A 72,089-nucleotide genomic window follows, 5' to 3' on the forward strand; every position below is an offset into this window, starting at 1 on the left:
TGCTGTACTGTGGACTGTAGGCTAACAGAAAGGGCAGATCAGGAAAACATAGTCAGCAATAGCAACTAGTGAAATTATCTACCTTTATTGATTGCAGTAATTCAAATGCAAATGATGGAACCCAGGTGATGTTGTTACATCTGCTTAACAGTCTGGGATTCACTGGTTCATTTTTAAGATTCTTTTAGAATTGGAGTGAAAATACCATATTTAACCCTAAGACAGAACTTGTTGTCAACTTCCTGAGAAGATGAGAAGATTTACTAAAACCCAGAAATAAAAATAGGGAGATTGAGGAATACCTCTATTCCCAAATACCCCTTCCCTAGATGCTTTTAATGCTTTTAGGTTTGCTCATGCAGCTGTGCAATTCCTGCTAGTCCCATTTGATATAGTTAGTGTAAACACACAACAAAAATATGAGTGATACACACAACACAAAAATACAAGTGATATACACAAACTCCTTATAATGGGCTGAAAAAAACAGACACATTAAATGCTGGATGGCTGGAATTATTGTATAAGTGGTAAGAGCAGTATCTGAACTACTGTTCCCCTCAGAAAGGTGCAGCTCTACAGGGGAACCCAGAGGTGACAAACATGCCAAACCTTCACAGAAAGACACACTGTAAAGCCTGGGATCAAATCCCTTGAAGGAAGAAAAGAACAGGCAATCTTAGCTAAAAGTTGAATAACCCTTCCAGACATTCTGTTTTCTGTACCTTAGGGCATGAAAGTATGGAAAAAATTATAGATGGTGGTGACAAACTGATAAATTTACCTTTGTTCTTAATTACTTGAATGTCATTCTTATGCCCCCATCTATCCTACTTATGCTCTAAATATTTTATCCTGGTATCAAGTAGACATCCTGATTGAATGCAAATAGTCTGTGAAAGCTGAGGAACAAAGAAGCTTGGAGCTCGCCAGCTACTTACAGCTTTATTTAGTTGATGCAGTGGAGGATGTGATGTTTGTGGTGTCATCCAGGCAATGAGGATATGTGCAAGTTCAGACAGAAATGAGGGTGAGCCCCACAGTGGCAAGCACACATACGTGATTCCAGACAAGCTGGTTTGCCACCAGCACTCACAGAAGTGCACAGAATCCAGTCCTGCTGTCCCTCTGTGGCTGTTCAGTTTGGAGGCTCACTGGTGAAAACACAAATGCTCCCACTCTGGGTTCACAGGTATGTTCACACAGACTCCTCAAACATCAGCACAAGCTCTCACGTCATGTCTGCATCCTGGGCCCTTTACCCAGCCACTGATCCACAGCTCGAGTCTTTCCAGGTAAGTCTTCTCCTACTTGCCTGCTGAAGTTTGCTAGCAAACTACACCTGCACACACATGGACACAGGATTTTGTTCACTTGGGAAATATAAACACATCCAGGTCTCTCCAGAGGCTGACACCTAGACCTTGCAGTTTATACCTCAGTCTCTCAGGTTGCTGGCATTTTGATCATTCAGCTTGCATACCTAGGTCAGAGAGAGAGATTGCATAGTAGGAGAAAAACAAAAGTTAAGGATTGAATATGAAAACAGACTGGACGTCAGTGATCAGGAACAGGACTCAGTCAGACAAGTGTACAGCCCCACAGCCTACCTGCATGCAGCCATTCCTTTTAATCTTCTCTGATTTTCCTGCTCTTGGCGTCCCTGATCCACACTGGTTCTTCCCTTTACTCCTTCCCATCATAAGTTTTACATGGTCTGAATTCACTTCTAATACCCAATAATAATGACACTGACCACATTTTAAAACACATGGTCCCAAAGTATGTGGCATCTACATTGGCAATGGTGACTGAAGTGCAGTGGAGGTGAGAAATCACTCACAAGGACATAGTGCCTAGGCTGGAGGGTAGGAAACAGAGAAAATACGGGCAGAAGAACATGCCAACAAAAAAGAAATTAAAAGCTGACTGGACTATAGATAGTAGAGGATTAGTTCTGCAGCAGAGTTCACCACCACAAGCAATGGGATGTATGTGACAGAATCTCCCCCCACACTATCAAGGGCTGCAGAAAACTGCAGTAAAGGCACAAGCATTTCCAAGGGCTGAGGGTTGGCTTCTGTTTGTAGATATAACCCCTTCTGCCTTTTGTTGTTGTAAAAAATTGAGCCACATCACTTTGTTTAGTTCTGAGCAGCTTCTCTTTTCCATTTAATACAAAATGTGCAGGCTGGGCACACAGCAAGCCTCAGGCTTGGGCACACCCTTAGCTGTACCTGAGCACATCAGGTACGAGTGTGGCAGATTGGTATTCAGAGCAGCAGTTGTTGGGGAGTTAAGCAGAAGGTGAGGTATTCCTTCCCTTCAAGGCCACACTTCCAGCGCTGTGTTGTTACTTTTTTTTTCTTGAGGGTCCAGCCATACTGCTGTGTGATCAAGACAAAAAATAAGGCTGGTAAATAGTATTCTTGTCCTTGGAAGATTGTTCTTTGAACTCTGGTATGCTTTGGTACTGTTTAGTCAGCTTAGACAGGGCAGACTCTGCAGTCTTCAGATCTAGAAGGAAATCCTGGAGACAAAAAGCCAACCTGCCTTGCAGAGCCTGGAAGCAGAGGACATACTTGACTGCTGGGCATCTCAATGTATCTCTTTCAAATGAGATGAGACATCAATTACTTTTTGAGATACACACAGCATTTTCCTGCCCTGTCAGCCTCTTTAGTGGTTTCCCTATGGGGGGTTCATTTGATTACATTATCATACAGCACCATAACTCCCTACTGATCTCAGATACTGAGCAGCATGCTCTGCCTGCAAGGTCAGATTCCCTACTCTCGTATGTAAGCAGGTATCTGTTCTCAAAGGAACGTGCACTTCCTGAAAAATATAGTATTCTTTGCTGTGTTTAGGTATAGATTTTTGAGGAAAAATTCCCTTTTTTTCTGTGATATGGGATGTTTTCTGATATGTAAGTAAGAAATGAGGAATTTGCATCTTAATTAAGGTACACTTCTCCACCATACCTGTTGCCTATAAAAATATACAATACATATTTCTCTAAAATACACTGAAAAAATCCCCCACCAAAACAAACCAAACAAGAAAATTAAAAGATCAATTTAATACCAACTTAACGTAGATTTACTATCCAGTTTAAACCTTATAACGCTGTTCTGGAGTCTTACCTACACATTTGTGAAATTATTCTTTTTTAAGAATAGACAGAAAATACTGAAATCCCTCCAGACAACTTGATCTTATCTTAAGTAAAAAGGAGGAGGATGCAGAGGGGGATCCTGGTGGCTATTCTGTGTGTTCCCATTCTCTATGTGCTGGAGGGGATGCAGCTCAGAGTCCTTTCACTGTCATGTTATGTTCTAAACTTGCAGTTAAGTATGTGATGAAATACCACAGTTTGAGAGGAAAGTTGCTTTCAGTTGTTCGTTTTTCTCTGTCTCTTCCCTTTGCTCTCTCCAGACAGTTCTCTTGGCTTCAGGGAGACACTCTTTCATGAATGTCCCTCGTTCCTTAAGAGAAGTGCTGCATGAAGACCAAAGGGACCCGCGGTGGGGCACAACCCTGAGGGGACCCCCTTTGCTCAAACTGTTTATGAAATTGTAAACCGGGCTGCAAGAGGGAGACGGTCTGGAGGCGGAGGGGAGGGGGAGCTCATTCCTCCTCCCTCTCTGTCTCAAAGCCTTTTGCTTTCCAAGCTCAAATGCAGCTGAAATCTGACGCCTGGACTGCACACACAGTGAGACGTGGGCATGCCCTTGCAGTGCACTGATTTCCTCTGCAGCTCGGAGAGCCAGAGCCGCGCTGAGGCTCAGGAGAGGAGTCACTCCATCAGGCAGTGAGTGCCACATCACTGTGCTGCCTGTGCAAGGGGCTCCAGCATGGTCCTGAGGCTCCTGCTTCTCCTTGGTGGGCTGCTTAGGGCCACCAAACCAGCACCCCGCTGTGAAACCGGCCAGGAGACCCTAGGTAAGGCTAACCACCCCAAAAGTCCTCTTTCTTCTTTTCGTCCTTCTCCTGGAGATAAGTAAAGAGTTCCAGCTTCAAGGAGAGGTAGACAGGAGCTGTCACTCTCCCCTAGAGATGAGGAGGATCAGCTCTTTGGAAATCTGCATACTGCTGGTGGTGAAACTGGGGCTGTGCTTGGGAAGCATGGATGGGAAGGTGGGAGGTGTGTGGCTGTGCAACAGAAAAACAAGGCTGTGATGTAAGGGACCATAAAGATTCCTCATCACTGTCTTTAAGGCTGTTACAGAGGTGTCTTTCTGTCAATCTGTGGAGTTGCCAGTTGTAAGGACCCCCCTCACTCTTATGGCGAATTTAGAAGGTTCACCTCATCTCTGGCCGTGCCTTCTAGGAATGTGGTAGTCAGATTGCAAGAAGGTGACCTTTTGACCTTCTGTATACTTTTCTGCTTAAGAAAAAAAGTTTTCCTTACATTTAGCTTTAGGTCATTTATTTCAAGTCCAAAGTATGAGATTTATTAGGATCTGACAGCTGTAGGGTGTGTTTTAGCTTGCTATAAGCAATATGGAATTTGTTTGGGTTGATAGGCTGGAAAAGCAGATTTATCCTCTACAATAAAGGTTAATCAGGAACATGCTGCTAAATTAATTAAAAGTTTTGATTCAGTAACAACTTGGCTAATAAAATATATTAACAGTGCCTTTTAAAAATACATTTTTTTTAATCAAGTGTGCTTAATTATGTGGGGACAGTGAAGACATGAATTTCAGTGTAGTGACAAGGTCTATTCCAGGAAAACTATTTTCAGAGACTCTAAACTTAAAATGAGTCAGAAAAATATTTATTTTATAGGATTACAGGAAGAGATAAGTTAACCTGAAACTGACCTTAATGCTACCCAAGGAAATTCAACTATATTTCAGTGCTTAAATATAAGCCATAGCCTGTCACTGGCATTGAACTGCTACACAGTACAGTCCATGTGCCATGTACTGCATATAATTTGAGAGTGCTGTTCCCATGAACATCAAAGTGAGGTCTACCACAGCCTAAAGGGATTTTATTTTTGGATAAAGCTGCACAAAGAGAAGAGTTGTGGACTATTTACAGCCAATTACAGGAAGAGTCTGTGTGGTTTGCAGCATAACCTTTCTCTGTGAGGTATGATTCTGCTCCAGTTCCAGCTGATCAGAGTCTTGCCATGGGATATTAATCCTAGCAACCACAAATGTATGGATCATTGAGGGGTGACTCTGAGAGTGTTTTGTGTGTGTTGGCAGCTGTGGTGCCTTTAGGGCAGGGCTTGCAAAAAGGCAGCTGAATATGCTGCTAGAGGGATGGCTAGAGGTAGGGAAAGGGAGCTGTCAATGGCACCACACTGTGTGCCACGTGCCACGTAGGGGACACACTGCACACTGGAGGGCTGTTGGGTCAGACAATAAAGCAGCAGCTTGGACATTGAGAGACCTGACAGGTTTCTCCAGGGTCTTTCTTTTCTAAAGGGGGGATAAGATCATGTCAGGCCACATGAAAAGAAAGGGGCCTGCAGTGATGCACATGTTCACAAATGGACCGTGCAGGAGTCTCCTCTCAGCATTCAGGGTACAGGCTGTATCTTCATCTGTAACAGTGGGATTTTCTCTCCTGTTTTGGGATCCATTGTGTAGGTCTTGCTGTATTCCAGTGGCCAGACCTGTAGTGCCCTGTAAGAGGAGACCAGCCTGAGGCTGCTCTTGCAGGAAAGAACAGCAGGAACCAGTACAACTGTCTGACTCCCAGCGAGGCTGGAGCTGCTTTCTGCAGGCTTCCTGGTGGTGTTTGTTCTGCAGTGACTCATTTTGCCTTTTTTTTTTTTTTCATAAGAAGCCAAAATGAAACATGATTTACAATACCAAGATCCTTTGAAAATGCTTTGTGCTTTTCTGTTAAGAAAAATAAGGAAATGATTATTGTCATCCAGCTCCAGAATATGTCACAGGCATCATACACTATGTGGTGAGCTTTTTGGGCAGCAGCTGGGAGCCATGGCACTGAGAGAGGGCAGATGCCTTCTCTTTAGCCGTGTCCTGTATCCCTGGGCAGTCAGGAAGCTCTGTCTCTCTCAGTGACAAGATGCTACGAGGTCTCATTGTCAGACCCTTATGAGTTTAACTGGCCTCTTAGCCTATAGTTTGGGTGAGAAAAGTACAGTTTAGCACGTTTCCTCTGAGAGATGCCCAAACTTTTTCAGAGGGAGCTAATAAAACAGGTTCCTCTTTACCCAAGTTGTGCATCTCTACTACTGACTGATGTAGTCCAGAGGTAATTAGTTAAATGAAGTGCTTTATAAATATTGACAACAAAACTAAAAATCCACAGAGGCAGACTGAAGTGATATGTCTTCAAATAGGTGACTTTCCTTGCAGCTGGGGACAACCCTACAATTGTGATGCCACCAGGGTCAGGCTAAGGCTGCATTATAGAATCATAGAATGGTTTGGGCTGGATGGGACCTTAAAGGTCATCTCGTTCCAGCCCCACTGCCTTGAACAGGGGCACCTTCCACTAGACCAGGTTGCTCCAGCCCCCATCCAGCCTGGCCTTGAACACTTCTAGAATGGGGCATAACAGCAAAAAAATCTTCATCAATAGTGATGCTAAAAGCAATGAAACCTTTCCTTTCCTGTTGCTTGTATTCAGGGAGCGCTTTTCTGGGGAACTCCGGGGCAGGGGTACCCGGGTGTTGCAGTGGGGTTGCAAACCCCCGGCCCTCACAGGCTGCGCGGGGAGGGCACGCCCCAGGCCCGCCCTGGCCCCGGGCGGCTCCGGCCGGGCCGGGCCGGGCAGGGCCGCGCCGCCGTCTGTGGTGCCACCGTGTGGCTCCTCGCTCGTCCGCACGGCTGCGGGGAGACACCGACCTGACCCGCCTCAGAGCCAGCGGGGCTGCCCGAGCCTTCTGCCTCCCGCCCGATCCCTGCCCCAGCGCCTGAAGGGCACAGCCTGACAGATGGCAGAGCCATGGGATTGCTGCGGCTGGAAACGACCGCTAAGCTCTTCGAGTTCAGCCATGAAGCCAGCACCGCCGGGTTCAGCAGCAAACCAGGGCCCTAGGCAGCACATCTACACATCTTTTAAATCCTTCCAGGGATGTTGACTCAACCAGTTCCCTGGGCAGCCTCTTCCAAAGACTGACAACCTTTCTGTGAAGAAATCTTCCCTAATATCCAACCTAAACCTCCCCTAGACCAACCTGAGGCTGTTTCCTCTAGTCCTTTTACTTGTTACCTGGGAGAAGGGCCCCCCACATCACTACAACCCCCCTTTAGGCAGTTGTAGAGAAGGAGAAGGTCCTCCTGAGCCTCCTATTCTCCAGGCAGGAGTCCTGAGGAGTGGAGCTGTTTAACCTGAAGCTGTGGAGGTAGGAGAGCAGCCAGAGTGCTGGTTGGCACACCTGTCACTTGTGGGTCACCTCCTCTTCCAAGCACCTTGTTGTTTTCATCATTTTGGCTTTCTCCTGAGACAGACATTGTCCCATCCTGATGATCTCTGACCTTAGCCAGTGGAGATGAGAGGGAGTGGGGAGGTACAAGGAAGAGAGATGAGGAGTGGGAAACCACCAGGGCAGGAGGCAGGGGACAATTACAGTATTTATTCTGGAGCCCAGAACAGATTTTGTGGGACTGGCTCCTCTCTGAGCTACAACATTGAGTAAGACTGACAGAAAAAGCATGTTCACACAGAGATGTTATACCTTTCCCCTCTTCTTTGCAGCTCCAAACTCCACAATGTGGCACAGTTTTTGCAAAGTAAAAGGCAAAAAAAGGGAAAAGTTATTTCCTCCTATGAGCTTCACACTGGCCCTGGCTCCATGGGACCTGAGCAAATTTGTTCACCTGCTGTGGATGTTTCTCATGCTGGTTTCCTGGTGGATGTTTCTCATGCTGGTTTCCTGGTGGATGTTTCTCATGCTGGTTTCCTGGTGAAACCTGTGCACACACAGAGGCAGAGCCTCTCTGCTGCTGCTGCTCCTGTGCTCCTGTGATTGCACTGGAGAAGACCTGGCTGGGGTCTTCTCCCTGCCCCAGTGGGGTGGTCCCTCATCCTGCTGTGGCTGGCACTGGTAGGTTCTGACATGGAGCATGGCCACAGGACTGTGCTGCCACGTGTGGGAAAGCCCAGGCTGCAGGAATCTCACTCGCTGGACTTGAGATGGATGTGTCCAAGTTGTGTCAAAACAAAAAAATGCACAACTAGCATCTACATCATGCTCACTCACAAGATGAGAAATTCCTGCTCTTTGTGAAGCCGGTTGTCATCACTGAATCATGTGAGCTCTGCTGAATTCCTGCCAGTGGCTCTAGGATTTCTACACAATTAATTATTTTAGCAACACTGGCCTTCAGCTCCTTTTAACATGGGAAATGGGATCAGAAACAGTCACTTATGAGGGGAAAGTTTATACTGAAAATAAAATACATAGGTATCTCCTTATACTGCTGAAATGATTTATACATGATTTTAATCTGAAGGCAAAGTTTTCTTCAGAATACTTGTACAGGCATTTAAAATGTGGGGGTGTGCAGACATAGTCAAAACTTGAACAAAATCCCACTGCTCTTAGTCACAGCTAGGCTTTTAGCAAGACTTAATAACACTAATGGTTGATCCCCTATAACATTTCTAGACACTACCTCTCCCTTCACAGAGTCACAGTGTTTGAGGATGCTGGCTGGCTGACAGCTACCATGGTCCCCTTTGGGCTGCTGATGCCATGTGAGAGCCAGCCCCTTCTGAAGTCTGGGCCAAATGCTGGATAAATGTCATGTGTAATTGCCTGATGCAGGGCTGAGCATGGAGGTACCATGCAGAAGTCACCTATCATGTTGTGAGCGTGGTGTTTGAGGCTGGTGGGCCGTGTCTTGGTCTCTTTGCTGGGCTTTTATGACCCAGGGTTTTTATGACTGCTGAATCTTGTTTGGACATCCTTCCAGTTGGATGCAGCTGTCACAAATCAGTGGAGTTTAGGACTTTGGGTTACTTTGTCCACTTCAGAAATAAAACTGAAATTTCAATCCCTTAATTTATACTCTTGTAACTAATCCCTTAATGTATACTCTTGTAACTCCAGTGATATAATTGACATCCAATTTTTAGGGTTATAATAGGATACATTTATCTAGGAGACAATATGAGATTAAGGCACAGATTTAAGTCAAGGTTGTTAAATTAACTGTCAATCTTTTATAACATAGAAGTACCATATTTGGTTAAAACTCTACTTACAGAAGAATCAGATGTGATGTTAATTATAATAGTCCTCATACTTCTAAACAAAAGAAAAGACAGAGTTGATCTAGGGGGATGGACACACTGTTTAAAGAGGATGGGATGATGTTTTGGCAGATGTTTTGGAAAAATTGTGGCAGAAAAGATAAAATCCTCAATTTTTCAGATACAATCTTCTGTCCCACGGCATTCAACAGACTTGGGCTCGCTTAAAGAAAAGCTTCTAACTGTGGTAGGTTGTTGGCCAAAGCACTTGGAGAGTACTACATCCTTAAACCATGGGAACTGAGCTGTAAAGAGTGCATGGTCACAAAGTAAAGCTATGGGGGCGTCACAGATCAGATTACCTGGTTAATAAGTGTATTCATCCTTCACCAGGCAATCTGGCAAAACAATTGATCCTTTAGATGATAATTGTAGAGATTTCCTGACCTATTCCACCTTCTTACTCCAGCTGTTTTTAATGCCATCATCCCTGAGATTTGAGCTTATTTCTTCTTCCTTCACTGACCAGACCCTGAGAGTGCTCCACATGTCTCCAGATCACCCTAGTGCACAGGAAATGCTTGTTCAGCAGCAGCCCTGTCACACATGAAGCTCACTAAGCCTTCAGCCAATCTGGCAACTCCTGGCCCACTTCGTTGTCATCATCTTTGTTGCATTTTGTTCTCCCAATGGATAATTTTTCCCTTGCAACTTGGAAAAGATCTCAACTGAGGCCAGAAAAAGGCATTTTGTAGGTTTTGTTTAGGGAATTATGTTTATATTCGGGATTTTCACCTCCTGAAGGACTCCTTGGAGCAGCACTTACCAGCCAGAGACACAGCTGGGGTGACACCAGAGTCACCAGAGGCACCAAGGCAGTGATGGAGACAGACAGACAGATAGAAATATTCTTCATCAGTTCTTTTAGGCACCACCTACAACTGCAGACATGTTTAAGTTGCATATGAACAACTAGGAACAAGGGAGGATTACTGGTGCCCACCAAAGCTGTCTTTGTGCCCTTGCCATGTGACAGGTCTTGGTGTGCATCTGTGTGGATGTTCTCAGCTCAGTCAGAGAGAAAGAGAAAGGTTTTCTAACCAGGCAAGAGCCTGGGAAACAGTTGGGAAAGAATGTAAATAATTCTCTAATCTATCTTGTTATTCACATTGTTTATAGATATGCTCTGCCACTGTGCGTCATTCACTGTACACCAATGGTGTGACATGTTTTACTCTAAGACCAATGAAATTAGTCTTCTCGATGTCCTCTATATATAGAGCGGTATATTTGAAATAAATCAGAGCTCATTTTCTTTGCCTTCTGATCTGGAGTTCTCTGTTCCCGTTCTGCTCGACAGCGACACATCTGCACAGATTTTGAACTGTGGTCTGCAGGTTGTGACCTTACATCACCCATGGAAAAGCTTCAGCACCTTCTCATTGGCTCCAGGGCAGTCCTGAGAGAGAAACAATCCCAAAAGAGCTGATTGCAGTGTCATTGCTGTGGGAACTCCTTCAGTAATTCAATAAAAATGGATGTTTAACCGAATGCCAGGCAGCAGATGGATTAGAAAGAAGGGTGATTGGCAACGAACACTGGCTTGTGTCTTCCTGCTGTGATCTTGCTCTGCAAAATAAAGGCAGAGGAGGCATTAATCTCTTTCAGGTGCTTTCAGGCTTCTTCAAGTGAGGGAGCAGGGTTAAAGGAGGGCTGCAGGGCACTGCTTTCTGCCTGCTTCAAACACATCCCTCCCCAGGCAGTTACTGCAGTTGCTGGAGGGTTAATAACATCTATTCAGTCCTCTTCTCACAAAACATTTGATGTATCCAGAAAATGGAGTTAACTACGTGGCTGCTTTTTGCAAGCATTCCTCTCTCCTCCAATTTTCCTGGAATTTCTTCTCTGTGGCTGGGAATCTTCTCCACTTCTGTCCCTGTATATATGCCCTGGGTGTGTGGCTGCCTTCTCTTCTGGGCTTTCTAGTCAGCCGTTCTCCCCCTGCCCGAGCTGCTCAGCTCTCTCATTACTCTGCCACTAGTCCCCTTACATCTCCACTCCTCCCACAGCCTCCTCCTGATGGTTCTGATCCATCTTAGTGTTATATAATGGATCTTGTCCTGCCCTTGTGCTTTTGCTGTAGCTAGGAGCTGCTCTGAAAGGTTGTGCTTTGCCACTCGAAAGTGCTTTTCCAGTGTTTGTACCTTGCTACTGATACTAAGTTTTGTCTCTTTAGTGACAATATCACTGAAAGACTGACTTGATGAACCATGAGAAACAGCCAGGAGAGTAATAGTAATGTGATAAGGAACTAAAATGCATTGTTTGGAAAAGTGGAGGCTTTGCTTATAAACAGACTAAGATGGATACATATGTTCTTCTAGTTTAAGAAAGTTTTGTAAGAAGCCCAGAAAGCTGGGAGGGAGTATGCTGGTCTTTATAGTATAAATTATCTGATCTATTTTGATCTGTACTGACCAGCACATCCCCTATCAATCTGCCTCACTGAATGACTTAGATATTTCAGATTTAAAACTTGCCCTTGGGCTTATTCCAGATCATCAATCGCATGAATCAGCTGTTGGCTTTGCTCTTGAAAAGGCAACTGGCCAGCCCATGGTACTAGAAGTAGCTGTTGAGCTCTGTTGTCTGGGTTAGGGTTAATCACAGCAGCTTGCTTCCTTTGGTGCTGAATCATCAAGGGGAAAAAATGTAAGCTTGGCAGTAAAATATGTATGTGCTGCATTGTAGATTTTCAATCTTGCCTTTGCAAATTAAAACCAGAAGCGTATTTTATAGAGAGAGCTCAGAAAGCTTGAAATGGCTTTTCTCCTCTTCAATAAGTTATTTATCCATAATCTTGAATAGAAGCTGTGCTACTGAAAGGACTTTTGTAGCTCTGGTGGAATAGTTAGAGTACAAAACTAAACATAAAAAATGGAAAAGGCTGTTCTGGGTCAGGAAGAAAAAGATCCCTCTGTACCAACCTGTCGATGGATGGGACTTTGAGAGGAGGTGACGCTGTCTTCCTTTGAGCCCAGGGAAGCCTTTACGCCAAAAAAATTGAAAAATTTTAGATTCTTTTAAGCACAGAAGAAGCAGCAATTGAAGCCTGCCAAGTGAATTGGGAGACCTGAGAAACTCTTTGTATATCAGCCCCTGTAATTTCTCTTATGAAAACGAGGAAGGGAGTGTCTGAACTCTTCTGGCATTGCCAGAGCTTAGAGAAACAAGCTGTCATGAGCATGAATGGGGATTTTCTGGTGATTTCTATGTGCAGAGACCCAGGCCTGTGGGTGCAAGGTTGCAGGAGCAGACCGTACAGCTGCAGCCTGGGAGTTGGCCTTAGAGAGCTTCCTGCTGCTGGCTCTCCAGGCAGGCAGGCAGGCCCAGCTACGTGTATCCACACTTATTTATGTAAGCACACATCCTGCAGAATTATCCTTGGCCCCTGCAGAGCTGCACTCTCCAAAACATATGGAAGCATTGGTGTTAGGAAACATTGGGAAAGTCAAAACACCACATCAGCACACATACACATTTAAGGCTGGCTATAAAGCAAGGTTTGGTACAAACCAGACCGACCTTTTCTCTCTTGACTTTATGTATACTCCCAATAACCTGAAATCTCAAGCTGTTTCAGTCCTGGGTGTTTGCAAGACAGAGCTGTGGCTGATACATGGGTCATACAGCAGTTTACATGATGGGGAGAGGTGGCCAGAAGTTGTTGCATGGATATCTCTAGTAAGGAGAGACAGAGAGAAAATGCCACGGTATGCTGCAATAGTGTGAGACTTAAATCTAATTTCAGCTTAGATCTAGATTTAGGTTTAGATCCAGGTTTAGGACCCAGCAGCACGGAGCTGCTTTTGCTAATCAGTGAGTGAGTTGTGGTAACTTTGAGTTTGTAAGGGGCATCCTGGATCACAAGTAGTGGAAAAGCTTTACCCACTGAGCAGGGGTGTTGCAGAATTACCTCTGCTTATTACATATTGAGATGAATAATTTCAGTTGCAATGGAAAATATTTATATGGATTTGGTACCACATCTAAAAAATAGATTTATCCTCTTCACTCAGCATCTTTGTTAATGAGCACTGGGCATGTTGATTAATAGATTTCCTCTCCCTATAAAGATATGGTAAAAATATCAAAGTGTGGATGACATGCACAGTCTGAAACTAGACCTGTCTTTCCCTCTCCTGTGCTAACATCTCCTTGTGCTCACAAAAGTAGCCAGTCCTCAGGTGAACCCCAGGACAGCGTATCAGTGAAATTTCACATCTCTTCCATCAGCTATCCATTGCTTCCTGATGCCTCTCCTTCTGGCCAGCTGGGCAGAAAGAGGCACCTGCTAAAGGCAGCAAGTCTGCTGCTGCTCAGGGAGCTGGAGCAGGGAGAGGCAGCACCACATCCAGACCCCACCTCCTGCATTTTCTCTTTGGTTGCCTCTGCTTGTTCCAGCACGTTGCCAGAATGCCTTTTTGCTCCAGCTGAATTAGCAGAATTCTGAGATGCCATTGAGAACAGGCCTGTGCCACATCTCAAACTGACTGATGGCCAATAGCACTCATCCACAGAAAAAGTGTCTGGGGAGACTGTGTGTGCCTCAGTTTCATTATCTGATCATTGCATGTCAGAGACAAAAAGGACATTTGTAGCTTCGTCCTGGAGCCAGCAGAGGGGGAAATGCCTCTTTGAGGAAATGTGAGCAGTTGTAGAAAGGCCATCCATACTTGCCAAATACCCCACAAAGAACTGTGTCCAGCACATGCAACCCTCTAATCCAAAATAATAGCTACAATACATTAATTTTCTGCTCAGGAGAGGGAAAAAAAAAGGTGTCAAATATTTCTCATCTGCCTCTCAAGGTAACAAAGGGGATTCATTGCTAATGACCCTGGTGATAAACAGAGGTAGAGTCATTCTCCTCATTGGTACATGGCTAAACTCAAGGCAGTCCTCTCCACACAACATTTTCCCCTCTGTAAGGAATATTTGGCTGACTCCAGACTTATGTCCAAGGTCTCTCAAATGTGGGTGTGATGATGTTAGTATATAAGACTATCCAGATTCAAGGGGTAGTAACATCCAATTTTATCAGCAGGATTAATTGCTGGAACTCTTACTAAAAAGAGATAATTTCTTTCTCTCTCCCAGCTGGCATTGTACAAAATGCTATTGCTTGATTATCCCCAGATGTAGCACTGCATGCAATATTTGGCTGAGATGAAGCTTTTTTAGAAATGCTTTGACCTTAATAACTAACTCACAGAGGGGATTGTGCCTAGCTAGGGGAAACACTGAAATCCTATAACGGATTCATCACTGTTGATGAACCAGGTATTATTTAATGCAATTATCATAATGTACTGAGCAGGGAAAGGAGTTTGTATGGATATGATTTTTTCTAGCTTGCTGCTTAACAACTTGTTGGTGTTGGGGGTGGGCTGCTTCTGCTAGTTCTGATGCCTCATTTATTTTATGAGGTAATGTGGCTCAATTACAATCCATAATATAAAACCAGACTGATTTCAAATTAAATGTCTCCCTCCAAGATAAAATCCCAGGGTTAATTTTGTTCTCATTACAATGACTTTATTTTGGCTAAAGAATTATCAACTCATTAGCAACACATATGCAGATGATTATGCTTAAAGGAATATGCCAGGAGTAGAAGTTTAAACTCTTTAGCAGGAAAAAAGGATAACATAATGAATTTGGTCTTGTGAGGATAAATGCTCAATTTACTGAGCAAGAAGCTGGGATCCCTGTCCCCCCAATGAGAACAAGAAGAAATAGCAACAGAAGAGATCCCTAGTACACCACAAGAAAGGTGAACCTGGTGGTGTTCAGGCTTGCACAGAGTGATTTAGCTCCTATGAGGCACTGGTGAAACCAACTCCAGTACCTTGGCAGAAAAATGTTTCTTTAGTTGCCAGTATTGGAGAAGGACAGTGTAGAATTATTGGCTACAGGAGCAAAAGAAGCATTTCCTGGGTCATCAAACCATGTTCCTTCAAAATCAAGAGAGCATCATTTATTTGACCTAGTAAACAGAAAGCAGAGATCTGTTGGCTCATTGCAAATGCAGTGTGAAGGAATGCACCAGGGAATGCAGAGAGCTACTTAAGCTAAAGGACAATGCTGGCACAACAACAATGGATATAAACTGGCCACGAATACTTTAAAACAGGAAATTAAAAGGCAATTTCTAGCCATTAGGAGAGTGATCTTTTGGAAAAGTTTTCCTGTGAGAGTAGTTGGGGAGGGAAATAATTAGCTTTAAGATATTATTAATAGTATGATAAAGCACAACTGCTAGAGATACAATGAAGTCGGATGAGGAAGCAGTAAAGCCCCCTCATATCTACCAAATTGCTTTACAGGAAGGGTAGCCACAGCATTATATAGGACAAAAAGATCTTTTAGAGAAGATTGATAAAACACTTTAATATGTACAGAAGGACTCATATGGACTTTTAGACTAACCAGATTAAATAATATCTAGCTTTTGATTAGTGAAATTTCCTAGGCACCTAACTGTGTGTGGATGAGAGGGAATGGGGTTTCTCAACTCAGCCTATTCTGTGATTCTGTAATATGTGCCTGCTGGGAATATGTGCTTCTTCCTGGTATGGCTGGTATGGCTCAGTCTGAGCTGCAGCACATACCAGATCAGACAATTCCTAACAAAAAGGAGGAACCCTGGATACCCACCCTGTAATGATTTTTCTCTTTATTTACAGGCCAATGCCAAACTGTACAGAAAGGTACGAAGTGTCTTTCCTTGCTGTTCTTGGAGAACCTCAAAACCATAAGTATTCCTTCATTATTTCCAGACAAGTATACTCATGTTGGTGCTGCAGTGGGTTTTCTTACAAGAGAAATGTGCTCTTTCACACGGTGCAGTATTTTGCTGCTGTGACAACAGTATTTGTTGCCAGCCAGAATCATTACCAAGAGAAGGACACTCAAATGTAGATCCATTACTATAACAGCCAGTAATTTTTTGAAGAGATGTATTTCTATTACTCTTTTTCACTTCTAAGTGGGCTGAAGGTGTTACCAACACTTATTTTTCCTAAGAACGCCTAACCTGATTTATTAAAATGTATTGGGTTTATGAGAATATACAAGTAATTATAATATGGGTCTGCTTGCCTGTGAGTTAAGCACCAGAAAGACTTTTCATCTCTTTGGGCAATTTCAGTCAAACTTCATGGAGGGTTTGTAGTTTCACAGATTTTAAACTCTACAAATTTTGTGGGGCCAAGCAGAGAAAACACATAACTTAGTGGTACATTCCCCACTAAAGAAGAAAACCTATCTCACACCTACTCAGGGAATCCATATGACAATTCAAGGATAGGGGAGAGACTGATATCACAAATACACTTCTATTCAGGAGTTTTTATCACCAGCTTTTATCCCATGTTTCTCTTAGTAATTCTCTGGTCAAAATGCTAAACTCAAATTATATCTCCAGAACCAAGCATGCTTCTCATCATCTTACTAGAAGTGGTTTTAAACATGCAATTCAGTTTGCAAACTGTTCCCAAACTACCCGAAAACTAAAGAAATAAGTTCATTGGACATGGTATTTGTTATGTTCTCTTTGTCTATTCAGAGTGTCAGTGAAGAAAGTTATTTTTTCCTATGTTCATCTCCTTTTCATAGCAAAATGCGTGGACATTGCCCTGAGTTCTTGTACTGATGTTGCCTATACACAAATGGTGTATCCTAACTTTCTGGATCAGAAGTCTCGAGAAGTGATTGAGTACAGCTCCGAGTACCTGCTCATCAGCGTGCTGCACAACTTGCTCCAGGGGGAATGCAACCCCGACCTGAGGCTCCTGGGCTGCTCAGTGCTGGCCCCGCAGTGTGAAAAGGACAAAGTCATAAAGCCCTGCAGGCACGTCTGTGAAAACCTCAAAAAGAATTGTCTCCCTGCCTTTGATGCAATAGACATGGCCTGGCCCTACTTCTTAGACTGTGACCGCTTCTTCGCTGGGGAGGAAGAGGGGTGTTTCGACCCGCTGGCAAAGCTGAGAGGTGAGGGAGGGAGGCAGGAAGGGGGGAAAGGAGGGAGGGAGGGAGGGAGGCAGGCAGGAAGGCAGGCAGGCAGGAAGGAAGGCAGGCAGGAAGGAAGGCAGGAAGGAAGGAAGGAAGGAAGGAAGGAAGGTAGGTCACTCTACTGGCAAACCTTGTCTGCATGGGGAGGGTCTCATCTCACTCAGCTTGATTTATCCATGGCACAAAACCTCTTCATTTGTCAACTCAGCATGTTGTCTTTGTAGAGACCTGTAATGTGTCGTTAATTTTGTTCAACCTGTTTTAAAGACTTAATTAAACTGTGCTCAAGATCTATTTCTCCCCCTCATTTAAAAAGAGCATCAAGACAGGCAGCTCAGAGCAAGATACCTGGATGCATTTAGATAAGCCCTGTCCTGTGTGATAGCTGTCTATATATTTGAAATATTTTATTTTTTTAGTGCACTTATAAATCTTTCACTGCCTGTCAAGCTTAAGAGCTCATTAAAATATTGTCATTAATGATTGTCACAGATTTTTGTTTGGATGAAGATCCAGATAGCTGAAGACAGATCATAATAAAAAATGATTCACCAAATTTAAAGGGAAAAATCTGTACAATTTGTTACTGAAATGAGCTAGCATGTCAAAGGTCAAATTTAACTTTAGATTGCACAAATATTTGTTAGTGTGCATATGCATTAGTAGGATTTTTTAAAAAACATGTCACAATAAAGTGTAGGATGTACTACATACATTTACGGTTTTGATTGCAAGTTTATTTTCTATAATTCTTCTACTTATAAAGATAATTTGAAAAAAAGTGCAGGTTTTCATACAATCCTCTGAGCACTATGGTTTTAAACACTGTTATGGCTTTTCATTGCAGGAGAAGTAGATGCTGAGGAGGATTTGCCTTCAGACTTGCCAGCAACTTTTATTCAGTTCAAACACCATTCATATTCCCAAATGGTGAGCACGCTGAAGAAGACTGCTTCAAAGTGCTCCCACATTGCCACAACTTACAGCATAGGCCGCAGTTTTGAAGGGAAGGATCTTTTTGTGATTGAGTTTTCAACCAAGCCTGGACACCACGAACTGCGTGAGTTTTTTCAGTGCTGATCAGGCTGCTTCAGGGGAGACCAGATTATCCAAGTGAAAACAGGTCCTTTTACTAGGACATCTCTCAACTATAAAAAGCAGTGGTTCCAAAGCATTTCTCCTCCCTTGTGTTCCTGATTTGCAGTGGTAGTTGATGATTCCTTGTAGCAATTACAACCCAGCAGCAATTTCTTACTGTTATGGGCTCTGTGCATGACCATGTTTGGTAATGCTGTTCCTTGTATCACTGTGTGTATTTGGTTGCAGTGATATCACTGTTATTTATTTGTGCCCAATGTACAAATGTGGGATACATTTCTGTTACTGACTTGCTCTCCCTATCATCTACCACTTCCTCACTGTCCTTCACATCCTAAAATACACAAGTCTTCTGAGGAGGCCTCAGATAGAGAAGGACATTGACACTGAAAAAGGATGATTCAGCACAGAAAACAATCCTCCTGAACAGATTCATGTCAGTGCTATTCATGTCAGAGTAACAGGTGGGTGATACCAGGAATTTATGTTATCATAGCCCCTGAACAGATGTTATTATACTATATATAGGTGCTAATATATGCATTAGGATATGAGTCCTCGCAAATTTTCTGTAGAGGGGAACACTACAAATCTCTATTTTGTAGTTTCATCATTAAGACAGCAAGGGCCAGATTTTTAAGTGTTTTGAATTCTTCACAAAGCAGGTAACTTTCTAGGGCAGTATTAGATATTGTTTTCCAGTTACTAGCTCCCAGGTCAAAAGTTATACTTGTCTAGATATGGTGGATTGCTATGGCCATTGCTGAGAGCCTCGGATTGCTTCTCATCAGAAGAGCTCCAGCATCAGCACAGTCTCAGCAGTGTGGCAGAACTGAACTACATCTAACCTAATACTTTATTGAGATTATGATCTCAGGTCAGATCTGCTGTGTCCTCTGTGTGCTGTGCTGCACACAAAGGGGACTCAGAGAGGACAGCAAAGACTGGTCACTTTGTTTACTCTCAGCTGTGCTGCCTTGTATGATCTAGAGGTATTTTGAGGTGCCTTTAAACTTAATCAGGTCCCAGTAGATGTCATTAACTGAGCAAAGATCTACATTACATTTTCCTGGCCTATCACCCTTTGTCTCTTTTTCAAAGATAATAAGTTGCAGGTGTCTTTTTAAGCTTGTACTCCATTTGCCAGGAAAACACAAAACCTATGAATCAGGTTTTTAAATGAAAACTGGGATATGGCATGATAAAAGACGGTAGTTTAACACATTTCCTAGCATTTTTCTCTAAATCTATTGCTTCATGTTGCTTGGGACAGCATAAAAGGATGTAGAAATAGCTCCAGAGCTGGAGATTTTGCCAGCCTGAGCAAGTGGCATAATAACTCTGTGCCAGGCTCCCTCCAGTGTCTAGTGCTCCAGGCTGGCCAGGATCAAAGGCAAAGATGAAGGGATAGACAGGAAAGGGTGTCTCCAAAGTGCACCTATTTTCTACTTTCCATTAGTTTGTAAGGAAGGATGGAAATTGAGGGAATAACTACAGGGAATTGTAAGGTTATATGTTTCTAATAGGCTTATTCCAGGGCTATTTAGCCTGAAAGCCCCTTTTTATGCATAACCCAACTTCTTTTCCAAATAAAGGGGTAATATATTACATGTCTGCCAGTGGTTTCTAGGATCTGTGACAAAATAAGGCATTGAAGCCCCCCAAGGTAGGTCAGAGTGCCAGGGTTGTGTTTTGTTCCTTCCCAGCCATGGCTTGATATTTTTGTTTTCAGCATCCTTTGCTCACAATTGATGATGACTCTAGCAAAAGCTCAGAGCAATGATCACCTCTTATGGTTTGGAATCCTAATAGTTTGGACTTAACTTTATTTCTCACTATTTAAACTGTTGCTGAACTGGTGTTTAATGGGGAGAAGTTCACCTAGAACTGCCGTGCTATTTGCAGGAACGTGTGCATGAATTTAGTGTAAATAAGACTTTGACTCATCAGTAAGCAACTTGTGTTAGTCTGATTTTGGAAGCCACTCAGGTATAATCAAATTAAAACATCTCACTATTTTGCATTCCACAGTCAAACCCGAATTTAAGTACATTGGCAACATGCATGGAAATGAAGTTGTGGGGAAGGAACTGCTGATATACCTCGCACAGTATCTGTGTTCAGAATATCTTCTTGGGAACCCTCGCATCCAGACCTTGATCAACAACACCAGAATTCATCTCCTGCCGTCACTCAATCCTGATGGGTATGAACTGGCTGCAGAAGAGGTAAAAGTTTTATTATAAGGAGATGTTCAGGCCTTCATGTTTCTATAATTCTCCATGGAAAAGAACAAACTGGCAGGGGAGTGTCACGTAAAGGGTGGAACACTAATAATTGACTGCCAGAATCCCAAGTAGGTGTGGTGGTGCATTGCTTTCCACAGATGATGTGAACAGAACTAAGAGGAAAGCAGAGCCATATTTGTCAGTTTTGCTGCCTGCATGTGATGATGTGGGAATGACTGTGTTACTTTTTCATACAGTTAGCACTCTCTGCTATCAGTCCTAGAACAAAATGCCTGACTCACTATAATGACTTACATTGTTTTATAAGGAAATGCAGTTTAATGACATGCTGATGTTCCCCCTCTTTTAAAACTGTAGGTATAATGCAATGTGAATATTGTCTGTACTGTCAAAGTTTCATCATGGAGGGCAGTTTTCAGTGATCAACTCATGTCAGATGGAGACCTGTGAAAACTAAGACTCTATTATTTGTTACCTGACATTCTTATTTCTCCCTCTCTGTTTTCTCTGCCACTGCTAATGTGAAACTAGACCTTTCTTTCTCTGTTTTTGCTATGTGGTGAGCTCTGTCTGTTGTATGAGTCTGGGGGTTGTTGCACTCTGCCTCATCCTGTCTTGGGGCATCAGCTGTATTTTCTTTTTCTCCTCTAACCCACTCTGCATGCTGCTCTGAGCAAGAAACTCCTGTGTTCCTCTCATGAATCACATCACTGGTGAGTGAAACACTTCCTGAATGCTAGTTAGTGCATTAACATTCATGGAGACAAAATGTGATTAATTAATAAGCGTGGGTTTTTTAACAGTACAGACATTTTCAGTTTGCTTCTCTTAAAACTTCCCTTTGATTAATCAATTTCCACAAAGTGCTATTTTGAGACAGGGAGCTATTCTGAAATTGGCTTCTGTGTGACAAAACAGGGGGCTGGTTACAACGGATGGGTCATCGGACGACAGACAGCTCAGAACTTGGACCTGAACAGAAATTTCCCAGATTTGACATCTGAGGCTTATAGAAGAGCTGGGATTCGTGGGGCCCGTCTGGACCACATCCCCATTCCACAGTCCTACTGGTGGGGTAAGGTATGAATTACACATTTTATAAATCATTTATACTACAGAGCAGCTCAGGAGTTAAGAGAACAGAACTTCAGAACAGATTGCTTATTCTGAAGTTATTTGCTTATAATAAGATTTTAGAAGTAGGACTGAAGTGGACAGGCTCAGAATTGGCATGAAAATCATGGCCAAAGAGGCAGGTGTCACAAATCATTTAGAAAATTTGTGGACAATTTGAACTTTGCTGGTTTAGATTAAGAATAATGACTGTTACAAGGGGGTCACAAGTGTGTGATAATTCCTCATTAATGCTTTGAACTGTCGTGCCTGTTAAAGCCTTTATGGATTTGTCTGTCATTGCACCAAGCCCTGCACAGGTCTGATGCAATAGGAGTTTCTGCCATGGAAAATGTACAAAGGCTGCATGTAAAGCTGTGTGGTGTCATCTTCCATTAAGAGAGGATGTTTATAAATGACTGTAACTATATAGAGCAGTGGAAACAGCCAGCTGAACTGCAGAGGTGCTGGGAGGGAAAGTTGCTGTGGGGTGAGAGCAGAATGGAGGCAGCACTACAGGGCCTCACACTCATCATCACTAAGCTCTATATGATGTTATGTCGGGAATTCAAAGCTCAGCACTACCTGTGTTGCTGGCAGATCAGCAGCCACCAGCACAACTCTAAGTGGACCTTAGCTGTCCTTGAAAGAAGAATCACAGGAAGCGAAATCAGTAGTTCAGATATTGGGAGCTCTACTTTTCTTCTACTTTTAAACTAATTATATTCTGATTCAATATTTATTGCTGGCACAATGCCTCAGACAGGTGGGGAACAGGATTGTTTCATCTGGTGTTAGCAGAAGATTTGAGAGAACATACTTCAGGTTCCTACTCTGCTGCAGGTAGTCTTATCTAAAGTCAGGTCTAAATCCCAAAGGCATCCCTGATGCTGCCTCAGTGTTCTGGTACCCCATTTCACAGTAGTAAAATCTAGAGAAAAGCACCTCACTTCCTCAGGATAATGTGCATATGAAGACCCAAGGTTGTAAGAGGTTCAGTAATGCACAGTGTATTAGACCACTAATTTCTGCCATAATTAAGCTCAAGTAGTTTATTCTATTTTTGCATGTAATCACAGATCCCAGCTTATGGCACTGAATTTATGCAGGGTTATAAGGTCACAAGCTTAGAAGTTTTTAACTTTTGACTGAATAATAACAGATAACAGCAGGCTGGTAAATGCAAGTGAAGTTCAGAGCCTCAGATTGTAAAGAAGGGTTGAGAGCTGTGGAACAGACCTTGAGGCCAAATGAAAATAGCTGGGAGAGGGAAAAAAAAGGGATTTTAAGAGAAAAGTCAGAGAGATTTGGATTCACCTCTGTGGTGAATTGGATGCCAGGTGCCCACCAAAGCCACTCTATCACTCCCTTCCTCAGCTGGACAGGGAACAGAAAATATACCTAAAGGCTCATGGGTTGAGATAAAGACAGGGAGAGATTGGTCACTAATTAACGTCAGAAGCAAAACAGACTTGACTTGAGGAAAATTATTTATATCTATTTTATTTATTATGAATTGAATAAGAGTAATGAGAAATCATAAAAACACTTTCCCCCTATCTCTGCCTTCTTCCCAGGCTTAATTTTGCACCTGAATTCTATACCTGCTTCCCCAGTGTAGTGGAGAGGGACTGGGAATGGGGGCTGTGGTGAGTTCATCCCACATTATCTATGGTGCTCCTTCCACCTGAGTGGAACGGCTCCTCAGACCCTTCCCCTACTCCAGCATGGGAAGGAAAGGATGGAGATCTTGCTTCAGCCATGTGCTCCCTCCCTCTCTGTGTCCAGAGGTTGAGGACCCAGGAAATACTGAAGAAGGACAAACGTGTCTTTGACCCCCATTTTTTTGCCAGTGTCCAGTGCAAACTGTGAGCTTGTCTCACACTGTCCAGCCCAGAGTTCCAGTAACTCTGGATTTCCTGGCTCTAACCTCCTCTGTCTCCAAGTCCTGCTTCTGCCCTGGCTCTTCTGCTGGCCTGTGAGAGAGATGGTAGTGGCAGGCAGCCACTTGCAGAAGCCATCTTTACAACCATGTATTTAGCTTTCTTAAGCACTGTAACATCACAGCAGCTTAGAGAGGGATGGGTGGAGACAGCCCAACATTGCTGTCACAGCTACCACCCCAGCTTTGCCCCAGCTGCAGCATTGCCCTGGGTTGTCTGTCACAGACAAGGGACCAGAGAACCTTGGCACACAACCACTCCCCCACCTGAGCTCTGCCTCAGTGGATGTGGACCTGGGGTTACAAATACATCACTTCTCCTGCAAACCTTTTCTTGTTTTTAAAGAAAAAATAAGATGGCCATCCAAGGTACTCCTCAGAGCGCCAAAGCTTAGGGGACTTCTAGGTGCTCTCCCGGCCCCAAAGCTGGTCCTCACATAAACAACACTCAAAACATCTCCAAATCCATATGCTTTACAGAGCATATGAGGAAACCAGACCTGTGGCCTTAGTGGCACCACAAAATCCGCTTGCTGACTGTAGTTTCCTATGGTTCACAAGCCTGGCAGTAAGTGGTCTCACAGCTTTGTGTCTCCTCAGTTGATGGTACCACGGGATACCAAATCAGCTGTCCCTTAATGACCTTCAGTTTTGTCAGGCAGATGAGCCCATGGCTCTCACAGTGGTGCTTTGTGCATGGAGGAGCATTAGGTTGAATGTTTCAACACCAGCCTCTCCCCTTTCATTTACTTAACAGTGTTTGTTACCTGCCTTATTAAAGTAATTACCTGAGTGCTGCAGGGCAATGTATAAAGATCAGGAAGCAGAAAATGAGCTCTCAGCCAGAGCTCCTGCTCCCTGAAAGCCTGGCTTCATTCAGAGTGTTTTCTACCCCACTTTTATGAATTATTGTAATAAGTGGTCTCAGGGCTGAGACAGACAGACCTCAGGCTACATATGAAATATAGTTCAATTGTCTTGGTTCAAACAGAATTTGGAAGTCTATGCCAGTGGAGGCTGGCATACTCTTTAAGAAAATTAGTCTGGCTGTTTTTTAAAGGGAGAAAAAAAAATCTTTGAAAGCCATGGAGACAGTGACTAATTGTAGTATAATTGAAGAAATGAGATTCGAGTTTAAAAAGGGTAGTGGCCGTTCTTCATACTCACGCAGAAATAATTTCCCTGTTTTCTAGTTGTGCTCTGAATTGTTCTTGTGAGATAGATACTTTAAAATTGATCTCATCTAACTTAAAAGCAAAAGGCCTGGTGAAAAAATAATTAAACTCTACAAAACTCACATACAAAAGTCAAAGGCCAGAGTGGCATAGATAGCATCTGCTATCATCTGGTGGAGCTGAACCAGAATATGCTCATTTTATGTCACTGAAATGTTATTAGGATAAAAATAGCAACATTGAAACTCCTGGTTTTTTTCCCAACATTCACTTCAGTAAGACACTGGCTCTGTGAGACAGCACTGTTTTGGGGCTTATGCAGGTATCTGCTTAGCCAGTTGGCTGATCAGGATGAAGGCTGATCAGGAGCTCTCAAATAAAACTTCATTTTACTCTTGTCCACTGAATTGCAGAAGCAACTTAAAAATCTTATCAAGGCCTAAGATTGCTGTTTTAGAGCAGGGCTGATGCTGTGTCAGGCATGGCCTCTCTGGCTGGGCAGCAGGAGCTGGGGCAGCTGCAGCAGGCAGGGAGCTGATGGGATTTTGGGGCAGCAACCTCCTCAGAAGGGCTGGTGCTATGGACTTGGAAGGTGTGAGCTTGTTCCAGGGGCTCAACCACCCCATTTTTGGCAGAAACTCCCAAACTGTCCAATCCATGGGGCAGGCAGTGACTCTGACAGCCCCTTCCAAGCCCTCTGGGGTCTTCTCTTCAGAAGAGATGGGCTCAAAGGATGAACTTCCAGGGTTCAGGTGGAAGTGGCTGGTTCAGTCCAAAGCACTACTGGGATAAAGATCATGATCAGATCATCCCAGGGCACTGTACAAAGGCCAGAAAAACAAATACTTTAATGCAGATAGCATTCTTTGGACACTGCCATGTTTCTTGTCAGGAAGCCTAGGGGCTGCTTTCTTCTCCCACTTCTGCATTGTGTGAGAGGGTGTGTGAGACTGCAAGTCCTTTCCTTTTGGAATGCCCTTTATCTGCCTTTTTAATTTTTTTTTTTTTCATGTCATGCCCTTCCTGGAAACTCTGTGTTTAATCTCCCCTATGATGTAAAAAAAACTTTCATTAGGCTTTTGGTGTGCAAAGTGCATTCATTCTGTGTTCCTTAGTTGATCAGGTGCTACATCCTATTTTTTAAGCTGCCTCTTTAAAATGCCAAAGTTGAAAGCTACAGAGTAGCATTTATCTCAATAGCTACAGAAGGGCATTTTAAGGAAACCCAAACAGTAGAAGGACTAATTTAAAAACTATGGCATCTATAGGGAGGCAGTCTCCTGCTTAGGTCAGGAGCAGACAGGGCAATATCTTCTTAAATCATTCCAGGTAAAACTGTGTTTAGACATGTATTTTTCCTTGGCTTTCTTCCTCATTGATGGAACTGTAATGCATGCATGGTGCACCTTCACAGTGTTTTTCTCTGCTCCACTCCTGGGTTTGTAGATCCCCAAAGGTTATTTTTAACAATAGCAGATTAGGGACTGATCCAAAGAAAACAGGAATTACTATTGTTGAAACACAAATATGTAGGACTTTAGGGGTTGGTTTGGTAGTTTTTTTCTTGTTCTGGATGTTTTTTCCCTGCATGCTGTTAGTCACTAGCACTCTGGAGCCCTGGCTGCCTGGTTTTCTGACAGCTGAGTCAAAGCAGAGGGTGATAAGCAATCCTAAAGCAGCCCTAAATAGATGCTGCACTAAGTTCATCATAACAGGTATTTCTCATTTTTATAAAACCTGCAGATCTGCAGTGGTGAAGATGAGCAGCCTCTGCCCTCCTCAGGTTTTCCTTCCCCCAGCTGCAAGGAAAGGAACCTCAGCTCTCCGGGGGCACTGGCGTGAGTCTGGGCTTGCAGGGACCGGCCACCAGATGCCACTGTTATCCCTAAGAATGAACTAACACAGGAGCAGGTCTCAGAAATTACTCCTCAGAAACGGGGTGAAGGAGCCTCCTGCATGCCGGGTGCCTGAGCATCTCTTGGAGTCTGCTGCCCTCTCCCTTGGCTGCTGTTACTGAAGAGGGACTGTCAAAAACCCTTAAATTTGGTAACTTATTTGCCATGGCTCACTGCAGGCAAACTGTGGGCATTGCTGTGCTTTATACACATTAGTTTTCATTTATTTACAGATTAACCTGCACCTAAGGATAGCAAATGCATTTTCAACAAGGGATGAGAATTGCAAATTTATCCCTCTCTTCCAGTTTATCCATTCAAACTCAATCCTGCTGACTCAGAAATGAAATTAGATAGGGTGTTAGGTAAGTAATGATGAAATGCCACAAGTTTTCCAGCCTAAAGTACTGCCATCATCATCTGAAAATGGCACTGTAATGAAATTCTTCTTCTGTCAAATGTTTTCTTTCCTTTTTTGTTCCAGTTTTTCCACAGTGAACAATGTGTATCATCCATTCCGTGGAGAAAACTGATTTTCTTCCCCAGTAACTTTTGGGCTGGAAGAGCCAAAGAGCTTCAACATTCTCTTTTTGACACAGTCTCTTCTCCATTGGGCTTCATCCTGCACAGGATCAAATCCCTTTGCAGTTGCATGGCTAGTCACAGCTATTTTTTTTTCTCCTGGATTTCAGGTGGCCCCTGAGACAAAAGCAGTCATGAAGTGGTTGAGGTCTATCCCATTTGTGCTCTCTGCCAGCCTCCATGGAGGAGAGCTGGTTGTGACCTATCCTTATGACTATTCAAGGCATCCTATGGAAGAAAAAATGTTCTCCCCTACACCTGATGAGAAGGTAATATTATTTTTGCAGAGTTAGGATGTTGGTTCAGTTTGTAGAACTATGGAAACATTTAATAAATAACAAACTGTGATTAATTGAGATCATGTACATGTGTGTATATGTATGCATGTATGTATTAAATGACATATTTATATACATAATGCAAGTCTACGTACATATATATAACATTATATCAGCTTATTTGGGTAGAGCTGATGCTAATCATTCCAAGGTCAAGTGCTCAATTCCCACAGAGGCCTTTCACTTAAGACTTGGTCTTGATGATCTTTGTGTGTTCCTTACAACTCAGAATATGTGACTCTGATTTATTCACTTACTTAATGTACTTTAAAATATAGGATTGTTTACACTCTATCAGCTTGGTCTGGAAAGATTTACCTATGTTTTGTGAGGCCAAATTAGGTTTCATAAAGTACAGAAAATCCAGGTTTTAATTTTTAAAGGGAGTGGGCTGTGATACTTTTACCAGTGGTTTTCAGAAGAAAAGGAACATGCCTAACCAGCAGCTTTATTTTCCCATGGAATCCATAAGGAGTGGGGGGGGAAAAAGATTTGTTGCCATATGGTGGCAGCCTTGTAACACTTATTCCAAGCCAGATGAATGAGATTGGTTTCCCCTTCTTGTCCCTGGAAAGTTCCTCATTTGGGACTCACTGTAAATCTTCTGTGAAATTTTTTGCCATCTTTCCTATTTCCCTTTGGTTTCCTCAATCTAGTATTCATTGCCGACATGCCCACCAGGAGAACAGCTAGCTTTTCAGCCTTCTAGCGTGTGCTAAAAATGTCTGTGGCCTCCTAAGAAAAGTGGTTCTTTATATAAACAAAGAACAGTTGAAAATAGTTAGAAATTGATCTTTGACTTGAAGCATCCTTTATCTTTGAGCATATCTCTAGGCTGACTTCTTCTGAAATGACAGTTCTCACTAACACATATTAAATATTTAAAGATATATGACTGTTAAATATTTTCTGTATCAGTCCATTTCTTCTGAGCTGTATAATGCCTGCTGACTATGTGTGTATGAAAATTATTTAGCAGTAAAATTAACCAGGCACTGCCCAGCAACAAGCCTGTGTAAGAAATATCTGGTGGGTACTAATGCAAGCTGCAGAACCTCTTGCTGAGGGCTGGGGGAAATCAGAAAATTGTGCTTTTACATCCCACTGCCTGGTCTAAGGCTATCTTATGCATAGGTGGTGAAGGAATATTGCCATGTGTGCTTTATCAAGCAGTTCACCCCTGGAATGGAAGTACAGCAGTACTTCCATCATTTCCACTCCGGGACAGCACGTGTATTTTGAGTGAAAGGATGCAGCCACACAGACAAAGGGCTCCTTCCCTGTGTAGTGCACAGCTGGACAAACCCTAATGGCACTCCTGACTTGCAACACATTAAGACAGGAAACCCTATACAGGTGATTGCTGCATAGTCAGTGACTGCAAAGTCTGGGAATTTGGCTACAAATCTGGAAGTTTAGAACATGCAGGGGAGGGCTGGGGATGTCTTCAGTGGAAAACTGATTTTTCAAATGACTCAGCACAGGAACCTTAACAGCCCTGTCAGTATCACTTGAAATTTTTCATAGAAATATATAAAACCTGCACCAGTGAAGTGACCTGCATTTAAGTAATGTGATCTACAGCTGCTGCTGTCAGTAAAGCTGCATCCCAAAATACAGTAGTTTGGTTATCAGCCATACATTGGCCATAACCATTGTTCTGAAAGCTGACCTGCTACATTTGCTCTGCAAGAGGAAACTTGCAGACCAGAGTGAAATACGGCAAAGCAGATGATAGCCAGATATTAAAAAATCAAATTTTGAGAAATATATTCAAACCATGTTTCCACATTTGAAAATGCATCTGTGCTTCCGCCTCCCCATGTCCGTCATGGTGCATGCGTGGAAGCACAGGATCCTCTCCTCTGCTCCAAGACTCTGCAGATTTCAAGTCTCTTTTTGGCCTGCACCACAACCTGGGGCAGTACTGGCTGAGAGCAAGGAGTCTCAAGGCTGGACCATTGTCCTTACACTCACATTCTTGAATCTGGTTCAGCCTACCTAAAAACTTTCCCATATTTTGGGATTTGTGGAGATGGATGTTTTAACACTTTTTTTTTTTAACAAGAAACTGAATTGATGACTCTGCTCACCAGAGCAGAAAGGTCCACACCAAGTTCACTCCCTTTGGTGAGCTGAAACACTCCCTTCCCTGCCCCTGAAAAACCCAACCTGTGATGGTCAGTGGGGTAAAAGTGCTGGCTGAGGTAACAGCACTGACCTCACTTTACTGAATGAAACCTCACACTACCAAAGTCACAAAGATTCCTCTGTTTTTTCCCTTTTTGTTCCTCTATATTATACCTAAAAATCTAAGTTTCCATGAGGTCCGTGACTGGTCATACATGGTCATACATTAGCTTCTAAGTGATAAAAAATGTATTGTTATCCAGGAATTTTTTATCCTCTTCTCACCACCACTGGCCTTCTTTCACTTGAACTATAGGCCAGGCAAAACCCGTATGCCTCTTGGTGTGAAACAAGAGGAGGCTTGGTCACTGGGAATAGAACATCTGCAGATGTCTTTGTAAAAGATGAGGATCATACTCCTAACTCACATAGGCACCTTCTAAACTTCATAACAAATACCTTCAGAACGTTCAGAACTGGGACCCAAATTCCTGTAGAAATTAAAGATATTGAGCCTGGCACCAAACTAGTGGCAGTAAAAGTTCTTCTTAACATATTTAATTAAGTTCTTCTTAACATATTTAATTAAGGTCTATTTCTTTTCAGCAAAAATTTGAAGGACACAGTTTTCTGGTCTGAGCAATATTTAGACACATAGAAACTTAAGGGAGTTGCAAAAGCATTTTTGCAACTGAATTTTTAGTTTATGGTCATCAGAAGTATTTTAGTAAAGTATCTTTACACTTACATTAAACTCTCTTTCTACCTTTCCTTGCTCACTTACCTGACCCCATAATTGGCTCAGCCATGTGATTATTAGAAACAATCATAAATATCAATCAATGTTGTGTGCTTGGTCATTTGGGTCTTTATCCTTGATGACAACACTAGGATAAAGCTTTAGGATCACTTCTAAAACTAGGATTTTAGCTGCTGAACTTCTTTCACACATTGTCTTAAGCGATATGGAATGAAACTCATGATGACGAAAAGTTGCATCAAGTAGCATCTGATAACTGCTGTGATTTCAATGCTGAAATCTGAGACTCTTGCCTTAGCAGATGAGGTCCAAATAGACAAAAAGGAGGGGGAAGGATTTTTCTACAAGGTTGGAATAACCATTGGAGAAGAGGGCAGGAACATGATTCAAATAAATTGTTTCTTCAGATAACTGCTCTTTGTTCTGTCTTCACTACAAGTTCTGCCACTGTTCTTTTCTGCATGGTGACTGCTCTGCTCTTCATCAGTGTCAACACTCTTTGGAAATCAGTGGTGACATCCTACATCATCATGTCCTATCCTTCACTTTTTGGAATGGTTTCTGCCCCACACAGAAGGAGCTCTCTCTGAGATCAAACTGGCAGGTTTTCCTGTGTGAGTGATAAGTGCAAAGCAAATTGGCACTGACTATTTTAAACAGCATTCAGTGTGAAGATTTAGTTGGGCTGAAGGGTAAAAATTATCAAAAGCTAAACCAAAACCTAAAGGAGGCCTAAATTTCAACTTTAAAACCTGGGACTTGAAGTACAACCAAAAATGTCCTGTACTCCTGCCCCAGGTGGTAGATTGAGGCCAAGTATCAAAAAATCTACTGGTATTTAATATGTTTTCCCTGGATAAATATATTGGATTGCAAAGAAGAACCCTAGTGAAGAAGACAAACCAAAATTTCTTAGCGACAAACGAAACTTCCTTTTAGAGCAGTTCATCACCTCCTTCAGTCTTGAGGACACAGGGTGGCTCGCTGTCTGGACTCACAACAGCAATAGTTAATAACAATGGCAAAGTTTTCAGTTTGTAAAAGCAAACATATTCCAATCATGTCTGTTACAGGTGTTCAAAATGCTGGCTAAAGCCTATGCAGATGCACATCCTGTCATCTCGGACCGGTCCGAACTTCGCTGTGGTGGGAATTTTGTGAAACGTGGAGGTATTATTAATGGTGCTGAGTGGTACAGCTTCACTGGAGGTAAAACCACTTTACCATCATATCAAGTGAGGTAAAACCTCTATGTGACCTTTATAAGACACCAGGGTTTGAATAAAATGATTTTATTCATTTCAGTTTGGTTAAGGTCATACCCATGCAAAACATAATTTGTAGGGGATTTAAGTAGTAAAATCTATGTTGGTAATGTTTTTATGCAGATAACATGGGATGCATTCAACCCCAATGGGACTTGAGGAAAATTAACAAGTTATGCAAGGGTCAAATTTGTTATATCTTATAATATTTTAATTTTCAAATCTGATATGTAGAAATAAATGCTTAATGCTATGCTCTCATTCCTTAACCTCATGAGTCTGAATCCATCTTGTAGACAATGCATGTGCTTTCTCATCTGTTTAAATAAATTCTTTTTTTTCAGGGAGAACTACAACAGAGACAAACTTCCAATTCATTTGTGCTTCTGCTGTTAATTTGATTTCCCTAATAATAGTATTTTGTTTTCTTTAGAATTCCTGCAATACTGGCATGGATAAAATATCAGTGTTCATAAATTTTCAACAGTGCTTCAGTTGTGTTTTCCAACAGGACTCAGCTGGATCCCCAAATAATTATGTTGAAACTACACATTTGGAATGCTTTGGGGAATGCATGAGAATTAGGTTTAGATCTCTTTGGTTTACATTCTTCTTTAAATTGTATCCAATGTCTTTTGTACAGAAACAGTTTTGAACATAACAATGGCAAAAGGTCTTTTCTGTTCTGGTGACCCTTGGCAATCACCTCTGATACAGCCCATTATACAACTACTGTTATTAACCAATCTTTATTTATCTATTGCTACTTCTTGGCCAGGTGAATAATAATGTAAAATTATGCACTTTTGCTTGAAAGAAGTGTCTTTGTCATTAGTTAATTTATAGTTGAAACAAGTTGTAGAATTCTGAATTTGTTGAACACTTTTTATATATTAGCAAGCACTTTTTACAGTGTAATAACCCACACCCATGGGGACAGCATTCAGCTGACTGCAGCAGCAAAGCTCCAGTTAAAAGCTACATGGTTATTCATGAGCTCTCCTCTTTCTTTTTAAACCTGTAGGAATGGCAGATTTTAATTACCTTCACACAAATTGCTTTGAAGTTACTGTGGAGGTAGGATGTGAAAAGTTTCCTTTGGAGGAAGAACTGTTTACAATCTGGCATGAAAACAAAGGTGCCCTTCTGAATTACATGGAAATGGTACTGCTCTCCTTTTACAAACCTTTTTGCTTTCTGTTTTTCTTTTTCATTCATTGTCAAAATTAATTTCTTTGCTGTTTTCCTGGTTAGCTCTTGAGATGATGCTGAATCAAACACCACACGCCTCCAGGGGCCCCAGTGCCTCAGTTTATCTAGCAGGAGACACAGGTTATATTTTGTTTATGCTGCAGAAGGGATTGAGATTGAGGACTGCAAAGGCCTTGAAAATAGTGAGAAAGAGGATTATCTGTGAATACTTTGGGCAGCATTATTAATCAACTGTCCAAAATTTAACACTAGAGAAAACCTTGATATTCAGAAAAGTATGAATCAACCTTCCTCTTGAAGACTAAAGCAACAAGATCTGCTCTCCAGAGAGCTTCCTGAAATTTTCCTTTCTGTATTCCATGTTTGTGTCCCAAACCCTACTGTCCCACAGCAAGAAATTTAGATTCAGCTAAAATCTTGCTAGAAATGCCATTTACACACTTGATTTCTTTATGAAAGTAGTTATTAAGTACCTGAAGACAAATCTTCTAAAGGAAGAACTGTGTGTCTCTGAGCATTAAAACATGCCACTTAAATGACATTTTTAATAATAAGTTTAAGTTCAGCAAAAACAAATACCTCACTGACAATAAGTAAATGAGCACAGAAACAGAAGTTGCTCATCTTTCTCTCGGCCATTAGTAGATTAGCTTTCTGTCATGCCTTATTTTGATAGAGCATGCAGTAATTTAAAATTGTTAGGAGTGTTTTTATGGCCTTTCTAAGCAACCTCTTGCTACTTGTGGTAAGTATGATCATTCAATAAAGTCTACAGTACAGACCACCAAACTCATTTCGTTTTACAGCTGTCTGATGAAAATGAGTTTTAGTGAATCCAAATGGAGCTGGGTTAAATCCATATATATTACAATTGAAGTCTTCAAGATGTAAAGATTTTATAGTGTGAGATACTGTAGAAGTCTGTGCTGGAAAAGCTTTTTGAGTAAACGCAGGACAGTAAGCAAAACAACTTTACAGATAAGGATGACTGAATTACCCACGATAAGGATTAAGTCTGCCATAACCAATTCAAACTTTTCTTATTCTGATATATACCAGGCTGTTTGGTGTGTGTACAAATATACTTGGCTCAACACACAGAAGTAGAATTAATTTTCCTAAACACTGATCTCTTCTCCCCATCAGAAGCAATATCAAAACACCCTGCCAAACTCATGTGATACCAATTTGAGGAAAAATGAAAACTAGTACATTTACTAAAGCAAACCAAAGCAGGATTGAGAAAGAAATTTCAGTTTTGTCATTTTTATCCTGTCATGTTGTAATTGCAAAATTAGTATTGAAGCTGGATGAGGTCATACTACTTTGAGTATGTCTACACTGTAAATTGAATTTGAGTCTGAGATGACTCTTCTGACCATATTTACTCTCTATCCATATGATAAATCCCCAAGTTCATGCTGCAAAGCAAATTGCTGTACTTCACTATAAGGGATAGTTTTCAAATCCTTATATTGAGTTGCTCCTAAACTTTCCAATGAATAGCTTAACTCAGTATGGAACAGCTGCTTAACAAGAGCAGTGACAACACAGTCTCACCTTAAATTAAAAACTGCTCTCACTAGACTAGACTTTTTTTTCAAACTTTGTATTATCAAGTACTGTAAAGTTGGATAATTTAATGGTTATTTTAAAACATCTTTATATTCCAACAGAAAATGTGTTTTTCCTATTATTTTGATGCTTTGTGGTTTTTTTTTCTAGTCTTCTCTTGTGACAAGGGTACTGGGAAAGGGAAAGTGAGTGGAAGAGAAAAGAGGAGGTGGGGAAGTAAAGAACAACTCAAGTTGGTCATAGCTGTTCAGAGAAAAAATCAAAATGGAATTATTTTTCATTTAAAAAGGTCATATACATTTCCTGATATAAAATATTTTAAAATTAGAACACTGTAAAAAGAGAGCCTTAAGAGGCTTAATGTTTAAATACTTTAAACTTTTTTTCTGCTTTGTTTTATTTTATTGAACTTCCAGTATAGCTGTTTATGCACCTCCTTGTATGAAAAAATTCACATTGCTCTTTAGTTTGTCACCAAGCACATTTCTCAACAGCTCAAGCAGCTCAGTTCTGTGCTTGTAGAGAAGGGGAAATGGCTGTCACACACACTGCTGTCATGACATTCTGACAAGCAGTGAAGTGTAGGCAGCAGAGTGATGATGAGTCACAAGTACCTGAAATGATGCCTTTTCATTGTGTTCAGAGCATCAGATTGGTTTTGAAAGCCTTAACTTTTCATTTCTTTGTAGTTCTGTGTCTAGGGCAGACATTCAGAAACAGTCCTTAAATGCTGTAGTCAGACCATGAGGTGCCAGTGATAGGTGCAGAGAAGGGTCTCTCAATGCAGAGCTACATACCTATCCCAAAAAAGCTCTGGTTCCATTTTCCCTTTCCCTCAGTCCCCTTGGACCTCCCTAATTAGGCAATGTGATCTGAAGGGGCATTATCTCCTGAGAGCCTCTAAATGGGTTGAACTTTTTGACAATTATTTCCTCTCTACAAAGGTTTCCTTGTGATAAGGAGGTCATATTGTAGTGACTCCCATCTAACTCTGCTTTGCTTTGCCAGGTTCATCGGGGGATAAAAGGAATTGTGTCTGATAAGTTTGGCAACCCAATAAAAAATGCTCGTATTTCAGTCAGGGGCATTCAGCATGATGTCACTACAGGTAATATTTTTAGTTTGGGATTTTTCCTGGGGCAGAGTGAAAGTACTGAGAGCTTAACCTGCAAAAGTATTGTCATGTTTGGTAGAAATGACACCGTAATGAAAAACTGAAGGCTTGGGTGGGGGTTCCCTTCTAGAATAACAAGAGAAAGACATGTTAAGCTGACTGCTAAGTCTGTCCTGTCTCTGGGATGATGGAGTTGATGTGAAAAATTTCACCTGGAACAGTGCTGTTCACCAAAGCCAGAGTTTGGGGGAATATGGCAACTGCTCTGCTCAGAGGCTGTAACTCAGCATGTGGAGATGTGGAGCCTTGATGGAATAAATTAGTTGAGCTATTGTAAGCATGTTGTAAGTAGCACAGTAGGATCCCCTCTGATTTTCACAACTAGAATAATTGCAGAAATTGAAGGATCCACAGCCTTTCCTGTTCATGTGGAAACACATAAATATGTGCAATTTTTGGACAATTATTATTAGAATATTGAATTATGTCCACTTTATTCCTGTCACCAACTGATAAACACATATTGGGGCATATACAACTGTTACTTTTCACAGTCATAAAGTTCTGAGCTCTTAGGCTGTCACTGAAATCAATGCTTTCTTTTTATTATTGATTTCAGTGAGAACAGGGTAGGCCATAGAAGTGCAAAACAGAAGATATGAATGGTTACATTTTGGTCTAATGAGCATTGTTGAATCAATTTAGAAAGCCAAAATGGCTTATAATGTAGTGGATGTTTTCCAGCTTTCAAAAATACTAGCACTAGAGGGGACACAATAGTGGAGATGATGCAGATTATTGAGGGTGGTGGGAGACTCTGGCATGAATTAGGGTCTTTTTCAAACTTCTTCCCAGACAATGGCTTCCCATTGGCAGTGGATCTTTAAAGGATTAAGAATTAAATAAAAATATGTTTACACTGCAGGAAAGAGAGTATTTGCTCTGAGTTAGGTGGAGTTAAAAATGTCATATGGTTAAAAAGTTTTTTTTATTTTAGTGTTAAAAAGAACTAAGAAATTCCATAAGAAAATAGTATTAATACAACACTACTGAGCTAAGAGACTTGCCATTCAAAATAAAGGAAATATAAAACGAGGAATAAATTTTTCAGTTTTAAAGCTCCCTGCTTTTGCCTGCAGGGTCTAACCTTCAGCTGGAGGAAATTTACACCCATTTTACACTAATGGCAATTTATACCAGCTGCAGCTCCAACTCCATAGTCTTACATGCGAGAATGTCTGCAAAGGAATTGAATGTAATTCAATAAAAAGAGGGATTTCTTAGTTCCTCGGACATTCTAAATATATATATATATATATATATATATGTATATATATTGCAGCCTGGATTCTGATTTCATTTTCTTAAGTTTTGCATAGTTTTAAATTAATTTCTTTGGGAGTTATTCCTTGTACCCTTGGGAAAAGCAGCATGAAGGAAAGCATCTCTTCCCTATGATACAGGAACAGCAGGTACTGACACTTTGTATGTGAATTTTACCCCATTAGCTCCCAAGGCCAGGTTTTCACAGGCAAAGTCTCTTTTTATCGTCTAAACTTTGCCTTCAAACATTTTCCAAAATCTGAGCTGCTTCCATGGCCCGCCCCTTAGCTGCTTGTGTCATCTGTGTGCCCACGGCTGTGTGTGCAACTACAGGGGCTGCGAGGCGAAAAGCTGAGCTCAGTTTTGTTGTGCCTGTCCCTTTCCCAAGCTGCCGATGGCGACTACTGGCGGCTCCTGCCTCCAGGGACGTTCATCATCAGCGCCCAGGCACCGGGCTACAGCCGCGTGATGAAGAGGGTCACCATCCCCGCCAGGATGAAGCAAGCTGGGCGAGTGGATTTCGTGCTGCGGCCCGCGGAGGCCTGGCCCAGCAAGCTCCTCCGGCGCTCCATGGAGGACGCCTATGACCCTTACGACCCACTGGAACTTTTTGACCCTCATGCCCAGCACGGGCAGCCCGAGGCTCGAGGAGGGTCCGCAGCAGGCAGGGAGAAGCCCTGGTGGTGGTCGTACTTCAGCTCTCTAGACCTGCACAAACCTCTGTGGCTGCTCAAGCAGCGCTGAGGGACATCGCCACGCTCTGCTCGCCTCGCTCCGGTGCCCTTCCAGACACCCCCACTGCTCTTGGCAATATTTAAATGTTTCATTTGAAAATATAATATTAATTCAAGCATGCTTGCTTCTTTTGTTTTCTCTTCACACACAACTGAGTATATTCAAGTGGGCTTTTAAGTATTAAAAACAACGGTGCACATCCATTCAAAGGCCAGATTTTATGCAGTTTTTTTCTTGGTAATGCTCTGTACTTCTGCCCATGTAGTTAATCATCACATTCATTATTTATTAGGTTCTAAGTACCTGCAGGAAAATATTCCTGATCCTTTAATGCATTTTTGTACATGTTTTAATACATTAATGATAACATACTAAAAACAACATTCAGAAATGCTCAGAAAACTCTTTTATTTTCCCTTTTTACATTAGCATATTAAGTTCATTACCTCTTCTAATAACAGCTCAAAATGTAGGGTCTTTTTTTTAATTTTAAATGTTTTTATAAATTTAAAAATAAGCTTTTAATGTATTTGGCAAAATACTGGAAAATGCCTTTACTGCTGGAAATACACACCTATAAATGTGTGTAGACATAGAAAAATACATGAGATAATTCATGAGGAATTTAGGTTAAAAAGTGACATATTACACTGAAGTTTTTAACATCATGCACTGTTCTGAGCCTATGTACACGTTAATGAAACTTGTAGACATCAAAGAAATCAAACTTCTTTTCAAGATACTTGAGTAAAGCTTAGTGAATAGTGGTCTTGCAAGGTGCTGTCCTTTCTCAAATATCAGATGCAATGTATTTTTTAAGGTGATATATATAAAAAAAAAAGTCCTTGATTTTGATGAAACACATAGACCCACACCTCCTTTTAGCCTGAACTGTTAATGAACTCCCTATACAGACTGTATTTCCCCCTCTAAATGCCACAGTGCGTGAACAGTGTGATTGTTGGAGCTGATGTACTTTCTACAGGAGCTGCTGGATTAGCTGTGTGGATTGCCCTATGAATTCTAAAAACCTTTTTGCTCATCTTCGGTAAAGCAGCCCCATTGCATGAACCCCACAGTCCACATGCACATATCTCATACTGTAGCTTCCTAGGAAGACCCAAGAGATGAATGATCTTAATTCTGCAACCAGATGCTGCACATGGCTAAGTACTTTATTCCCAGTTGTAATCTGATTGAAGTTAGGAGTCTGTTATTCATGTGCTTGGATGTCTGCAGGACTGGAGACTATGTTAAAATGAAAGAAAATTATTTCAGAGCATTAACAAAAAGTAATTATATGGGAGTGAATGTACTGCATGCACATGGATAAGTGTTCCTTGCCCAGGCTTGCCAAGTTAAAGGAACTCTGAACCCTAAATATGCCAAAGAAAATTGAGCAGGAGATACACCTCCAGACTTTATTTCCAGTAATAGGTATTATTACTGGTTTTTTTTGGTCATTTTTTTCAAAGCCAGCTTCCTGTGAAAACAGTGGTAAAGCTAACAAAATCAGAACGATATGGTAAATTGGTAAGTATTAGCTGCACTTATTAAGCACATAATGTGTTGCATGTTTAGAAAGATGTTTTCTCTAAGTACTTCCTAGATTTTCACAGACCTATTTAGAAATTTTTTCAAGTGATCACAGTAAACCCAAGCCTGCTGAAATGCAAAACAGAATGACTGTGCAGAAAATCCACTTCTTTCCTGCAGGCCTGAGTTGAAAAAGTAGACAAGAGTCAAGACTTGGGAAATATGATTTCTGAGTAGATTGTAAAGACATTTTATGCTTGAGACAGTTTGAAAAAGTAGTTTGCTGTACTACTATACCACTTATGGTATAGTAGTGAAAATGGTATGAGAGAGCAAGAATAGCCTTTCTCCCCACCTCAGTCATAAAAAGAGGTGTCCAGCCGAGAAAAGTTAAGATCAGAACCTTCTGCAGGTTCACACTCAAGAGCCTGTATAGAAGGGATGTATTAAACTGCATTGAAGTAACTGTGAGGCTCTTGGGAAAATGTGTGCTTCAGTCTTCTGGAGCTATTTAATCTTTTACATAAGAGGAATTCCTCAGTTTTCAGTTCCCTTGGAGGTGGAAAAAACTGGTAGAATGACTAAGTAGCTCCAAAAAATCCATTTTACTTTAGATGAGATTTAAGACAAATTTATTGGTGCTTTCAGAAAGAAAAGAAAAGAAGCAAAGGAAAGAAAGAGGAAGAAAAAGAAAGAAAGAAGGAAAGAAAGAAAAGGAAAGAAGAAAGGAAAGAAGGGAAAGAAAGAAAAGGAAAGAAAGAATTGGTCAAAGCCAGCCAAGCAACAATGTAATCAAAATTAGTATCACCATTCTATTTTTATTTGAGATTAATATAGACTTAGTTCTATATATATATATGAGAGAAAATATTGGCTTGGATGTGTATCCTGAACTTGATTACATAAAACTTCTCCAATGTTTATTTAAATCAAGCAATGTGTGTTTAATGTCAGACAGTTTTGCTAAAAAAAAAAGAATAAAAAAAAGACATAACCCAAAATAACCCACTCGATGACTATAATACGGTTCAAAGGATTTTTAAGTGGTGATGAAATTTAAGCAGCTGTAGGCAACTCTGTAACTAATATGTGGAAATGAACAGTGATCAGCTCCCTCATGCACCTCTGTAAGAGGCTCATATACAGAGTTTAATGGAACATAAATTTAGGAGAATATTAAATTCTTTTTAAATAGAAAGAGGGATTAAAATGCTTTAATGAAACATGCCCTCCTACAAGTGAAGTGAAAGTAACATAGAAAAGAAGTGAGAAATAACCAAAGTTGTCTGGCAGTCTCCGTCATACTTGAACCCTGCCTTGGAGACTGGGCTTGGCCTTTTTCCAGTGTTACTTTGGATCGTGACAGGTTCAGCAGCCAGACAGTGCTGTCAGAAATTATAGTGTGTGTTCATCAGACTCCCTCTCCTTTTAAGTCAGAGTCTACATAATTTTTTTCAATTACCTTCTAACCACATATTGAACAGTATTGATGTATGTTTTTGCAACATCCTCCTTAATAATTAATTTCCCAGTCTCCATATTTATTTCAGAGGAATCTTCCCTACCATGGAGCCAAACTTTTCTGCACAATCACACTAATAAATGTTTTGACCTGCCAACTGTCCAGACCTCATTGCTCTGCCAGCAATGAATCTTCCCAAGTCAAAGCATGCAAATCTAGCTAACAGCATTACAAGCATAAAGAGCAAAGAGAAAGCTCTGCATATGTCATGTGTGCAATTTCTCTTTCACTCACATGCCAGAAAAAAAAACAAGAACACATTAAAAAAATATCAGCAGTTAAATCACAAGCTGTGTTCATGAATTATACAAGATTTGGGTCTGTTTATCCCGTTCATAAAAACTTTTGAGATCAAAAATAGCAATAATAAACAAAGGCATAAAATTTGCAGCTGTTTATATCTTTGTCTCCTGTAAGAAAATTGTCTTCCAGTCTTGGGCCTCCCACATACAGGAAGGAGCACCTTTGTTTTCCTAAGGACAGGAAAGAAGAGGAAGGTGTCCTAAGCAAACTGCTGAAAACTGAACTTTTAAGTGTCAAAACCACTGAGTAACAGAAGCTCTTCCTGCTATCATTTTTCACAATGTTTATGAAGTTTTTCTCCCTTTCATGCCTTGGTTCAGCAGCTAAAGTAAAGCACTCCAAAACAATATTGCAGTCTGTTCTGAAGTACTGTGAACCAGCTGTCGATCAGAGTCTGCCAAACCAGTGCCATTTCTTCATGTCCATCACTCCAGTATTGCACTGCAATCCAAAAACAAGCCAGAGATGTCTTTAGTGGTTACAAAAGCATCCATCAAAATGAGACAGGTCTGTGTGTCTCTGAGGTGATGCTTGCAGACAGGCTGGGAGATCTTTGTCATGGGTGGGCATTCACCCCACAGCAGTGGAGCACTGGAAATTCAGCCTTTAGGAGAAGAGGAGCAACAGGGATTGGAGCTGTTTGAGTGCCTTGGATGGAAATGTGAGCTGAAGCTGATACACCTCTTTACAAAGCTCCTGTCAGAGGTACTCTCATGCTGTTTTCCTTCACTGTAAGATGTGCCTTTTGAAGCTTCCACAGAGTAAAAGGAGTGGATGGGGAAGTTGCACTATACATCCCCTGCTGTCTTTGTCTTCACAGCATTTGGAGGAGAGATCCCCTTTGACATTTGTCTTTTCTGACATCATGCAGTCTCAAATTGTGCAGGCAAAGCGCTTCTTATTGACCTCCTTGGTGAGGCAGCCAGACCTCTGTGAGGAGGTGCTCTGCCTCCAGCCATCCCCTCATGCTTAGGGGACACCAGAAGAACTTCCTTGTGGTGGCTCTTTAATGACCTTTTTGATCCTGGGTCCAGGTCTGCTTACATCAGTGTGAGAGCCTGGAAAAGGGGGTGGGGTAGGGATGGTTTTCTTAGCTGGGTATTCTTTCTCACTGTGTTACTCTGTTTTTGATAAACAATAAAAATTTCACCAAGTCAAGTCTGCTTTGCCTACAACAATAAGTGGAGTTTGAATTTCCCTAATCATCAGAGTTTTCAATAAAAGGATATTGTAATGATGAGGACAAAATTTTTTTACCTATTTCATAAGCAGGTGTGAGATATCTCCCAAGGCAGTCCTATCAGCAAAAGCTGCTGAAAAAGATAAGAGATTGTTTTGCAGGGAGGGGATGACATAACTTTATAAAGTAAATTCATCTAATGAGTATTATCAGACATGAATAGTTGTATTATGGATTTATTATCCCTTCTCATCAGCCTTTCTTACAAGCACCAAGTTGGCACAGACTTGTTACCCAGGCTGGCTCACGCTGACCATAAGAAGTCTGGGCAGGTCATCAGGAGATAGGGACATGGGGGTCTTTTGAGGGCAGGAAGGTGCTGAGGACTTTTACTGGTACAGCTGCCACCCAAGGGAAGAGATAAAACTAGCCCAAGTACTAACATCACTATTTCCCTGGGGAAAGAAGAAAATAATGCACTTCTGAGATGATATGACTGTGTTCACAGGTAAATTCCTGCTGGACTAACTGCAAATTTCTCCTTTGGCTGAGACAGTCAGAGCAGCAGAGAGGAGTGCAGAAAATTCTGGTCTGGATCAGACCAGTGGCCACCTCCACGTAGTGCTGGTGCATCACAAGTTCTTTTTGGGAAGTAGAATAAAGCCAGTGATTATGTCGATCAACAAATGAAATAACCTCTTGCCAGGGTTTAGTTCTGCAATGTTGTCATGTCCTGTACCAGGGCTAGGGTAGTGCTGAGGGAGGTCCCCATGTGTCTCTGCATCCCTTTGCCCATGGTGCAAGTTCTACTAGGTCTTTAAGACATGCCATGATCCTTTATTAACGCACAATTTACTCTTTTTTATCACTTATGCAGACAATCCTCTAAATGAACTCTATATTGGAAAAGGGGTTTTGTATTTATGAAACTTGAAATGTCACCGACCCGGACTCCAAAAATTAGAATGTTTGTTTAGAATATCTCTTAATTTATACACACTCACTTGTGTAAAAATTCAAATATACACACACATATGCATGTGCACTTACATGGAGGCATATATTTATAGAGTGTGCATATAAACAATAACGGATTATAAGTTATGATGTCATATACTACTTATTATTTTGCATTGCAATCAGAAAGATATTCAAGCCATTAAGAATAAAAAAGTAATATTGTCTTTATTTAATTTGGTTATTATTTCTGAAGACTTAATGAATTGTTTCAAATCAAATAATGTCTTCAAAATTCATCTTTAAAAGCAGATGAGTCACAAAACCTAAGGTATTTTTCTTCATTAATTTTTAATCAGCTAAACTGAACCAAACATTGATGTCACCAAAATATGAATATGTAAGTTTTCTGCCAAAAAAATAGCACTAGTATATTAATGCAAGTGATTTAGTTAGTTTTGTTTTTATTGATGTGATATACCAGATTTAGGCAGTTCACAAGGTGCAAGCCTTCAGTAACAGAATTACTAATGAAATAAAAGACAAGATCTGGGCAAGTTAAAGCAGCTTAGTGGTTAGGACTACCAGGAATCAAACAAAAGGAGACAAGGAGACACATGGCAGGTAAAACAACATTGTTTTGTAACTAATGCGGTGATCAAGGCAACTCTTCTGCCCTCCAGTAAGTAACCAGGAAATGAGACATTTGTTTTGACAAAACTTTTATTTTTTTCACTAATGCTAAGATATGAATGGAGAACAGAGAAACTTACTTTAAAAAGTGAATGCAGACCCATCTGTCTATAGGAAATAAATCATGGCAGTCATTTGAAATCACTAACAAAACATTTGTCCCATTTGTGTAGAGGACACATGGAAACCCATTTCTCACTAGAAGGCCATTTCATTTTAGGTAAAACAATTGGACAAGTCCAAATTTTAAAAATGTCAGAGCCTTTGCTCAGCTACTCCAATTTGTGCATCAAAAGAATGCAGGATACCTTTCTTCTGATGTTAATAACACTCACTTAAATGTCTACTTGTCAGCTTGCTCAAAATCATCAGTCATGGCTTGCTCAGGGGTACAGCTTCTATTTCATTCTCTGCTGGGATTCACAAATTAGATTTTCCTCTGACTACCTCCCCTGAAAGGCTTGGTCCAGTCAGAACTCATGTTCCTCATCCAGAAGACTGCAGTATCTGTGTCAACTTGCATTTGAAACCCTGCTAGAGAAGGCAGGGCCTTCAATATACCTCTGTTTAAAGTATAGCTGATGCATCCTCAGCTCTTCTCTCCATAAAAAGTGCTTTGGAACCACATATTCTCTCTTACTGAGCTATTTTCTAGTGATTAGGCCCTTCTGGGTAAGCTACTTGATATTTCTTAAGTTGATATTTTTTTAATAAATCATAGTATCAGAGAATCCTAGAATGGTTTGGATTGGGCAAGGACCTTAAATTTCATCTTGTTCCAACCCCCCTGTCAAGCGCAAAGACACTAGAACAGGTTCCTCAAAGCCTCAACCAACCTGGCCTTGAACACTTCCATTTCTAAAGTTAAAATATTAAAAAATATAAAAAAATATGCCATAGTTATTCTCCTTGTATTCAAGGATTTCTCACCACTACTAAAGTGTATTAAATACATTTATCAGACTGAACACGTGAAGAGACCTGTGGAAAGTATCAACTCACTAGACTTTATCATAAATATACAAGACCAAGATATTAGCTCTAAGATCAGTTTTTAATTAATGCAGATAATGATGCACTACCTTAGATGCAAACATTTTCATAACAACTCTACCCAGGCCCCAAGTTTCCAAAATAGTCGCAATTTCTGGCACAATTCTTGGGACGCACAGAAACATGAGTGCAGCTAATTGGAGAAATTCACTGACAAAATGGATAAATCTCTAGTCTTTACACACACCAAGGTGAATTTTGAGGATCTCATCCTTTAAAGGTACTAGCAAATTCTACCAAGGACCATTTCAAGTCCTTTTCATATCACTTTATCATGTAAAAATATATGTTTATTTATAAAACTTCTGCCAAAACCCTATTGCCAGTATGAAGCTGGCATGCACATGTAAGAGAGCACAGCTCCATCTGGTCTATGTTCAATCAAAAAAAGAATAAAAGAAAAGGACCTAAGTCTCTGTGACTTACAACAATAATTTTTGACTGGCACTTAGCCTGAATCCCGTGAATTTTACAAATTAGGAAGTATGTCTTCAAATGTCTCATGAAGACTCTAAAGAACTCTTTGGAAAAGCATTTGACAGATAGAAATGTTCCAAGGACACAGGGAAGGAGCTGTAAAAAACAACCTTTCCATTGCATTGTTAGTGTTTGCAAAACCAAGTTTTCTTTCAGCAGAGGTACAGTGGTTGCTGTTTTTGCAGCTCTTCTTTGACAGAATCCTGAAGATGCTTAGTTTTCTTCACACAAATATGATCATTGTAGACTGAAAAATCAGTTAAGTGAATCTGTTAGATACAGGGACAATAATCTGACCTAAAATATCTGCTCTGTAGATCTTAGCCTTTAAGTTTGTGGGCACAATCATGAACACCTATGTAACTTCTTACATAATCCAGCAGTTCAATCTCCAATGTATTTTACTACTGTTTGAATATGGGGAAAGAAAGAGGATAGACTTCCTTAAAGGTTGCTGTCCAGTAACGTCATCCCCCACATTCTCCCAGGCAAGTCCACATTGCTTCTTCTCTCTCCACTCTTCTTTTATTTGGATTCTGCCCACTTCATTGATGGAAAACAACAGCAGCATAATACCACACATTCACTCCTCTGAAAGACTTGTCTGCTCAGGGATTTCTCAGAAATTCTCCTTTATGCAAAGAAATGCATTTTAAGGATACTGGTGAGAATCTCAGTTTGTGATCTTATGTAAAGGCATATGGTTCTGATGCACAGAAACCAGTGTCTCCTTTAAAATAACCCCTAAAAGATATTATATATCAGTGGATGTCTTCATGAGTTATTTAATCTCAATTTTCCTGTTAAACTCTTGTCAAGTACTTTGCTCCAATTCTACCTTGAGAGAGTGATTTTCATAGTTTGCAGATATTTTAATGGTTTCAGCTTTCTTAAGATGATGTTGTAATTTACTACCTAAATAAAGCTAAGTCCCACTGCTGAGTCTAAGGACAGATTTCAGACACTGTAATGCAGAAATCTCTCTGGTGGGAACTGGCCATTTGCCCCTCACTGAATGTCAGTTTGAATGCTTTCTTGAGTAGGGATGGGCACTTGGATTTTAGCAAAAGATGGACCCAAAACAGGTATGGCATCTTGGCCCCAAGACTGTGAGAAAGTTTTCAGGCTACACTAGACTGTGATAACTGTAAGTCTTACATTTCTTTGAAGATGCATCTTGAGTAAAGGTCAGGGATTCCTCTGCTTTCCTCCTGCTGCTGCTAATCCATTCAGCTCTGCTGCTGCTGCAAAACTGAAAACTTGTGGCATATCAAAAAGTGAAGGGGAGCAAAAACTTTGAAGAACACAGTGCAGCTTTACTAGGCAATTTCCAGTGTCCACATGTACTTGGGCTTAAAGGTAATTTAGGTAACTCATCACCACTTGGCATAGTAGCATGGAGTAGAGCTATGACAATAAATACATTCTCCACCCTTAACCATGACTGATAATCTATTTGAATAGGGATGTAAATGCAGAGATTTGAAGCTGGCATAGCACAAGACAGTTTTCTCCTATTTAATCCATGCTAAAAATGCAAAAAGGTGGTGCAGGCATGCTCTTGACAGTTTGGTTTATAAAAATGAATGTTGTGGTTAAGTGGGTGGGAAATACAATGAGGAGCTGAGGACCAAATGGGAAATGTCTCCTTGTTGAAGAATGCTTTTGCAATCTTGGTTTTCTCTGTGTAAAGCTAACCTTGGAGTGTGCAGACTGAGAGAACAGACCACACAACCCTTAGGAGCATATGGGAGTAGTCATTATGTGGACTCAGGAGTATTTGCTAAGATGCCCTAATAATCAAATAAAGTAGCTAAGCTGCCTTGTCTTGCTGGAGAATAGATTGGTTTCTTATGCCATTTACAAAAACAACGCTGAACAGATTTTTTATTGTAGTCATTTGAATTCAAATTCCTCCATCTTTCATCACTTTATGCATTTAATTTCTCTGTAGACAATTCCACATAGATAAACTCTGGAATACTAAAATATATTGTACACATTCCTGGAGCTTTTCAAGTATCTGACTGTCTACATCAACATTGACCTTGTAGTGGTGGGCCAAGATATTTTGGCTCAGTTCCTATTTCCTTCGGCTGTGGTGGTGAGACTGGGATGCCTACCCTGGCTCAATGTTGTTGGATGTGTTACACCAGGAAAGGCATCCAAATGTGAATGCTCTTGGCTTAAGTAGCAACATCAGTAGGAATAACACAGGAGAGAGTCTACTCAAAAGATCTATGGTGAAAAAACACCTTTCAGAAGGAACAATACCCCACCATAACCACACAGGTACCTCTGATCTGCCCCGTCTTTAAAAGTGACATAGCTCTAAATATGAAGTCTGGTTCAAATGGGGTTTCCTTTGAAATTACTATCTTCTTTAAGTAAATTTCAATGAAAAATGTAAAAGGAGTCCCAGGTCAATATGAGCAAAGCAAATACCCTGGTGGCAGCAGAAAGTTGTAACAGCACAGAGGAACAGTGGTGAGTACATATAAATCTGTGAGCATAGGAACCAAGGATGCCTGGTGTCCTATTGGTTTGTGACTCAAGGTAGAATTCCCAAGAAGATCCCCCATGTCCAAGCAGGGATAAACTTATTGTGAAGTCACCTTCTCAGCAGGCATCTTAGCAGAGATCTTTCTCCATCTCTCAAATTTTAATTGCAACTGACCAAAAGTCAAGTGGCAAGAAGAGATATTTGCACGAGCACATATGCAGACACAAACTCCCACAAATTAATGTATATCAAGGACCTTTACTGCAGAAACCAGCCTAATATTCTTGGAAATGCAAACACATCTGCCCCAGAGTACTGGGATGATGTGCTGCTCCCTCCTGGGCGCAACACTCAGTGCAACCCATCTAGAAGTGATGAATCATGTGTTTTAAACTGCATTGCCAGTGTTACAAATAAAAAAGTCAGAATGAGCTCCTACACTTTACAAGCAGTGATAAATGCAGTAGAAGCCATTTAATTAGTCTATGATAAATTGCATGCCCAATTAATTGTGATGATTGCCTAGGGGACAAAACCCAACTCGAGGCAGTTTGATGACTCCACAGAAATGGCACATTTAGTGAACACTGGAGAGTCTCTTTCCATGCCCTTTCTGCAGCTGTCAGAAGCTGAATCACAACAGTTAACTGCCAGGGATGCATTTCCTTGCACTAGCTTTGCCCCAATTTGACCTTTTATTCATTTTATTCTAGTTAACTGAATCAATATTACCTTAATACAGTGTTTCCTTTTGTCCTCCCAGTAGCAGTGCATGGCTATGCTGCAGATTTAAAGTGCAATCAATGAAATACTAAATGAGTGGAATGGGATTCCTTATCCCTCAGAGCAGTAGGTGGGAACTGGGAGGAAACACATTAAAGGTGAAGAAATTACCTGAATATTAAATCAGTACAGACCTAAAAGTCGTGCTTCATAAATTTATCTAGAGAGCCCGGGAAGCATGACCATAACAAACAGGCTTGTACCTGTTTGAGTGAAAAGGTAGTTTTAAAATGTTTGTGCTAAACTAGTGACAAAGACCATGCAGACATTGCTTTTTCAGTTTCAAAACAGCAAATGACTTCACAGGGCAGCGTCAGGTCCCAAATGTGCCATCTGCCTGGTTGTGGTTTGTTTATTTTATACATGATTGAGTGTAGTGCTCATCTTGGTTCCTTTTGCATAATCATGTTATGATAACCACATAATTAATGTTTTCAGTATTTAGCAGATAAATGAGATGAAAAAAGAGAAATATCTGATGCTTAGAGATTCTACTCAAGTGCTCAGTAGAAGCCCAGATTTATTCTAGTATACTTAATCTATTATTTGTCATTTATAATATTTAGAATTAGCTTACTGTTATAGTAAAGTTTCTGAACCTTTAATGGGATGTTAATGCATGGGTGAAGCAAACATTTTTGGCATTTTTTTCCCTCCCACATTGTTTTTTTCCTCTCAGTTGTTAATTTCCAAGACTTCCCAAAATTTCATTCAGAAGTAGAATAAAGTGACACATTTCAATATAGGCAAAAATATTTCACTTTATTTCGGGAGCTGAAGTATCTTCTGGAAATCTCATTAAATGTGTATTCTAGAAAATATATCTGGTTTTTTTTCAAACCTTCCACTCTGCAAGCATCTGAATGCTTATACTGGTGCTCGTTATTTCTTATACAAATGTGGAGTTTATACTCTTGCCCCTTCTTATTTGGAAAGTTAACCTTTCCACAATGTAACTAGAGTTTGAGCAGAAACATATGGAGAAAATGCTTGTTGTTCTTCTGGGTCCATGAAAAGTTATGAAGTGGAGGTGAAGAATGTGAGCTTAGTGGGGGAAGAGGAGGTCAATGAGAAATTTGTCCCTGTTTCAAATATTTTCTCATCACAGACTAGATTGGACAATGTTCTTCCTAGGTCGGGATCATAGAAATGTGTCTCCAGTGATTTGACTTTAGCCTCTCAGGATGGATTTCTGGTGGGAATTCTCATAGTTCCTAGTGATGTTTTAAACTGGAAATATTCAGATAAAGAACTCCATACATCACAAAAAAACAAGTTCTGCAGACTTCTGTAGCAATGAAGAAAGCTGATGTCTCATATTAAGAAAGTTCTTTACAAGAATAATTTTGAAGTGCCGTTATACATTATTAATGGAGACAGATCTGATGATGAAGAAAACTACATCTGGCAGAAAGAACATTTACTAAAAATATCATTAAAGAGTTTAGGCTGTATGCTACCAAGTATTTTGTAACTCCCTTCACTGACTTCTTGGCCTCTTTATTTCTTTCATGTCTGGTAAGTAGCTTAAGGTGGTGGATGAACATTGGAACTGAGGAAGTCTGGCTTCTCACTGCTGTTTGTCTAAAGGTTTTTTGGCTTTGACACATAAGAAGGAGGAAGCTCTAACCCAGTCCATGCCTCATTTGGTGCATTTAGAGCTTTTCTAAGGCTTGTCTTTTACGTAGGTTTTATGGAGTAAAAAAGAAATAGGGGTTTTACCATAACTAATTCCTCTGTGGAGGTAAAGCTATGCATTTTTTCTAATAATGAGTGCCTATTCACAGAATTTAAAAAATTTGAGAGCTCTTCCGACCTTCCCCTGTCAAATTTACATCAATACAAGTGGATACATTTTGCTAAAATCTTCCAATAAATGATAAAGAAAAATAGGAAGTACAAAAGGCTGTAATATTTACTTAGACAGGACTCATTTCCTAGAAACATCATCTTTAAAAAGAGAAGCTTTATGAGGTATGTTTCATTAAATACTGCATTCAATGTCATCTTTGGGGAAAAGTGCAACTTAATTGCTGCATATCTTCTTTTTGAAATGCTGAGGCAGTGAAATGAAATAATTACCTTTGAAATGAAATGCAGCCTCAAAGGTTGGTTTACTAGGACAAAAAGTTACTGCCCAGGTGATCCTTGGGACAGACTGGAATAATCGAAATATAAGTCTTGTCTATACAGAGTTCATTTTTATTTAAAGGTAGGCAAGTCACCTTGTCCTATTGTCCATTCGAAATTTACTGATAGCACAACATAATATAAGTATCTAGGGATTTTTTTTCTGCCATACCAATGAATACTGTATATAAATAAATAGCCCCATAGAGATGGAACAGAAAATGAGGAAGTATTTCAAATTTGCCTTTGGCACTTGAAATCAAAGAGGTGGAAGTAAAAAAAAAAAAAAAAAAACCAGAAAAAAAACCAAAGGTGTGAGTATATGTATAAAAATGGGGGTTTTTTCCACTACATTTTTTATCTAGTGGATATTTGATGGCTCTAAAAGGCCTGGCACTGAGCTCTCTACCCATTGAAATTAGGGCAAGAACCTGTAAGGATTGTATTGTCTGAAGCTGGACGTGGACTATGACCTGGCATTCATGATCTGTAGATTCTATGACCTCAATTGCCAAAAGTAATGAAGTTTTAATCATGGACTCTTCCAACTCCTTAGGAAGTGATCAAGGCACAAGATATTTCTTCCAGCAGCTCCATGATTTTCTCAGGTGGATGAAGTGCCTCCCTTTCCTTATAGCATACAAGCAGATCTTTCCTTTCAGGTCAGTCCCTCTTTTTTCAGTTTTACTGGGATTTGGTGTTGGCCTTACCTAAACCCCACCTGGAGCTGAGTGAAGCCACTGCATTGAGCATTACCCTGTCCCCAGGGAAGTTTCATATGGAATATGAAAGGATATTCCAAGGATATGAAGGAGTGGATGAAACTTATTCCTGAGGCAGGGTGAAGTTTGATCTACTTTTCATGGAAGTACTTGAATATCTTTTATGCCAGAGGGAGAAATAAGGAACATGGCATTGCTCAAGTAAGGACAAGCTGGCACTTGCTCCAGGGGCTGTCCACCTTTACTGGGGAAGCCCAGCTACTGGTTGGTGTTTGCTGGGAAATGACACCTGTAGACTCCAGGCTCATGTTCTCCATCTTCCCAGCAGGACTGCCAGAGCCTCACCCTGAGGAGAGAGGCTTTGGGGGGTTGGCAGGAGCAGAACTCTTGGGCCATTAGACATGTCAACAGAATGTAAATGTTTCCAGTGGCAGATGAAAAGAGGGTGGTGGTTTTGAAGAGTGAAATTTGAGCAAATGCACTCCAACCCTCCAGTCTATTGAGGGATTTAAATCCCTCTGTGGATATTGGCCTATATAGAGAGCTGCTGGAGTGTGCTTTTACATAAGATCCTAAGTGACTTTGTAAGCCTTCGAGCACTTCCAAATCCTCCACTTTCAACAACAGTGCTCTTTGTACCAAAAATTCAGTATATAAACCATATCATATACTAGGGTTTAAATATTCTCAGAAAAGTTCCACATAATGGCATCTTAATGCCTAGACAAATGCAAAATTAATATACTGGAAATCTCTGGCAACAGTTAAGAGTAAAAGCAGTACAATTTTTAAATGTTTTGTTGGGATTTTTTTAATAGCAAGCTCTACTTCTGAGACAGGCAGAGGAAAATCTTCTCAAGCTGTAAGCTCAGCGTCCCCAGAGTGAATAGGGTTCAATGTAGCATGGATAATTTGTTTGCTTTGCAATTATTTTCCGTCAGTGGAGACAAATTGATTTGTACAATAAAATTGACGGTCACTGCAAGGCAGCTGGCTTTCTAAACTATAAAAGAATTTGACTAGGTTAAGTGAGTACCAAATTTTTGGAGTACTGGGATGTCCTTTCTTACTGGTAAAACTTGCAACAATTTTAGGGCTTGCCAGTGATTGCTATGTGAAATTCAATATCAGAGAATGCCAGAATAGTTATTCTTAATACCACTGTGAGCAGGCCCTTTGCCAGTTTATTAGCAGCATGCTCTGAAAATTATTTCCACCAAAACAGAAATCAAAATGCAGTAAAAGAAACTGATAGTACAGTAGATGAATAGGTAATTCTGTTCTTGGAGGATTAATTGCCTCCAAGACACCATCTTATTTATTAAGGGAAAATGAAATATTTAACATGATCCAGAGTCAGGAATGTTAGGTAACAATAGTTTCTGGCAGAGAAAACCAAGTAACAAAGGCTTATCTGGAAAATAGGATCCGACAGTGAGGTGTATTTCCAGAAAATGCTGGTAATGGAAACATAGAAGAAATAATCATTGTGTTCTGCAAATAGAGTATTTGTGTATTTGTCCAAATAAAATTATTTAAATCTCATAAAAAATACATGACTACTGACATCCATTCTTTCACTTTTGTTTTTATAAATGAAAGAATTCATTTGACATCTCAAAAGGCCTGGCAAAATTTTAGTGCATGCATGATCAAATGCTACATGTGATTAGGAATACTGTAGTACCTGGTAGCAGCCTGAAATGAGGCTTTGATTCCACTTTTCACAACACTGAGCTAATCAGGACATTCTGTCATATTCAATTTAAAAGCTGGATATGCCCCAGAAAAATGTTGGACCTAAAAGCTCAGCAAATAGCTCCGGTTAAACTTCACTTGGATGTTTCAAGTGTTAAACCTCATTGCAGACATCAGGATTAGATTAGTGATACTGTCAATTTTGCAAAAGTCCAAGATCAGCACTAAGTAAAGTAGAAGTTTGCTAAGACGGGCTAGTTTCTCTTTGCACAAATTAAAAGGACCTGGGAAAAGTTGATACTGTACAGTTCAAGGACATTTGATTGGGCTCAATACATAAAGTAAACAAAGCACTCTGAGCCCTGATCAAAGTGCACTTCTGGAGGCCAGTGGCATGATCTTGAGGTGTGAGAAAAAAGTTGTGAGGAAGAAGGTCACATGTTTGAAGGTCCAGACAATCAGGCTTTGGCTTGACCTCTCTGCCTATCTGGGAGCAGTTCCCCCCAGCTACTCATCTGAGCGGGGTTCAGAGGTTACCAATTACTTAGGGAGGCTGAGAAAGTTGTATGGAGCTGCTCTCAGCTGCCATTTCACATTAGCTTCAGGCCACTTGCAGGTAGGCTGTGGCTCTTAATGCTTCACTGCCGGTCAGGGATGTTTTTCAGCTCTCAGTCGCTGTGGCAGTGACAAACCATCTCCCTGTCCCACCAGGCAGCACTTGGTGCCTGCCCTGCGGCACAGCTCCCCATCCCCACACATTTGTGCATCACAAAGCTGCAACCCCACCACATGGTGGTTGTTTTAATTGCTTAACTGCTGACAAGGTAGCATTTTTCTGACCTTCTAAAAATTTTTCTCTTTTTTTCCTTTTCCCCTCTCTGAATATTTCAGAGCCATCAGTAAAAATGAGTGAAATTCTTTAATTGGTTGCAGATATCGAGATGATCAGAGTAATTTGTGGCAACTTTTTCTTACAAAACTTAAAGTAATGTATGTGTTTTCACACACTTCACTACCAACAAATTAAACAAAGGTGACTTACAGCCTTATGGAAGCAGAAGTATAAAAAAATACCTTCAGTATAAGTCTTGCAAATTTATTAAGACCTCTGAATCTTACACAAAAGCTCATAATTTAAGAGCTTGTTTTCAAGTTCCAACTTTAGAAGTTAGAATTGCCCTTAGAAATTAACTGAGGGTGGATAGATTGTGTGAAACACACTCCCTGGGGGAGTTCTCCTGCTTTCTTTTGAGGCTGCTCTCTTGGATATTGACAAACAGGATATTGAGCTACCCAGGATTCTGGTTTCATCCAGAATGGAATGTCCCATTCTTTCCATTTTACAAATAAGATTTGGGAGTTTGGAGTTTTTGCTTTGTGGAAGTCACAAACTTGAGAGTGATCACACTTCCCTAATGCAAGGCATATTTTCAGTCTATAAACAAGCCAGTTTCCTTTCAGAAATACGTCTGGGTTTTATTACATATCCTTTAACTTTCCCTGGAAAATGAGTACATTTGCGTTTGGAAATATTCACATAAGTGAAGAAATTTTCTAGGAAATTAAGTGAGCCACTTTGAGTTTACAGTGAAAGGCAAGAGCAGCCCTGCCTCAGTTTGTGAATATCTTATTTCACATACACTGCTATGATATATATTTACAGTTGCTGTGGGTTCATTTGGGGATTTTTTTGATGGATGGTTTGTTGGTTTTGGTTTGTGACTGGGAGTTATTTTTGGGGTTTTTTGTTGCTGTTTGTCCGTTGTTTTGGGTTTTTTTTTTTTTTAATTAAAAAAATCACAAAACATAACAGATTATTTTAGTCTTGATTTACACTCACTTTATTCTTCTCTTGCTCTTACCAGTTAATTTACCTTTAGGGTGAAAGGTGGTGTCTGTTAAATGTTTCACCAAATAAATATGCTCATAACTTCCTGTGTGACATGTACTGCTAAGTGCTTACTGGAAGTCTGCTTTCCATGGAGCAAACAGGCACGAATAAAGACTGGGACTTTGAAATCTGGACAACAGGGTTGGAATATCCTGGTCACATGGCAAGTCATGCTACACAGCACAGATATTGACATATCTGGAGAAACATTTGCTACATCCTAGGTTTTCTCAAAAGCATCTTGACTCTGACTCTTGTCACTACAGAGACTCTTATTTAATATACAGATGCATTACAAATGTTCCAATTTTTTCCTTTCTGGTATTTTTGTTGCCTCTTACCATGTGAAGTTCAATAGGGCAGCAATTACTTTTCATTTAATTCCATTTCATTTTCTACCCAAAAAAATTTCCACTATTAAGAAAACCTTAACTGGATAATCTTTTTAAGAATTTTATGCTGTCACTGTGAGTTCAATAAAAGAAGTGAATTTGCAACTTGAAATAAATGGAATTGTCACCTCTTACCTAATCTGTGGCTAAGAAAATTCAATTATTTTCACAGAAGAAAAAAAATAGCAAGCACAGACAATACTCTGAAAGATAAGGGTATGATATTCAATAGAGTTTTTAGGGGTGATGGGTTTATAATTATCCAGATTGCAATGTCTAATGCCTTTTTGTAGTGTAATATAATAGATACCTTGAATAGAATTATTGATAAGAGAGAAAGGAAATGCAAGTATGATGTTTGCAGTGTTTTGACCCAATCTTGTGCAGATTTGTTCCTCTTCAGAAACATTTTTGGGTTTCAGTTCCCACTATCAAAAGTCACTTCAAAACTTTGCATAGATTTCAGGAAGAAGACTACATGGAACGCTAGGGAGTCGAACGGTTAGAAAAAGATTCCTGGAAAAGGAGGGCATGCAGAGGAGATTTAACAGCTCATTGCTCACTTGGGTTAAAGTCAGAGCAGGCAGATTGCAGAGAACGAGAATGGGAGAAAATTGGCTGAAGATGAGAAGAAAAAGACTGGAGGGAGAAGGAAGAAATCTACAGGAAGAAAAGATAAAGTGCATTAAACTTGAGATGTGTTTTTGAGGAGCACAGACCCTAAAATATAAAAACAAGTAGACATCCAATTTAAATGTTTGACAATAGGCAGAGGATATAATTTCTACCTGTTTTACATTAACCTATGTTAAACAAAATCTTTATTACATTATATATCCTCTTACACATGAACTAAATATTGAATGTAATACTACTGTGAAACATATTTAAGTAGGAACATTTTTTAGTCCTTTATTTCAAGTTATTTTATATAAAAGAGAGAAACTGCAGTCCAGGTTTTCATGAGTAGCATTTGGAAAACCAAAACAAAACCAGGAAACAAAACACATTCCAAATGCTTTAATGTATAAGTTTGACACCACCACAATTAACTTAATGGAAAACCCCCTTATGCCATGTGTGAAATTCAGTGTGTTTTTAAGAACATGTTTCAAAGAAATATGTATTGGAGAGAGAAATATTTCTAGGAGAAATGTCAAGAGTATAAATTAGAGGAAGATTTGAAAATTTAGTATAGACCACAAGGATTTCATGAATGTAGCTACTTAGCAGTGAGTAAAGCCCAAATATACAAGGAGTTTTTAAACTGTTAGATGTAAATGAAGATATTAGACCCAATTTGGAGGTCTTGCAGAGATTCTTCAGTGATGTTCTAGATGGCTGAAGAAAAGCCATAGATTCTAGGGAGAACAGAAAAGTGCATTCCCTACTTTTTTACTAGGGAAAATTAAATGAATTATCAATGCCAAAAATATAGTTTTTTAAATGATTACTTATTAATACTATTTTTGAAATATATATATTGATGTGTCTACTGTACCCCTTCTTTTCATCAGCATCCTTACCACGTCAGCTGATTCTGCTTAAGGTAATTCAAAGAAAACAGATAATCATAGTAGGCAAAGCACAGCCAAAAAGGTCAAAGGCTGTTACTGTGGTGCAGACTCCTGTCCTGGATGGGTAGCTGAATGGCATTGGCAGAGTCAAATAAAGTTTTATTTGATTTATCAGGCATCAAGCATGAGATCAAATGAAGTCTTTGAAATGTTAGCTCTAGCAAATTTGCTGCACTTCACTGAGACATGCTGATAGTAGCCAGCCCATATATGATTGCATTTCAGTACAGAGTGGCTCATTTTAAAATACCCCAGTGAGCCACAGGAAGAGAGCAGCAGGAAAAGTGAAGAAAAGTTGAGCAGACTGAAGCTCTCATCTAAATTTATGTCATGTGGAGATGGGGTGAGAAATGGTGCCATGCACTCTCTGGGCTTTTCAGTCACCTTGGTGTACAGAAAACATGACAGACTATAATATCTACCACAAATCTGAAGGTCAATGCACCAAAAATTTCATAGAAACTTCCAGGTCTTGGACAACATCACATAGATGTGATTTCTGTTATTTCTCAGGAACATTATGGTGACAGGAAAAACTTATTAAAAGTGATAAAGAGATGCAAAATAAAGTACATGTTTTCATCACGAGAGCTGAAATCAAGACCTCTGGGTTCAGTTCCCAAGCCTGCTGTAATACTGAATGAATTAAAAATGTCCCAGACCCTCATCCATCCAAATGGCTAGTGCTCTCTCATTTACTACTTTTTTTGTCAATGGCTTTTTAACTGAAATATTTTTGTCTACTATTAGACCTTTAGCAGCAGGGTTCTATTTAAATGCAACACTATGATACATAAAATAAATTTTAAAAGATCAATATCTTTATTTTATTTTTCTATGTTTTGAACATATATAAAGCCCTATCCTGATAATTAACTTGACAAAGGTAACATCAAGTTCTTCTACTACATGCACCACCCTAAAGAAAGGTTAAGATTCATTCAGGTGAATAGTACTTTTAATGATGAAAAATATAAACTTGCTTATTTAAAGCAGTCACAGAAATACTTTTTTTCCTTGGCTGCATTTATATTTCATCAAAGAATGCACTACTTTCTTAAAAGGGCATTTTGAAAGAATTGGGGGCTGATTTCAACAAGAATCTTTCTTCTGTTTGCCATGTGCAGTCTATATCTAGTGCTTCAAGCAGTTTTGATTGTTGTTTTTGTTGGTTTTCTCTGGTAGTAACCAGCTAAGCAGAAACAGACCTGTGATGACAGTAGTATGTTATAGTGGGTACTGCAAAAGGTGGGAAAAGAGTTGTAAAGAAGGGAAGGGGAAGTGGGCAGATATGGCCAAACTGCTCTTTTCTGGAGTATTCCCAGGCTCAGAACAGTGTAATGGGATCCATTCCAGGATATTTTAACTCCTTCCTTGGCAGGAAGAAAATAATTTCCATATAGTCTTGTGGTTCCTACATGCACAAAATACGTAACCAGCTTCAGCAGCCTCAGCACAGACCTGTGGATGTCAGTAGTAACATACAGGGTTTAAGAGCATTTTTTATTTTCTGAATGTTCTGGTGTAGCTCTTTATGCCTGTGAAAGCATTTCACTTTCCCTTCCCTTGATCACTATTTTCTGCCCTGTTCTCATCTGTGTTATCATCCCTTGTTCCTGATTCATGTCTTCTGCCAGCTGTGATCTGGACTGTTTTCAGAGGACCAGATGGATTGGGATGGTCAGATTACTTTGGTGAGGCAAAGATCAAGGTGTATACTGGAAAATCCAGCTTTGTTCAGTTTTGATAGCAGTGATTGCTCCAGCTCTGCCATTTGCTGCTCTCTGCAGCTGCATGCCAAAGACATCCTTCTGAATATCACCAACCTCCCAGTGCCAACAGAGCATCTGGTGTGCACTGTATCTTCTTTCAGAGGTTAGAAGCCAAGCCTACAAAATTTGCCAGGGAACCTTTTTGCAGCATTTAGCAGCCATAGCTTTCTCTGCCTCTGTGGTTCTCCAGCGTGCTCCTCCTGCAGCTCAGTCTGGCTTTTGGCTTCCCCCAGCACTCCTCAACCATCACCCCCTGCCTCGCTCTCCTCCTGATAGCTGTGGTTATGCCCTATAGAAGAGATTTTTAAGGATTATCCTCTACCCCTGCTGGCTAGGCCAGACAGGAGGGCAATTGCTAGGAGTAGCTGTCTCCTTCCCAGCTGATGCATTGTACTTGCTCTCTCTTTTATGTGTGCTGGCATGACTTGCAATGGGTTACTTCACTTGCAGTCGTAACTAAGGCTAATAAAATGCTATTATGGTTAATTATATTCACCGGTGAGGCACTTAAACTTTACATGAAATGGCATCCCAGTAGGCTTCAGTTTTCATAACACATGGCAGTTGGAATGGCAAGGTTTTAAAAACCATGTAATTTCATTAGAGTAACAAGACAAGCACTTGAGTAATTTTTTTATGATGTGCTTAATGGTGTTGCCATATGGATGGCTTGTAAATAAACAAACAAAAAACCAAAAAAAACCCTGGTGGAAGGCTAGAGGATGTAAGTGACGCATACATCTGGCACAGGATATCCCAGCATGCTTCCAGCACTTGCACTTTTAATAAGCACTTCTCAGCACCTTGTGCTTATGAAAAGGTTCAGTGAGGTGGTGTTCATTCATGTCCATTTCCAGAACTGACTTTAATTTAATTTTTTTTTTTAAAGAGGTGTGTGAGGCTATTATAAATTCTCTTCAGGCCATTGGAATGTCCTGCTGTATACCAGCGTGTTTTTCTCTCTCTCTTTGTTGACTAGAAAATGCTTTTTCCATACTGGCCTGAATGCTACAACTTCTAAGCTAGCTCCACAGTTTTGTGGAGATGACCTTTCTCATCTTTTGGGAACCTTTGAAAATTATTTTGGGACACCATGTTATTAATTAAAGGCCCTAATGTTAACCTACTGCCATCAGTTTGAGCCTAGTTAAGACTATTTATTTATGATATCCAAAACAATATTACAAAGTTTTAAAGGGGTGCAGATAACAGCAAATAAAAACATGTTTACCTGTGAGATCAAGTCAGGGAGCTCTATTTTCCTCTCCACACCCAGCTGCATAGGTGTGAGCACTCCCAGAGAACCAGGCAGCTTGGTTGTGCACAATTCAAGGCCATTTGCTGGAAAGACTCTTCAGTTTATGACATGTACAAACTTTTGTTTGTCTTTACCTGGGGTTTGTCAGAGGGTTCATGCATGATCATATTTTATCTCTTTTCAGTTTTTATTCCTCAGATTATTGGACTTTTGGAAGATAGTTCTGAACTTCTGGGTTAGTAACTTTTTCTCAGTGTTTTGGCAATAACTATTGTGTCTTTAGCAAACTAGATATTTGACAGTAATTCTGGCAGATCTTTACCTATAGAAAAGTGAGAAACTTCTCTGGTCTCATAATGTAATTTGCAACTATCAGACAACATGTCTCTGCTCTCCAGAACATACAGCTCCTATTAACATGCAGTTAAAAACACATTTTACAGTGGGCAACTGCTACTGAATCCTGGCTGAAACTACATGTGATGGTAAATAACCAAGACAAAGTGCTAATCTCCAACATGGCATGACTCCATCACTCAGCCTTGATTCTTTGGATATACTATAATAAAACACTGTTCTGGTGGAATTTATATCAGTTGTCCAATCCAACCTGTTGAACACTTTTTGCCATCAGAGTTTTGAGTGGTTCCAGCTAAGTCTGTGAATCAGGAGTGCTCAACAGATATGCACAGAAAACAAGGAGAGGAATTAATAGGATTATTAAATCCTGTGGGTAGGATTGCATTTGTAGGGAGCATGGAAGCACAGGATTAAGCAAATACATATGTGAAGTGGAGGAAAGCTGTAGGTGTCCTCCCTAGGGTAGGGAGGTAGACCTGAAATAGGCAGATAGCAGGTTACTGGGGTGAAATCTGCAGAAGGACAGGAGAAACAGACTAAAGGGGAAAGGAAAGGAAAAGCCCATCCCCTTCCAGCACAGTGGAAGAGGTGAGGGTGGGAAGGACCAAAAGCAGCAGAAGCATTATGGACAGCTTGGAGGGCTTGAAAGTACTGAGACGGTCATCAGAAGATGAATTTGTGGTGAATCATCACAAAGTAGGAAATAATTGTAGAATAAAGGAAAGCCATCTTGCTTTTAGTTTCCCTAAGCTATATTTCTGTCCTTTTAGTGGGTGAATTCAGGGCTCTTTAAAGAGCAAAACCAGTAACACCAACTTGAGGAGAACAAAATGTGAACAGATGTTATGCAGTCTCTAGTGTGTCATTCTGTCCTAGTATCTGCCATGTCTGATGTGATCTATAATAAGAACAACTCTGAACTTTCACTTCTCTGCTTCTTTCAACCATGGACTGCAGAGTTTGGGACTGTGTGATGACTTTGTAATGTTGACAACTGAGGACCAAGAATAAGGTGCTAAATGCTTTTTAATAACAATCAAACATAAGAGGCAAAGTGTCTAGAGGCAACATAAACTGCCAACTCTGCTTTTAAAAATATAATTTGCTAAAAAGCAATCCACAATGTATATATCTATTTTCTTTTAAAACACTTATTTAAAACAAAAAAGTACTAAATCTTGGCAGAGGTTTCTGGCTAAAATGCAGGAAATATATTATGAACAGATTTTTACACTATTTTTCCATGTTATTTTTCCTATATACCCCAGACCTATGTGATATATAAAATATTTCCCCTTTATGTATGGAAAATACTCATCAACTTTATGGTTTCATTAAAGACAGAGAAGAAAGAAATTTCCAGTGTAGTTCATGATAATAGTTCCAAGTGAAGAAAGAGCTGTGTCTTGAAATTGTGAAGGTAGCATTGTCCAAGACTGATATTCAGACTACAAATAAGATAACAAATGAATCATTCAGATACTCCTTCATATTTTCAAAATATTTTCTAGTTACTTTGTTTCCAAAGACTATTTTAACAGCTCCAAAGCAAATCTCTCCAAGCCAAGGTAGGTTCTTCTTAAATTCTTTCCTTACATTCCACTGCAATGTAACACCAATTTTTAAAGTGAGTTTAGAAATCAGTGTATATAGGTTTCTGAAGAAGAACAATGAGTAAGCATGGAGCACAGGACATTTTTGGACCTTTTGAGTGTGCTCCTATCTTAGAAGCATTCCAGTTTGTGGATACTTTCTTTTTCTGTCCTAGTGCATTCTCTACTGCTACAATTCAGGTTCATAGGGAACATCACATACATGCTGACAGCAAGATCTCCATTTTACAAATAAACCATACAAGGAAGGAAAAAGAGCAAAGTTTCTCTCCTAACCCACATAGAGGGCAAACTATAGAGGCCAGACAAGGATAATAAAAGTGTATGACTGACAGCTGACAGTATGCCAGTGAAAATTTCCCTTTCCCTTAGGATATTGTTTTGATAATCTTTGCTGATTTAATACTTTATGGAACTAGAGACTTTTTTTGTCCGAATGGATATTTTTTGAGGGGTGGGGGTTGCACTTGTCAATTGCACATCAAAATAGGGTGGATAGACAGAGAAATGAAATGTAAACAACAGCTCCAGGTTTGTTTTTCTCTTTAGGCTGTTTTTGTACATGAAGGTTAACGGAGCACAGTAATGGACCTCATCACTTAAGGACATTTGGCCAATGCTCCAATACAGCCAACTGCAATTTTATTACCTGGTTTTGTATCCTAGAATTAAAAAAGCATTTTCTGAAGTTTAGCTGTAAGATAGCATAACGTGCTTACCTCTTAATCATATTTAAAGACTACACATTTGCTCAGAAATTTTTATATAATTTTCAATTCACAAGTCCATTATTTTGCTACATTTCTATCCACTTGCCACTGTCTGTTTTATATACCCACCAAGTTTTTGTGAGCATGTCCTGATGTCCAAGCCACCTGAGACACTGAACCCAAACTGTGAGTGCCCTCATCATGCTGGGATTACCAGTCTCTGGGGCTTTATACCAGTTCGGTGTCCTCAGGCTTCCCCAGCCCAGCCATCGTGACTTCCTACTGCTCACCACTGGCACAGCTTTCTTGGAGCAGCAGCAGCTGCTCAGACTCAGTGTCCTTGTCCCCATTTGTCTTTTGGCCACCCTTTTAGCTTATCACAAGGTTTATGACTTGCAAGGTGGGTGAAATTGTCAAGTTTCCTTCTTGCCACTAAGCTGAGCCTGCAATGCACCAAAGAATAAATCATAAACAAAACAAGCTTCTCCTGCAGAATTTTGCAGATATGACTCCAAATGCACCGAAGAGAGAGATCTGTTGAGTTAGTTGATGCCTTTTGTAGAAACATAATCAGTTTTTTGTCTGGAATCTGAATGTCAATTTTTTTTTTTTTCTTTTGACTTCAATGACTCCATATAAAATGTTCTTGTAAAATGTAATGTTCACCTTGCAAAGACAGCCCTGAAAACTAAGATACATTTTTTCTACAATGTTAATATGACAAAAGAGGGCTGTACAGGCAAACCTGTACAAGTTACCTGTGTAACTCTACTAATTTAAGGTCATACCTTCTGTGGCACAGGTGTCCATTGTGCTTGGTAGGATAACACCTTTGTTATTGATTGGAATTCACTAAGAAGGTCTGTAGATGATGATTCATGACGTATTTCACTTCTTTTCAACTGACTAAGCTGTAGAGTAGGAAAGGGTGGATGCAGATATTTCTGCCTATGGATCTAGCAGGGACTACATTGAGCACTCCTGGTCTTGAGCCCATCCCTGGTCTACCTATGCCACAGCTGTAGTGGGGCTAAATAGGGTGAGGTCAGCTTCACTCTGAATTGAACCACTTCAGTCTCAGTATTTTGGTACAAAAAGGGGCCTCTGATAAAAAGGAAAATTAAATAAACTGCCTTTTAATGTTACTAGATATAATGAATCTCAGTGGATGAATGCCTTTTGAGTTAGTTTCTTCATGAAAACATTGTGCTATTCAAAAAATGATAAAAAAATTACACTCCACAGTTTCACATCAGGTTAATTTATCACAGAGAGGTTTTGGCTTGGTTAGGTGAGATGGGTGTAGGTGCTTGAATACATTGCAGACATGTAGCCTTGGAGACTAATCCTTTAAAAATATGTCCAAATAGCCTTTCATACAGGCATGTTCCCTCTGAATGCAGTGAGATTGCACTGACACATTTGTGACCTGGTGGTTACTTTCACAAAAAATATGATCTGGATAGACTCTGACTAATTCACTGGGCTCTGAAGAAGGATGCATGAACTTTTCTTCTGTCTAAAGTATACCACATACAATTTTGTTGTTGATATGCTATTGGATGTCAAATATTATTGCAAATAAAATGTCTTCTTTTGTGCCCTTTCTGTCCGCCCTATGCCCACTTCTTTGTGCCTGGGGATGACCCTGTGTCATTTTTCTTTACTTCCTTTATGTAAAGGCAAATAATGATACTTGTCAATTTATTTGTGGCTTTCTCAGCTGCATAGCTAATGCTCTTCTGCTTGATGGGATGTCTTTGCTTTCTGTAATTATAGTTCTGCTTATGCCCTTGAGGAAGAACATCTGCTGCTTCCCACTCATGAATTACATTTCATCCTCTCATTTCCTCAGTGTTATTCTGCTCCACAGTGGTATGGTGGTCCCTGATGCCCTTTGCAGAAATTTTCCTTGGTGCTCTGTATAAGGTCCTCAGTCTTCCTCCTCACTTCCCCCTTCCTTCATCAGCCTGTTGTGCTGTTTTCCTCAGCATGAGTGATGCATTTGCTTCTCTGATTCAGATGTGAGGGACAGGGCAGAGGTGTGCAGGGAGCTCCTACCACAGTCTGTCTATGTATGTGCAGCAGAAGCCCAAGGACAACACTCCGCAATGTCCTCACCAAAACTAGCAGTGTCAGCTGTCAGGGTCAGGAAACATGGCCACCCAGTTAGAACAGAAGATAAGAGCAGGAAAAAACTCACTTTCTCTTTTTGGACACTTAGCAGTTCAATTCTGCCAACTTGGCATATTTTTCCCACCATATTTGTTGTCTTTGTTGTTCACTGTTGCATGTAAATCAGCTGAATGATCTTTTTTTCATTCCTTTGTTCTCTCACATTTATTCCTTTCAAAGTAGTTTCTTTATATGAACACAAAAACATATTGTGCGGTAGGCAAATTTGGAGGGTTAAAATATGTATTTTTTTGAATAATCAAAAGAAACTGTTTGGAATTTCTAACATTTTTGTAATGTCCACTCTTGCATAATATCCATTTTTATGCATAATGCAACGTGCTTTTGGGCATATGGTATGACTCTTGGGTATGGTTCTGTGCAGAAACAGGAGTTGGACTCAATAATCCTTGTGGGCCTCTTCAACTCAGCATAGTCTGCAATTCTGTGATTTTGATGAAAAATCAATGCATGGCCAGAATTGGGTGTGATGTGTCCCAACTAAGGAGACCATATCAAAGAATTTGAAGCATTTACGTCTCAGCAAGAGCTGGAAGAAGAGGCCATAACTCACAGCCAAAGGGAAACCAAGAAGAAGACAAAAAGTGATAGAGCCTCATACATGGATTCTTGACTGTCAGATAAAGATCATGCAGTACAGATCTGGCTGAAGGCTGGCCTGCAGGAAAAGGTTCTACTATCCCTCAGCAACCCTGCCAGTGCTGAAGTCAGTGGAGTGGCTTGAGAAGGGCCCATCCTGGTTTGTGGAAGAGGTCAGGATCCTGAACTTCCAGGGATTTTTTTCTTCCCTGGCTCATCAGTTCAGCAAAGTGATTTTTGAAATAATACTGTGGCAGTATTGCAATAAAAACTGGTTTGTTTTTTTTTTTTTTTTGCATTGAGATCAGCTGGCAGAATGTGAACTTGGTATGAACGCACAAGTGAATAGCTTTCAGGGTCAAGGGTAACTTTTATTATAAATATTTGTGCAGAACTGGAAGAATAAGGAAGTGTTCTATATTGAATATATAAATAGAATGGCACAATAGCACACTGACTGTGTGTTGCAGGATTAGAAGGACTGTGTGGTATTGGGTATTTTCCTTTTTTTTAGAAGAGGATTTACATAGGGCTTCATAAAGGATGAGATCCTTTTGGGGAAAAAAAATACCCAACCACTATCTATTATGTTTAATAATAGGGGGATAAACCTTAACATGACAGAGTCTGGGGGAGACATGAGGGTGACCTGAGAAAGGCAATATGGAAAAATTGTGGTTTATTTGATGTGCACTTGTTGTTAACCTAGGTATTAAGGGAAAGACAGTTAACTATAAAGAGTTCTACTGGATATGAGACTGGTCAAGCCCATGGAAGAACCATGTGAGAAGATGGACAAAACCAGGAACAGTGAGCATCCCTTGAGTGAAATGATTAAAATCACAGATTTAACGAAGTATGATACAGGAAAGAGATGAGAAGCCCATGTAGGAGATTCATAGTACAGGGGGAGACAGGTCTGTGAGCAATATGTCCAGTGCTTCACAGCCATGAAAATACAGTTCATTGCATGGGAATACCCTTGAAAAAAAGACTAAGGAAGAAAACTATACATGAAAGGCAATCCTGATATTGCCTTCACTCTTCCTCCTTTGCATTGCTAAAAGAATAGTCCAACAAAATTGTATCTTTTATAGAGACAAAGGAGAAGACTGAAAGTGAGTCTGAGAGCAGAGAAAATATCTCTTTTTCATCTCAGACAAGAGGTGACAAATATACCTTTGAAACTTATATTTTAAGAGGAAAAGAAGTTAAAAAGCAAGAAATGTTTCAAGAACCAAAGAGTAACTGCTGGGACTAGTTGCTATAATTAAAGAAGTGTCATCAGCCAACCTGACAGCACCAAATAAATAAGCAAATATTAGGGATGAAGAAAAATGAACCAAGAAGAAAAAATATGGTTGAGGCATAAAAGTAGTTAAGTAAAAGAAAACAGGACAAGAACAGGAACTGAGGGGTTAAGGGTGGAAAAATCAAAGGGTGATGAAGAAGTGTAAAGAAAACAGAAGGGAATGAACATACCAAAGGAAATGAAAGGGGAGAAGAGAAACAAAAATAGAGCAAGACAGTGCACAGTCAGATCTATAAACACCATTTAAAATTGTCAGTGGCTTGATGCAGAGTAGTTACAATGCTTTCTGGAATCTTTGGTCTCATTGAAGTGAGGAATGGTGAAGATGGGGTTAATTATCTGGGGGAGTGACAGCAGCACTTGGTCATGTGGGCACTAATGGGATCGCCAGCATCTGATGGCATCCAAGGACTCTTCTGTGTTCAAGACAGGACAAGGTCTCTCCTTCCTTCTCCCCCTCCCCATTCCTCCCCTTTGGCAGGGGATGGTGGGGTTACTTACTGAGAAAAAGATAATTTTTCATGCACATGCAGATACACACACACATGCTCAGTTTCTTGGAGAAGCTTGTACTGCTTTCTGAAGGGAAATATGGGAAAAGATGCAAGCCTAAACAAATTCGGGGTTTTTTTGGAGGAGTGGGAAAGAGGGACAAGGGACAGGCAAGTGCTGACATCTGGAGAGTGGTAACAGCTGTGAAGGCCTCAGGGCTGAGACTTTTGTTTCTGACCTTAGGGAGAAACTGGAGAGTACTGACCACATGGAGTGGTTGCAAGGAAGAGTAAGGGCAGAGGGGAGATGGAATAAAATAAGGGGTGGCAGCCTCTTATTTTTGTATCCTGGAGCCTTGGTAATATATCTCTGTAAAGAGGCCAGTGCATGTTCATATGAGAAGTTACTCCATTCTGTCTGAAGTCATGTTAAAAATAACTCTCTTTGGGCCTTGGGGCATTCACTATAATGAAGTTAAAAGGATAAATGCTATTAAATGTCTGAATAATGTTGCTAACATAGCTTGTCTTCCTGATCATTTTGTTAAACTGCAGTAACATACAATCATGTCACCATTAATACTTCCTGCATGTGCAGGAAAGAAGAATACAAAGAGTATGAAATATCAATTGATTTTAGGATGGTGTGTTTTATATTGAAACCAGATGAAAAAGTTATTTTCTCATATGGTTGGTGGCGAGTACTGGAAACATCACACATTTTTATTGTTGAAACAGAGTGCAAACTATTCAGAGCGATACACCTACATCTGTATCATATTATACTCCATGCCTGGCTGCCATCATTTTATGGACTCAATATCTGTCCAACCATTATTTTTATTGGGTCTCATAACTCCATACTTGGTCCACCTGTAGAGCCTGCGAGTTATCAAGTTAGAGTCTTTTGCCATTGTCATGTGTCCAGTTTTCAAATTAGAGTGGTTTCCAACTGGACTACAAAGAACCAGAACTGCTATTCTTAGAGTGATTTTTATTTTAACTACACCCATTCCTATTTATCATTGCAGTCTGCTGGAAAAAAAGTCTAATTTCCAACAAAGAGGGTTATTTTTCTGGATGGGAAAAGGGAACATGTACATTCTTCATCTCCTTTTTATTATATAATTGTTCCCACACTTGATACTTGTTTATTGCTATCACATTAAAAAGCAGGAATAGTTGTCCAATTTCTGGGTTGTAAAATCTCCCTGGCATGCTCATGAGGCTCATTTAGACAGTGTAGGATTATTGAAACAGCAAGGGCAGCTAGAATCCAAATTCTCCTTTGAAGATAAATAGCCATCACTCAGTACATTCTGGACAAAGCCCTATTGCCTTTACTGGCTCTGATTAGCATTGACCTGAACAAAACCATTTCTTCTTGGTCTTCTCTATCATGTATGTCCTTCTCAATTTTTTTTTGGGGGGGGGATATCTGTCTACACTCTTTTTCCAAATTTCTACCTTCCCCTGACGTATCCATTTTTATTTCACAATAGCATTTCTTCATGTAGCATTTCTGTCTATTGGTCCCTTCCTGATGTCCCACTAGCTGATATCTCTGTCTTCTGCCTGCCTTCTTTTCTTGCTCTCTCCAGTGTCCTACCCTCAAGTATCTCTTTTCCTGAAGCTGTCCTTGCCTATCCAAAACTTACTTTCAGTTCCAGACATATTCAAGACCTCAGCTGATCCCAGGCTACAGCACTCCCAGGGTCCTCCCATTGCTCTCTGGGGCAGATGATGGACAGATGCCTCCACAGCAAGTCCACGACCCTGAGGTGTGCTGGTGGTGCCACAAAACACACTGGCTGTGTGACACTGGACAGTCTGAGCATCCACAAGGTGTCCCAACACCAGGATAGCCCCAGGCCATGGGAATCCTCAGTTCTTCATATGAGCACCAAGAGCTGTTAGGAAAAAGGCAGCTCCTCACTGGTCTGCTCTTCCCTGGTACCACGCTCATCACTGCTCAACGCTCCAAGCTCTGCCAAAGTAGTCGGCAATGTGTGGCTGCCTCACTACCAAGTCACTCCCTATGTGGAAAAGTGTAAGCTGAACTTTAGATGCTGCAGAAATCTCACAGGTTGCAACATGGCTTCTATTTTCAACCACCAAAATGACACTCTGACTCATTTTAAATTAATTACTCTGTTCCAGTTTCTGTATTCAGCTGATTTCACAAGTGTTTACAAACCAGCTTCTACAGTTCCAAAATATTTTGGCAATTTTATGGACTAGAAGTACCAGTCTGAGTTTTCCAAGGAAGCCTGTGGTACTAGAACTTTTACTAGGACTTTATGAGATCTAAAATGGGCAAGTTCTGTGGACCACCACTGTGTTATTAGACTTATTAAGTTGTCTCTAATGTACCCTGAAGCCTTTGCAATCTAGGAAAGAAACATCTGGTCCATGAAGGTTTCCATTTGTATTTATTTAGTTAACTATTTTAAGCAACTAAATAGAAAAATACATATATATTTATATACATATAATGCAATGAAAACAGAAGCATGTAACATTAAAATAATTTGAGGTCAAATTAGTCACAAAACTGTATAAAATATCACAATTATTACAAACAGCAACCCCTCTAAGATGTTACCCAGAATTAGGGAAGACAATAAACCTTATTCATCTACTACTCCCCTATAACAGACCAGTATTCATACAGTAAAAATATCTGTTTGTCCCCAGACGTGGATTTATTTTTCCCATGAGCTCATTCTGATTCAAAGATGATTAATTACATCCCTCAGGGATTAGGTCCCATTAATTGTGGTCTGCTTCTCACTTATTTTGATTTTTTTTTTTAAAAGATTTGGCCTTTGTGTTTTGCCAAGAGAACTAAACAGCTTCAGGTAAGGCACTCACTGGTTAGCCGGGAGGAGCATTCACATCTGCTCATCATGCATGTGGAAAGTGTCCATCACCTCTGCAGACATGCTCCAGACAAAAGCCTGAAAGGGTAGAGCATTGAGTCATACCAATATTAAAATGTTTTTCTCTGATTAGCAAGGAATCATATAAAATGGTAGTGGGAATGCTGACTTACGTTTTGGAGCTAGGTGGAATTAAATACAGATGGATAAAGCAGGTGAAAAAGGTCCTTAAAATGTCCATTTCACCAAACTGATTGTAATGGAAACTTACAAGGCTAAATTTAGGCAGGTTGAGTATACTCCACAGAGCCCAGACTGCTGAAATACCCAGTATCTTATATTTTACATGACAAATTATTTCCTTCCACTTTATTTTTCTGTTAGGTAATTATTCTAAATTAGTTATCCAAAATTTTTAATAGCCATCTAAAACAAGAGTTTCCAGAAGGTAATTCAGCCACTGTCTTCACCATCAGGATTTGGCTGAGTGAAATAGACCTCTAGAAGCTCCCATGTCTTTCTGCTGAGTATTGTGCAAGCCTGGACAACTAGCTCTATTACTCAGATAATTCAGAGAAAAACATGATGTCTGGGGTATATTTTATCACTCCAATCTTTTTCCACAGTTTTAGGTAAGGCTCAGACAAGGCAGGATTCATTATATGGATGGGAGGCTGCCTTACCCTGTAGATGAGGAGCTGGGTTCTGTTGTTGACTATTTAGAGTGAAATTTTAGAACTCTTTTTTAGAATCAATGTCTCATTATGGCACTCAAGCCATATAAACATTGTGCTGCTTTCTACCTGTATTGCTCTGTCATGTTTTTCATAAGAACAATCATGTGATCTTGAAATCATAAATAGCACTGGAGTTAACATGCATGAAATTTTTATTTAAGAAGAAACCAGAGAGGACAGAAATTGCTGGACAGTCCTGGACAAAGATGAGTTCTGCTGGGCCAAAGATGGAGGCAATGTGCATTTCTCTCTGCAGAAGAAATTACGGTGTGAAGCCGAACCCATCAAGTTTACGCAAGGATTACATAGAAATGAAGTAGTCACCAGAACTCCTGGAAGGGATATATTTCCCTGAAAATCTAATATTTATTTGAAAAAGTCAGCTCTTCTGTCCAGAGTACAACTACGTAAAAATGCCCAGCTAACTTGGCTGTCAGACTACAAAAAATATTTGAGTGAAGAAAAGTAATAATTGAATGGTCCTTGAGCCCTGAAATGTTAGAATTGGTGGGAAACTAAAGTCTCAGTGGCCATGAAGGTTATTGGGGCAGTCATTTTACATCACTATGGTGAAAACTGGAGTTGGATCTACATGTATTACAGTACTACACGTATTACAGATTTCAGCACATTGATAGAGAAGGAGATACAAATAGAGGAGACTCTGGCCTTAGTCCATGGGTTTAAAGGGTTTGATTCACTTTTTTAGGCTGGCTTTCCCTAGAACAGACTGTAAGACATATATTACCATTGTGAAATGAAATAAATACCCATGAGATTTTCTTTTCACTTAGAAGCACATAATTTACAAATTCAATACCTGTCCACTAAGATTGATAGTGTCATGGGGAGTGGAATAGCTAAGACTTACTGGCATTTCCTTAAATAAATATAAAAATGGCCCGGTGCTTATATTTTCCTGCTGAGAAAAACACGGGTTTTGCAGTCCTTAGCCATCTTCTGAGTATAAATACTTGGCTGAGCAGCA

The 72,089-nt window shown here is 40.3% G+C and overlaps 1 protein-coding gene across 2 annotated transcripts; it reads left to right on the forward strand.

Moving 5' to 3' along the window:
• Positions 1-3,300: 3,300 nt before the first annotated feature.
• On the forward strand, positions 3,301-37,892 carry CPZ (carboxypeptidase Z). 2 transcript variants are annotated; one of them, XM_053976376.1, is made up of 11 exons: positions 3,301-3,945; positions 15,942-15,965; positions 16,873-17,247; positions 18,116-18,328; positions 20,398-20,594; positions 21,534-21,695; positions 27,433-27,591; positions 31,624-31,759; positions 32,840-32,979; positions 35,611-35,710; positions 37,428-37,892. In XM_053976376.1, the coding sequence occupies exons 1-11, from the start codon at positions 3,858-3,860 to the stop codon at positions 37,781-37,783; spliced, it is 1,950 nt and encodes a 649-aa protein (XP_053832351.1). In that variant the 5' UTR covers positions 3,301-3,857; the 3' UTR covers positions 37,784-37,892. The 2 variants fall into 2 exon arrangements, with proteins under 2 accessions (XP_053832351.1, XP_053832352.1); XM_053976377.1 differs by lacking the exon at positions 3,301-3,945 and adding an exon at positions 6,763-7,339.
• Positions 37,893-72,089: the final 34,197 nt, after the last annotated feature.

Source organism: Vidua macroura, chromosome 4 (genome assembly GCF_024509145.1).
Source record: "Vidua macroura isolate BioBank_ID:100142 chromosome 4, ASM2450914v1, whole genome shotgun sequence".
In the NCBI taxonomy this organism is placed as follows: domain Eukaryota; kingdom Metazoa; phylum Chordata; class Aves; order Passeriformes; family Viduidae; genus Vidua; species Vidua macroura.

Bases quoted from the DNA above. Each gene is read 5' to 3' on its own strand.
- CPZ (XM_053976376.1), top strand. From the start codon at position 3,858: ATGGTCCTGAGGCTCCTGCTTCTCCTTGGTGGGCTGCTTAGGGCCACC. The intron at 3,946-15,941 runs GTAAGGCTAACC...CTTTATTTACAG, and splicing joins AACCGGCCAGGAGACCCTAG to GCCAATGCCAAACTGTACAG. The intron at 35,711-37,427 runs GTAATATTTTTA...CCCTTTCCCAAG, and splicing joins TCAGCATGATGTCACTACAG to CTGCCGATGGCGACTACTGG.